We start from the raw sequence: 53,028 nt of genomic DNA, 5'->3' as shown, positions 1-53,028 counted from the left end.
CGCGGTCCTGGCCTGCGCCAGCACCGCTCGGTCAGAGCCGACCCAGCTGGCGTCCCCCACAGCAGGCGTGGGGGGCTGCTCCGGAGGACAGGGAGGACAGAGAGGGCCCTCCAGAAGGCTCACCGGGGTCCGTTTAATGGCACGGAGCACCAACGGGGCACGGCCCGGCTCCCTGCCCGGCACGGCGGGTCCCTCGGTGCTGGTTGGCATCAGGTGGGCACAGCAACCAGTCCGGCGGGGCCCTGGCCCAGCGCGGGGCTCGCCAGGGGCTTGAAGCCCAGGTTATCCAGGGGGATCCCGAAGGCCGTCAGCTTTGCCTCGAAGGTCTGCAGCATGTCGTCGTGCGCCTGCAAGAGGAGCGCCCCGCGGTCAGCCCCACGCCCAGCTCCGGCCCCTCCGCGGCACAGGCTCCCTGCACCCCCCCATGCCTTCCGTCGCAGGGCGAAACCGCAGCTTGGGCTGGGTCCTGCCCGGCATGGGGCATGAAGGGGCTCAGCTGGCCTGCTGCCAGTTCCCTTCCCTCCGCTCCGCACGAGGCCTGGAGCGGAAGGTCCCGTTTCCACCCCCAAAAAGCTGCGGCCATCGCCCAGCAGCCCCCCGCGCCGAGCCAGGGGGGACAGGGCAGCCCCGGCCCCTTGCCCTCACCTTGCAGACTCGGGCCAGCTGGAGCTGCAGGTCTTTGATGGTGCCGTTCTTGGAATCAAGCACGTCCTGCAAAGGGAGACGGCGCGTCAGGCAGCGGCTGCTCAGCCCCGGGGGCATGGCGGCTGTGCCGTGGGAGGGAGCGGCGCAGCGGAGCTGGCACCGGGGCCTGGCTCAAGTGGAGTGGCTCGCGGCACAGCCACCCTGCTCCCTGTGAGCCAGCACTGCCAGGGACAGAGACCCCCAGGCGAGGGACAGGGACCTCCCGGACCACCGGCACAGCCACGCCATCATCGTCAGCCCCGCTGCAAGCAGGGGGGGTGATGGCAGCACCTGCTCCAGCAGCACCGCCCTGCCGCCGTGGCACCGGCAGAATTACAGGGAGAAAGTCTCCCCGAGAAGACGCTGGAGGCAGCTGAGCAAAGGAATTCCAGGACCCCAGCAGCTGTGGGAAAGCTCGACGCCGTGACGCCTTCCCAGGAATGTGTTTTCCTTCCTGCTGCTGTGGCACCTGCTCGTAGGTGATCCATCCCCGTCCCACGCCCCCCCGAGCCTCGGCTGCCGCTGTGCGCGTCCCCGGGCTGCCCTGGCAAGAGGCCATCCACAAACTTCACGGCCACCCCCTGCAGAGGGGACCCGGAAGGGGATGGTGGGGCGAGCGGCAGGGCCACGGGGCAGTGGCGGAGCCGAGCACGGAACCCACATCCCCTGCGTCTCAACCCAGCCCGAAGCAAGTGCTGCTTCTCCAGTTACGGCTGCGGCAGGCTCCAGGAATGGGGGTTTCCACGCCGAGGCTTTCTGCGTACTTATTTTTAGCACGGCAGACCTTGCAGAGCCCCTGGGAACCCGTCTAACGCTGTCTGCGGCCGCACAGAGCACCCCAGGGCCTCTGACGGACCCCGCACGCAGCCGGCTGCTCGGCCTGGGGCCATTCTCCTCAAAACAGGCCCCACTTGAGGGAGAGATCGGTGCCAAACTCCGACACCCACGTGCTCCGCTCTCAAGGGAGAGCTGGAGCGCCCTGCGGCACTGCACGTGGCCCTGGGAGCGCCGGGAGTGAGTGACGTGGCAGCTACGGCCACGTAGGACGGGGACCCACAGGCTGCAGGGTCTGCGTTCGCCCCGGAGCAGCCTCTGCCCCCCAAAACCAGCCCTCGCAGGGCCCCGCGGCAGCACGCGGTACCTCCAGCTTCTGCGAGACCGAGGAGAGGGCGCCCGGGTCGAGGTTGGAGGCTGCAAAGACCTCGCTGAGCTCCACCTCCTTTTTCTCCAGGAGGCTGAGGAGTCCTTTCAGCTTGCGCTCCAGGAGCAGGTTCTTGAAGCCCGTCTTCTGCTGCACCTCGTGAATGGCTTTGGTGAATTTCTGGTAGAGCTCATCTCGCTCCGCCTGCACCTGTTCCCAAAAAACCAGCACGCCTTCAACAACCGCCCTCGGGACCCCCAGGCTGGCAGCAAACAGGTCGGGCAGCTCGGCTCTGCCTGCTCCAGCAAGAGCCCGGCCATTCCCCACGGCACCCGCAGGGAACGCAGGTGCTGGAGCGCAGCTCCCCTCCCTCCCTCCGTGCCTGGCACCTCCTCAGCACCGACATTTCTGCTTCCTCCTACCCCGCCGGCCACGGGGCTCACCGACAGCGGAACGGGCTGAGGGCCTCGCCGCGGCATTATTTCAGAGCTCAGAGAGGGCCCCACGGCGCGCGGGGGTCTCTCCTCTCCTCCTCGCAGCTGGCAGGAGTCCCTGGCTCACCGCTAGTTAATAAGTGTCCTAATTAGGACGCAGTCTCTCCTCCACAGCCTATTTCTGAACGCGCCGAGTATGTTCCTGCCTTAATGACGGATTGTTAACGAGGCCTCAGATCAACGTTCATATTCTTGGGGATTTCTACGAATTACAAATGAGCTCTCTTCTCGCCTCGGTAGATTTATCTGGGTTAGCTGGTGGGGGGGAGAGGCAGAGTCTGGGAGAACTCAGCCAACAGGACTCTCCCCGAGCCACCCCGGCACGGCGAGCGACCCCCGAACGCGGGCAGAAGGAGGGGGCGAGCCGTGGCCGGGGGTGTTGGCCCGTGACAATCTCTCCCCGGGGCTCTGCCCCTGCGCCGCTGCTGCAGCCAGTCCCTCACAGGCCAGGAGGGGACCACCGGAGCGTGCATGATTGCTTAGCAAAGTACAAGGCCAGGCTTGTCTGCTGACCGCGGGAGACGCCAAAGCTGTGAGAAGCTTTGCTGGAAGCAGCAGATATCACACAGCTCTGGATTAGAGCTTCAGAAAGCCCTCGGCTAAGCACAAACTCTGCTAAGCCCCCGTGCCCAGTCCTCTGCGGAGGCAACAGGGTTTGGAGAGGGAAGCAGGATGCCCAGACCCACCCGCAGCTCTCACCTTACTGAACCTCTGTTCCAGCACTTCGTGTTCCCACTGAAGATCCTTCAGCTCCTTCTGGGTGACTTTCAGACGGGCTTTTGTGTTCTGCGAGAGGGAAGGGACAGTTAAAGAGCACGGGTTCCTCTGGGAGGGGTGGGGAGCGGGTTCTGGCAAGGGAGGAGAGCGACCAGCAGAGATACAGGGGAGAAAAACCAGGCAGTGCCCACACCAACTCCCTTCCCACTCCGCAGCAGGGGCTGCTCTGGTTTCTTGCTGCCAGAGTCCCGGGAGTCCCATCCAAGATCTTCCAACCACCCAGCTAAAGCTGAAAGGGCCTCAAAAGGACCTCGCTCAGCGACCTGGCCAGGCAGCTCCCAGCCGAATGGCAGGGGTCACTGCCTCCAGGAGAGAGCCAGGGTGGCCCGGGGAAGGGCAGGGCCGGCCACTCACCGTCAGGGCCTCCTTGTCCTTGTTATAGTGGGCCAACTTCTTCTGCAGCTCAGACACCTCCTCCCGGGCCTGCTGCAGGGGCTCCTTCAGCTGCTTGTTCTGGAGCAGCACATCCGCTTTCTCCTTTTCCAAGTGATTCTCTCTCTTCTTCATCTCCTCCACCTCCTCCTGTGCTTGGGAACACGAGTGCCAACTCCTGAGGGCTGCTCAGCTCCTCGGAGCTTCCCCGCACCATCCGGACACCCTCCCACTGCCGGCTCAGCAAGACACGGTCACCCTGCGCTCAAGAGCTTCGCTCGTGTAATGGTGTGCAACCCCTCCGGAGACCGGCAGCACCCACACCGCCACCCGGGAACTGGCCGGAGCTGGGTGAAATCCTCACCGGAGCAGTCCCGTGGTGGCAGGGTGACACACTGCAGGCAGGGGGGCAGGCAGTACCTTCAGCAAGCTGATGAGCGCCAGGTTTTTGAGGGTGATGTCATTGTAGTAGTTCTTGATGTCACCGAAGGCCTTCTCGTGGCTCCTCATCAGCTCGCTGATCTGCCTGTTCTTCCTCTCCTCCACCTCATGGATCTCCGTCTTCCTCCGCAAGTCAAGCTCGTCCCGCAGCGCTTGCATCTTCTTGCTGTATTTGGCCTCGATCTCTGGGGGAGGGCAGAGGGGGCCGGGTGACGACCTCCTGGGGACCCTGCGTAACGCGCCCCAGCCCCGTTAGCCATCCCGGCGCACGCCACCACGGCGTTACTCGAGGACAAGACGCTCGTTAGCGGCGTCACCGCGGCTGCCAGCGCTTACGCTGGGACCACGGAGAGCAGAGCCCAGAAATAGCGCCCTTGGAAAGAGGGCATGGAAACGCTCCAAGTCAGCCTGTGAGAACCCGAAACGTCCCCCGAGGACGAGACTGGAGCAAGGACTCTGCAAGGGCTCCTCCAGCCAGCCCGTCCCGCAGCCGGGAGAAGCGCGGCCAGGCAGCTGCGGTCTGCGGTATGGCCTGGCAGCAGCGACCGGCGCCCTGCCTGCACCCCTCAGCCCACGCTACGGGCGCCCGGCCTCGCTCCAGTCGCATGATGCTGGGGGTCTGACAGCCCCAGAGCACCGGGGAGCAAGAACTGGGGGGAAAATGGGCCTGAACCAGGGGCAAAATGGCCCCCTTTCTGCTCGAGGCTCGGCCAGGGAGCCCGGCAGCGCAGCTCGGAGGAGCCCACCCCGGCACGCTGGCGAAGGGAGGCCGCGCAGGAGCTACGTGCACATCCTGACCTTTCACTTGTCTCTCGAAGTCGTTGCACAGCCGGGTCACCTCCTCCTCTTGTTTCTGTTAGGGAGAAGCTACGTGTTAGAGGCAGACAACCAAGTCCCGAGTCAGCCACATCCTGAGGGATTCCCTCCTGCTCCCTGGGAAAGGCTCCTGCCGCAGCACCAATCCCAGGTTATCCATGCAAACGGCGGCTCGTTGGCTCTCCAGCTGCTCCCACAGCTCCCTGCTGCGGGAAGGGGGTTCAGGAGCCGCCCCAGGAAGCCCTTCTCCCCATTCCTGCGCTGACTTCCTACCGCCTCGAAGTCCAGCTGTTACCCTTGCCTGTGGAAAACCCCATCCCACCCCACGGAGAGAGGCGGGAAGGCAGGCTCCCGCTTACACGCCGGGGCTGGGAGGACTGGGCCGGCAGCCCCACCACCTCGCCCCGCAGCAGAGGTGCCTCGCACGCGTCTCCGGCCCGGCCAGGGACATACCAGGCGCATGTTTTTCGCCACCACCTCGTTGGCCAGCTCCTGCTCCTTCAGCTCCACTTTCAAGGAGCGCACGTCTTTCCGCAGCTCCATCTCCTGGGCCCAGTGATCCTTCTGGGCCCGCTTCATGGACAGGGTGCCCTCTGCCTTCAGCTCGGTGAGGTTTTCCTGGTGTTCGTACAACAAGTGCTTCACCTTCTGCTTGTAAACCTAAAGACAAGCCAGACCGGGTGAGGGGTTTCAGCAGGAGACACCCGGAGCTGGGATATTGGCCGAGACGCTGCTGGCTTGCATCCCGCCCAGCTCCTCCTCCTCTTCCCCCTTCCCTCATCTCCCCAGAGCTGCCCGGGGCTCACCCAAAGCACCCACAACACCTTTCGCCTTCTCCCCTCCCACCTTGATCTCCACTTGATGCCGCTCCTCCGCCTCCTCCATCTCCCGGTCCTTGTTCCGCAGCTCTGCTCTCTTCTCCTCCAGCTGCCGGCGGGTGATCTCCCAGAAGGTGTGAATCTTGTCACGCTCCAGCTGGAAATAGTTGCGCTCTTCCCGTTCCCGGTCCAGCTCCTCCCGCAGACGCACGACATGCTTCTCCAGCTGCAAAGCCAAGGGGAAGAGCCAGGTAGGGGGAAAAGGAGGCCTCGGAGAGACGCCTCCGCAAGACACCCACGGCGAGCCGTGACGCAAACCCGGCAGGACACAGGGGCTGTTACCAGGACAGAGGAGCACAGCAGAGAAGAGGGAGGAGCCCTGGACCTGGCAGGACCCACCAGCCTCTGGAAAAGGAGTAACAAAACCTTATCCTACTGTAAGCAGCCTGGGCTCAGATAGTCTGTCTCACAGGGTCCGGTAACACGGTTTTCAGGTGCCTAAATACTACTGAATCATTTAATTGTTCAGGTTGGAAAAGAACTTTAAGGTCATTGAGTCCAACTGCTAACCTAGCACTGCCAAGTCCACCACTAAGCCACGTCCCCAAGCACCACGTCTACACAGCTTTCAAATACCTCCAGGGATGAGGACTCCCCCACCTCTCTGGGCAGCCTGGTCCAATGCTTGACCGCCTTTTCCGTGAAGAAATTTTTCCTAATGTCCAATCTAAACCTCCCCTGACACAGCTTGAGGCCATTTCCTCTCATCCTACTGCTGGTTCCTTGGGAGAAGAGCCCAACACCCCCCTCCCTGCCCCCTCCTGCCAGGAGCTGCAGAGTGATCAGGTCTCCCCTCAGCCTCCTCTTCTCCAGGCTGAACACCCCCAGCTCCCTCAGCCGCTCCCCACCAGCCCTGTGCTCCAGACCCTTCCCCAGCTCCGCTGCCCTTCTCTGGCCACGCTCCAGCACCCCAATGTCCTTCTTGTGCTGAGGGGCCCGAAACTGGACCCAGTATTCCAGGTGTGGCCTCACCAGCACCGAGCACAGGGGGATGATCCCTGCCCTGCTCCCACTGGCCGCGCTATCCCTGACACAAGCCAGGATGCTGCTGGCCTTCTGGGCCACCTGGGCACACTGCTTGCACTGAGATGTCCAAGATCTTATCCCAGAAGTGAGCTCCCCAGGCCAGGGCCATCTCCTCCTCCGTTTGTAGGACACCCGGCAAATCAAGCAGGACCTGGAGCAACCGCGGGGCAGCAGCTGCACCTTCCACCTCTGCCTGCCCTCCCCACACCTACGGGAGCCTCCTGCCCCAGCAGCAATGTGACCGAGAGCGCAGCCGGCCGCAATCGCAGAGCTCTAGGCTGAGCCATCGCCCAGCTGAGCAGGCTGCCGGGGTTATGGAATTGGGGAGAAGACAACAAGGGCGCAGGGCTGGAGAGCAGAGTGCCCCAGCCCAGCGGAGGGGAGGGCGGGATGAGGGGGCTGCTCCTTCCAGGAACAGCAAGAACCCCCACCATGGCCCAGACATGCGTCAGGCACTGAAATGGACCCCGGCCACTTGTCTCTGTCACCCTCTGCCACCTGTTGTCCCTGGAGCCAGGCGCCGAGCAGGGGTCCCGAGCGCTGTTCTTGCAAGCGGCAACATCCTCCTAGCCAGGGGTGGGCCCGGAGACGGGGGATCTCTCACCTGCTCCTGGCTCATCTCCTTCGGGGACAAGGCATCCACCACTGCTGGTGCTTTGCTCCCTTTCCCTTTTTTCCCGGCTTTATTTTTGGGTGCCTGAGGAAAGAAAGCAGAATGCACGAGGTGTGCGCGCGGTGCCGGGAGGAAGCCGTGCTGCTCAGTGCCCCCGCACCGGCCCAGGCCACGAAGCGTTACCTGCTCTCATGGCGGGGACAGGACGAGGAGGGTGACGGGGAGCGCTGGCTGAGGGAGCCAGGGTCCCCAGGAGGAGCCTGGAAGCTTCTGAGACCCTCCGGGACACCCGCAGCTCATGCCCAGCCGGCTCAGCCTCGCAGCGAAGCCCCCAGGCCCAAAACGCCCAGCCCCAGGTGGACGCCTCGGGGGTGCCCCCGCCCAGCGCCAAGGGGCTCCCTCCCCTGCCCGGGAGGGGACCGGGCCCCGCCGCCCTCCCCTGCCCGCACCCCCCGGCGCCGGGAGACCCTTCGGCAGCAGCCCCGGAGCCCCCCGGGGCTCCCTCATCCCCCGTCCCCGCCGCCGGGCCCGGCTCTGCCCGCGGCCCGGGCCCCGCTCTCACCATGGCGGCCGCCGGCGGCGCCGCGGTATCCAGGCAACGGGGCGGGCAAATCTCGCGAGAAGTGCGCGGCGGCAGGACACGCCCCCTAGCAACGGGGGCCCCCGCCCTAGCAACGGCGGCGGGGCCTGCTCCGGGCCCGGGGTCCCCGCTGAGCCCCGGGGGTCCCCGCAGTGCCCCGGGGGGTCCCCGCTGTCCCCGGGGGGTCCCCGCTGAGCCCCGGGGGTCCCCGCTGAGCCCAGCCCCCCTCCGCGCCCCGGCCCGCCGTGCCCCGCCATCCCCGGCCGCCGCAGCGGGGGTTCCCGCTGCTCCCCTCCGCGGCCCCGCCGCACGCCCGGGGGCCCCGCCGCGCCCCCGGTTCCCGTCTCGTCCCCGTCCCCCCGCGCCGGCTCTACCTCTGCATCCCGCATCTCCCGCCCCCGGGCCCCGCCGTGCCTCCCGGCTCCCCTCCGCAACCCCCTCTCCGGTCCCCCCGGGGCAGGCGGGGCCGGTCCCGGTCCCCCCCCCCCCCGCCCCCGGCCCCAGCCCCGGCCCCGCTCCGCCCCCGGCCCCGCCCCCGCCGCGGCGGGCAGCAGTGTGCGGGCTGCGGGCTGGCACCGGGCCCGCCCCGCCCAGCACCGGCACCGGCACCGGCACCGGCACCGGCACCGGCCCGGCCCATGGCGGCTCCGGGAGCGGCCGGCACCGCAGGTGAGGGCGGCGGGGGGGGTGCAAGGGGTGCAAGGGTGGGGGTGCAAGGGGTGTGCAGCGGGTGTGCGCGGGGGGGTGCAAGGGGGGTGCAAGCGGGGTGCAGGGGGGTGTGTGTGCAGGGGGGTGCACGGGGGGTGCAAGAGGGGTGCAAGGGGTGTGCAGGGGGTTGCACTGGGGGTGCAAGGGGTGGGGGTGCAAGAGGGGTGCAAGGGGTGTGGAAGGGGGTGTGTGCAGGGGGGGTGCACGGGGGTGCAAGGGGTGGGGGTGCAAGAGGGGTGCAAGGGGTGTGCACGGGTGGGTGCAAGGGAGGTGCAAGGGGTGCATGGGGGGTGCAAGGGTGGGGGTGCACGGGGTGGGGGTGCAAGAGGGGTGCAAGGGGTGTGCGAGGGGTGTGCACAGGGGGTTGCAAAGGAGGTGCAAGGGGGGTGCACGGGGGGTGCAAGGGGTGGGGGTGCACGGGGTGGGGGTGCACGAGGGGTGCAGAGGGAGATGCAGGGCAGGGTGTGCAGGGGTGGGTGTGCAAGGGGTGTGCACGGGGGGTGCAAGGGAGGTGCACAGGGGGTGCATGGGGGGTACAAAGGGGGTGCAAAGGAGGGGGTGCAATGGGGGTGTGTGCACGGGGGGTGCAGGGGGTGGGAGTGCACGGGGAGTGCAGGGGCTATGCATTGGGGTGCAGGGGGTGCGGAGGGAGATGCAGGGCAGGGTGTCCGGGGGGGGTGTGTGCAAGGGGGCATGCAGGGGGCTCTGGATGGGGGGTGTGGGGGATGCGTGTGCGAGGGGGGGTGCGGCTGTGCGGGGGGGGGAGTGCGTGCGTGCGCCCCGTGGGGCCGTGCCGGGGGCCGCAGGGGTGGGGGGCCAGGGAGCGGGGCGGGGGGGGCACAGCACGGGCAGGGGGGACGGGGATGGGCACAGGGGGGCTGTGCCTAGGGAGAAGCCGGCATGGGGGGCTGGGGGTGCAGTGGGGTGTCCAGGGGACGTGGGGGTGCAGTGGGGTGCCTGGGGGACGTGGGGGTGCAGTGGGGTGTCCAGGGGACGTGGGGGTGCATGGTGGGGTGCTCAGGGGACATGGGGGTGTGGTGGGGTGCCCGACCAGGGCACGGGGTGCCTGGGGCAGGCTGAGGTGCAGGGGGTGCCGGCTGGGGAGGTGGGGTGCCGGGGCAGACCCCCCCCATGCTGGTGTGCCAGTGCTGGTGGCGGAGCGCGGAGGGTTTGGGGCGCTGGGGGATGGGGTGGTGGCTGCGCCGGGGGGAACCCCGGCATTGAGCCGGGGGCTGCAGCGGGGTCCCGCATGGCAACGTGGGGGCTCCCGTGGACGCCCGTCCCTCCCGCGTGTGCCCTGCGCACGGCAGCACCGCGGCCCCCAGCGCAGTGGCTGCCCCGGCTGTGCCCTCCCGCGGCACCCGTGGCCACCGGGCCCTTCGGAGCCGTGCATGGGGACAGTGCCACCGGGCCGGGCACCGGCTGGGAGCACGGCCGATGCCGGTGGGGTGGCCAGAGCCGGCCACTGCCTGGCTCTGCGGTTTGACGTGAGTCAGCAGAGCGAGCAGCGTGCGGGAAGGGAGCCCTGATGCCGGCCCCGCTCCCCGCCAGGCAGCCGGTGAGCCCAGGCCGGAGCGGGGCGGCGTAGCCGGCGGCACGGCGTGACCATGCAGGCGGAGGCCAGAGGGGATTTCTGCGGCAGGGACCAGTGCCCCGGTGGGTGGGGGCTCGGGGAGGGGGCAGCGGGGTCGGGAGGCTGCCGGTGTCCGGGGGGGACGGATGCGGTCCAGGTGCCACCGCCACGGTGTCACCCACCAGGACGAGGCACCGTGGCAGCACGTGGGATGGCGGGAGCGGGCAGGAGTGGGCAGCCCCCATGTCCCCCCCAGGGAGCTCTTCCCAGCACTGGAGTGGGGTGGGGACCCCATTTCCTGGCCGGAGGGAAGGTGCTGGCAATGCGGGGTGCCCGCTCCCACCTTGCGGGGTCAGGACGCGGTGGAGCCGGTGTCCTGCGGTTCCGTGTACCAGGAACTTGATCCAAACGCCCCCGTAACGTCCCTTCCCGTCCCAGCTCCGTTGGGCGGGGGGATTTCTGTCCCCTGCCCTGCTGTCCCCATCCCGGGGGACAGCAGGAGATGCCCAGCCCATGGTGAGCCTGTCCTGGTGCCGGCTCACCTGGCAACACGGTGACGGCAGGGCCCAGTGACACACGGTGCCGGGGCACAGTCGGCTCTGTCCCACCCAGCACCGGCCGCGGGGTGGGCCGGGGGTCCGGGTGCTGCGGTGCCTGGTGCCGCCCTGGGGGTCTCCTGCCCGCTCTCAGTGCCTGGGCCTGGCTGTGCCACGACCGCGGCCGCCTCGGCCCCGCCGGCTCTTGCCAGCAGACAAACCGCCCCTTGTCTGGGCTCCGGCACAGGCCGCGCTTTTGTCTCGCCGACACAAAGGGGCTGCGCAGGGTGGGGGGCGCGGGGCTGCCGGCTGCCGGCACCGGGGCTGCCGGGCCCTGTGCAGCTCTGTCCGGAACCCCTGGCCTCGCTGGGGTCGCCGCTGCCCCCCGACCCCTCAGCCGGGGAGCCCCGGAGGGCCAGCGGCGGGGAGCTGCCGTCACCGACGCGGCAAGTGCCGGTATCGCAGAGCTCGGCAAGGAGGTGCTGGCCCCGGAGCGCCCGGCGGGGACCCCCACCCACGGGCCGGCCCAGGAGCCCCCCGGAGCCCCCGCGGAGGAGCAGGGCAGCATCCCCATCCCCAGCGCCGGCCTGCTGCAGGTCGCTGAGCGCAGACGTGAGTGCGGCCCCGCACCGGCAGCCCCTGCCTGCCCCTGGGGTCCCTGCCTGCCCCTGGGGTCCCTGCCTGCCCCTGGCATCTCCTGCCTGTCCCTGGGGTCCCCTGCCTGTCCCTGGGGTCCCCTGCCAGCCCCAGGGTCCTTGCTTGTCCCTAGGGTCCCCTGCCAGCTCCTGGGGTCCCTGCCTGTCCCTGGGGTCCCTGCCTGTCCCTGGGGTCCCCTGCCTGCCCCAGGGTCCTTGCTTGTCCCTAGGGTCCCCTGCCAGCTCCTGGGGTCCCTTCCTGCCCCTGAGGTCCCCTGCCTGTCCCTGGGGTCCCTGCCTGTCCCTGGGGTCCCCTGCCAGCCCCAGGGTCCTTGCTTGTCCCTGGGGTCCCCTGCCTGTCCCTGGGGTCCCTGCCTGTCCCTAGGGTCCCTGCCTGCCCATAGCATGTTCTGCCAGCCCCCTCGAGTCCCCTTCCAGCCCCAGGGTCCCTGCCTGTCTCTGGGGTCCCCTGCCAGCCCCCGGGTTCCCCTGCCTGTCCCTGGGGTCCCTGCCTGCCCCTGGCATGTCCTGCCAGCCCCTGAGGTCCCTGCCAGCCCCCGGGGTCCCCCACCAGCCGCCAGCTGACCACTGCCCCCGCCGAGCCCCTCGTGTCCCCCCGCCCGGCTCCCCAAGCACCAGCCCCTCGCCCAGGGCACCCGCAGAGCCCATCCCCGGGGCATCCCGGCGGGTGCCCCAGCGCGGCTGGCTGCCCGCAGAGCCCCTCAGCAGCGTCTCCTCGCTGGAGGTGCACTTCGACCTGCTGGACCTGACCGAGCTGACCGACATGTCGGACCAGGAGCTGGCCGAAGTCTTCGCCGACTCCGATGAGGAGAACGCGGCCGGAGAATCGCCCAGCGGTGAGCGAGCGGGGCCGCCTTCGGCCTGTCCGTCTGTCCGTCCGTCCGGCCCTGAGCCGTCTGTCCCCGCAGGGCTGCAGCCGGTGCCACGGGCCGGCTACCTGCGCTCGCCCTCCTGGACCCGAGCGCGGGAGCAGGGCCGGGAGAAGAAGCACCTCAGTGACCCGGAGCTGCCACCGGCACCGCCGGACGCCTTCCTGCCCGCCGAGCGGCCACGGGAGCCCTGAGGGCTGCCCAGGCCCCGCGGGACGGACATGGGGACGCGCCGAGGGACGGACGCGGGACCACCGCCGGGGAATGGACGCTGCTTTTCGTCCCCGGTAACGTCGGGGCCCGTCCCTGCCCGGGGCGCAGGACTGATGCCACGGCGAGGGGCTGCTGGCCCGGAGGCACCGTGGCCCGGTCCAGGGCAGAGGCAGCCAGTGGAGAGCGGCGCGGGGCCGGTAACGCCGGTGAACCGGAGCCCCGGGCCCCGGGGAAGGGGCAACCGGTGCCTCCTGGAGCCACCGTGGCCCGGGGCTGCCCGCAGCCCAGCGTGGGGCCGGGGCTGGCATGGCCCCGGCTGCCGGGAGCGGAGCCCGGCGGAGCGCGGCCGGTGCCGGTGCCTGCCCCGTTCCTTATGTAGCAGCGCTGCGTTCCGGTAAAACCGACCGAGCCACCCCCGCCGCGGCTCTGCCCCGTCTCCCGTCGCCGCGGGTGGGAAGGGAGGGAGCGGGGGTGGGACACGGGAGGGGCGCGGGGGCTGCCCCGGGCACGGCCGCACCGGGAGGGGCTGCGGGACCGGGGAGCGGGGCGGGGGCACCGGGAGGGGCGAGCAGCGGGGCCGGGCACCGGGGACGAGCCCGGGCAGAGCTCAGGGCCGGCGGGGGCAGCGGGGACCCAGCTCGGCCGGTACCGGGGTCTCCCCGGTGGGCGTGAAAACGGGCACGGCTTCGTCGCACGGCGATGACGTCAGGGGCGGCGCGCCACAGCCGCACCCCCTAGCGGGGGCGCATGCGCAATGGCGGCACCGGGAATCCGCGGGGAGGTCCGGACGCAGACCCGGGTGCGGGGCAGGGACACGGGGAGCACCCGCGGGTGCGGGTCCGGGATCCCGCAGCAGCCCCAGCCCCACCGGGAGCCCCCGCCCCACCGGTGCCCGCCCCCGCCCCACCGCTCCCCGCCCCGCCGGTGCCCGCCGATCGAAAGCCGGGACACGGGTGCTAGGTTGCGCAACGAGGCCTCGTTAATGCTACAGGAACCCCCCGGGGGGGGAGGGGGGGGTGTCCGCACGGTGCCATGCCCGGCTCCAGCCGCCCCGGGGGGCTCTGCCCCGGTTGCAGCCGCGGCACGGGGGGTACCGGGTGCACCCCCCCCCAAATCAGCAGCGTTGCCCCCGGTAGTGTGTGCGTGTGGCGGGGAGGGGGGGGTCCCCCCGCTCCCGCCTCTGCCCGGCACCCCGCAGCGACAGCCACAACGTCGTCCTTCCGCCGCCTCCCGGTTGCGCTCGCCGCCGTCGCCGCGGCACGCTCGCCCACGCCACGCGGGCGCCAGGCCTCGGCCCTGCCCGCGCCTCGCAGAGCCGCCCCGGCACCCAAAGGCCCGTGGGGTGGCCCCCGGGACCCCGCGGCGGGGGGCGGCCGCGGGGCCGGGACCCCCGTTTAGGGTTCCGCCTCGGTGCCGGAGCTTTGGAAGAGCGACCGCTTGCGCAGGCTGAGCCGGGCGCACTTGGGGCAGGTGGTGGAGTTGTCGTAGTAGCAGTCCCTGCGGGGAGGGGACAGCGCTGGGGCACCCCGCCATGCCGGCACCGGCACCAAACCGACGCCGGCACCGCGACGCCGGCGGCCGTCCCCGGGGCGCGCGTGCCGCCGTACCTGTGGAAGACGGCGGAGCAGTCGGTGCAGACGGAGGTGTGGCTGTCGAAGGGGAAGAGCACGTCGCCCTCCTTGCAGAGCTCGCAGACGAAGCCTTTTGCCTGGCAGCGCTGGGGCGGGCGGAGGGTCCGATGGCGCCCGGTTGGGACCCCCGGTGGTTGGGACCCCCGGCGCCCCCCGCCCCGTCCCGGCGCGGCACCGTGGGCCGCGGCACCGGCTCACCTCGCAGTCCAGCTTGATGTGCTTGGCGAAGAGCGTGTGGATTTCGGTCAGGGAGCAGCTCAGGCGCCCGGCCTCGATGTCGATCAGGTCCTGCAGCGAGTACATCTCGTCGTTCTCCACAAAGTGCTGCCGGTCCTGCAGCTGCGGGCGGACAGCCCGTCACCGCCGCGGCCGGCACCGCTGCGGCCGGCACAGTGCCATGTCTGGCACTGCCGCGGCTGGCACCGCCATGTCCGGCACCGCCATGTCTGGCACTGCCGTGTCCGGCACTGCCGTGGCTGGCACCACTGCGCCCGGTGCCCGGTGGTGCCGGGGTCCCCCCGGCTCAGCTGCCATGGCGGGGCCCGAGGCCTGACCTGCAGCAGCAGCCGCGCCTCCATCGCCTCCTTGCAGGTGATGAAGTAGGGCTTCATCAGCAGGATGTCCTGGCGCAGCTTCTGCGGGGGCACGGGGCAGAGGGGATGGGAACGGGGATGGAGATGAGGATAGAGATGGGGACCGGGAATGAGGATGGAGATGGGGATGAGGATGGGGGATGGGGAATGGGGATGAGGATGAGAATGGGGATGGGGATGAGGATGGGGAACGGGAATGAGAATGGAGATGGAGATGAGGATGAGGATGGGGATGGGGAATGGGGATGGGGATGAGGAATGGGGAATGGGGAATGGGGATGAGGATGGAGATGGGGATGAGGATGGAGATGGGGATGAGGATGGAGATGGGGATAATGGAGATGGGGATGAGGATAATGGAGATGGGGATGAGGATGAGGATGGAGGATAAGGATGGGGATAGGGATGAGGATGGGGAACGGGGATGAGGATGGAGATGGGGATGAGGATGGGGAATAGGGATGATGAGGATGGGGATGAGGATGAGGATGGAAATGGAGATGAGGATAGAGATGGGGATGAGGATGGGGAATGGGGATGAGGATGGAGATGGGGAATGAGGATGAGGATGGAGATGGGGATGAGGATGGGGACGGGGATGAGGATAATGGAGATGGGTATGGGGAATGGGGACGAGGATGAGTATGGAGATAAGGATGAGGATGCAATGGGAATGGGATGAGGATGAGGATGGGGATGGGACCAAGACAGGGAAAAGGGCGGTGGCAGGGGCAGGATGGGGACAGGGATGAGATGGGTACAGTGTGGGAATGGGACAGGACGAGGATGGGGATGGGGACAGGGACAGGAATGGGATGGGGACAGGATGGAGACAGGGATGTGACGGGGACAAGGCCAGGCGGGGTCAAGTTCAGCCCCGTAGCAGTTTGAGCACCCTCTGCCCTCACCCCCACCCCTGTCCTGCTCCCTTTTCACGGGGCCCAGTGGGTGCTGCCGGGGTCCCTCCTGCTCACCCCATGCTGCCGCCCACCCTGCCCGCCCCGCTGCCCGCCCTGCCCGCCCCACTCACCCGGATCTCCACCAGCTCCTCCACGTAGTTGAAGAGCAGGGGGTTGATCTCCCGCAGCTTCAGCACGGGCCGCGACACCATCAGCGCCAGGTACCGCATGCTGCAGCGCGACACCTGCCCGCCCGCGGCCGGAGCCGCCGTCACCGCCACGGCCCCGGGGACCCTCGGCACCAAAGCCCGGGGACCCCATCGCCGGGGACACGGCCTGGGGACACGCCCCCCCTCCAAGTGACCGCTGCCCAGGGGTGCAGCCCCCAGGGACCCCCATGACCAGGGACATGGCCCCCCAAGTGACCTCTAACCAGGGACACAGCCCCCAAGTGACCTCCAGCCAGGGACATGGCCCCCAAGGACCCCCATGACCAGGGACACAGCCCCCCAAGTAACCTCTAACCAGGGACACGGCCCCCAGGGACCCCCATGACCAGGGACACAGCCCCCCAAGTGACCTCCAGCTAGGGACACGGCCCCCAGGGACCCCCATGACCAGGGACATGGCCCCCCAAGTGACCTCTAACCAGGGACACAGCCCCTAAGTGACCTCCAGCCATGGACACAGCCCCCCAAGTGACCTCTAACCAGGGACACAGCCCCCAGGGACCCCCATGACCAAGGACACGGCCCCCCAAGTGACCTCTAACCAGGGACACAGCCCCCAGGGACCCCCATGACCAGGGACACAGGCCCCCAAGTGACCTCTAACCAGGGACACAGCCCCTAAGTGACCTCCAGCCAGGGACACAGCACCCCCAAGTGACCTCTAACCAGGGACACAGCCCCTAAGTGACCTCCAGCCAGGGACACAGCACCCCCAGTGACCTCTAACCATGGGCACAGCCCCCAGGGACCCCCATGACCAGGGACACAGCCCCCCCCCGGGACCCCGGGCACCCCTGAGCCCCTGCCCCACGCCAGGGCACCTTGCGGGGCTCGAAGTCCCAGTTGTGGATGGCGCGGGCGGGCACGACGGCCAGGTCGTTCCAGTGGCAGCTGCTGCAGTAGTAGAGGCCGGTGTAGTCGCACTGCCGGGCCTCGCTGGGCACCCCCCCTGCGGCGGCACACGCGCCGGCACACGCGTTGGCACACGCGTCGGCACACGCGTCGGTGCCGGCACCGTGCCACGCCCGGCTCGCCCCATGCCGTGCTCCCCCATGGGCCGGGTGGCATCAGCCGGGGCCGCAACGTCACCGTCCCACGCGCTGTGGAACCCCCAGCCCCACACAGCCCCGGCCCCCCAGCTCCCCATAGCCCCCAGCCCCACTCAACCCCATGCAGCCCCCAGCCCCACGCAGCCCCCCGCAGCCCCCAGCTCCACCCCAGCCCCACTCAACCCCATGCAGCCCCCAGCCCCACGCAGCCCCCCACTCCCCCCAGCCCCACGCAGCCCCCAGCCCCATGCAGCCCCTGGCTCCACTCAACCCCCACGCAGCCCCCAGCCCCACGCAGCCTCCCACTCCCCCCAGCCCCACTCAACCCCATGCAGCCCCCAGCCCCACGCAGCCCCCCACTCCCCCCAGCCCCATGCAGCCCCCGGCTCCACCCCAGCCCCACACAGCCCCCAGCCCCACGCAGCCCCCCACTCCCCCCAGCCCCACGCAGCCCCCAGCCCCACACAGCCCCCCACTCCCCCCCAGCCCCATGCAGCCCCCAGCTCCACCCCAGCCCCACTCAACCCCACACAGCCCCCAGCCCCACGCAGCCCCCCACTCCCCCCAGCCCCACGCAGCCCCCAGTCCCACGCAGCCCCCCACTCCCCCCAGCCCCATGCAGCCCCCAGCTCCACCCCAGCCCCACTCAACCCCATGCAGCCCCCAGCCCCACGCAGCCCCTGGCTCCCCCCAGCCCCCCGCTCCCCCCAGCCCCCCGGGGCGGCGGCGGCGCAGCCTCACGGAGGGAGACGGGGGCCCGGCACTCGGCGCAGCGGTAGTCCTGGCTGTCCAGGCCGCTCTCGGGGCAGATGCTGAGCTGGTACTCGGCCTGATGGCTGACCTTGGCCCGCACGCAGGGCTTGCTCACCAGCGGCAGGCACTTGCTGTGGCACCGGTAGTAGCAGCCTGGGGAGGGGGGGACGTGGGCAGCCGTCAGCGCGGGGACGGAGGGGGACAGGGACGTGGATCGGGGTGGGGAGGGGGTCCCGGCCCCACCTGTGCAGGTATACCAGGTCTGGATGAGGCCCCAGATGATGGTGCTGCACTTGTCGCACGTCTGCTTGACGCTCTTGCTCTTCTCCTTGTAGAAGCGATGCTCCAGGACCACCCGGATGTTGGGCTCGTCCTCGCCAGGGTCCTGCGGGAGCGGGCGTCGGTGTGGACCCCCCCCAGCCACGGAGACCCCCCCCGCCCGACCCCGTCCCCACCTTCAGCTCCTGCAGCTTGAGGCGGAGGTGGATGAGCCGCACCACCGCGTCCTTCTGCCGCTCCGAGTGCTCGGGCAGCGCCAGGATCGCCCGCTTGCACTCCTCGATGGCCTGGCGCAGCTGCTGCACGTCCGGCGCCAGGATCAGGCCCTGCGGCAGCGCGGCGGGGGGAGGAGGAGGAGGAGGAAGAGGAGAAGGAGGAGGAGGTTGAGCCTGCAGCCCCTGGTCCCATGCAGCCCCCAGCTCCCCCCAGCCCCACTCAACCCCATGCAGCCCCCAGCCCCACGTAGCCCCCTGCTCCCCCCAGCCCCACACAGCCCCCTGCTCCCCCCAGCCCCACTCAACCCCACGCAGCCCCCAGCCCCACGCAGCCCCCAGTTCCCCCCAACCCCATGCAGCCCCCGGCCCCACGCAGCCCCCAGTTCCCCCCAACCCCATGCAGACCCCAGCCCCATGCAGCCCCCGGCTCCCCCCCACCCCATGCAGCCCCCAGCTCCCCCCAGCCCCACTCAACCCCACGCAGCCCCCAGCTCCCCCCAACCCCATGCAGCCCCCAACCCCATGCAGCCCCCAACCCCATGCAGACCCCGGCCCCACGCAGCCCCACTCAACCCCATGCAGCCCCCAGCCCCACACAGCCCCTGGCTCCCCCACACCCCACGCAGCCCCCAGCCCCACGTAGCCCCCTGCTCCCCCCAGCCCCACTCAACCCCATGCAGCCCCCAGCCCCACGCAGCCCCCAGCCCCACGCAGCCCCCAGCTCCCCCCCACCCCACGCAGCCCCCAGCTCCCCCCAGCCCCACTCAACCCCACGCAGCCCCCAGCTCCCCCCAACCCCATGCAGCCCCCAACCCCATGCAGACCCCGGCCCCACGCAGCCCCCGGCTCCCCCCAGCCCCACTCAACCCCATGCAGCCCCCAGCCCCACGCAGCCCCCGGCTCCCCCCAGCCCCACTCAACCCTACGCAGCCCCCAGCCCCACTCACCACGGGGCGGGAGAAGTGGTCCTCAGCCAGGCCCAGGTCCAGGGCACCCTCGGGGTCCCCCGGGGACGGATCCGGCCGGCGGGCTGCAAGGGGGTGAGCGCCATGGGGGGGGGGGCTGGCACCGCACACCCACCCCCGCTGTGGGGCAGGGAGTGGGGGGTCAGCACCCACCTGGGGCAGGGGCCCCCCCGTCGGGGCGCTCCGGCTGCTCGGGGGTCTTGTTGAAGGGGTTGAGGTGGGCTTGGCGGAAGCGGGCCAGCCGCTCGTCGTACGCCATCACCGCCCGCCCTGCGGGATGCCGGACCCCGTCTCAGACACCCACCGGCACCGGGACCAGCACCAGCACCCCGTTACCGGCACCAGCACCCCGTTACCCGGCACCGGGACCAGCACCAGCACCCCGTTACTGGCACCAGCACCCCGTTACCGGCACCGGGACCAGCACTAGCACCCCTGTTACTGGCACTGGAACCATCACCATCACCCTGTTACCGGCACCAGCACCCCGTTACTGGCAGTGGGACCAGCACCCCATTACTGGCACCAGCACCGTTTACTGGCACCGGGACCAGCACCAGCACCCCGTTACCGGCACCAGCACCCCATTACTGGCACCGGGACCAGCACCCCATTACCGGCACCAGCACCCCGTTACCGGCACCGGGACCAGCACCAGCACCCCATTACCGGCACCAGCACCCCGTTACTGGCACCGGGACCAGCACCAGCACCCTGTTACTGGCACTGGAACCATCACCGTCACCCTGTTACCGGCACCAGCACCCCGTTACTGGCAGTGGGACCAGCACCAGCACCCCATTACTGGCACCAGCACCGTTTACCGGCACCGGGACCAGCACCAGCACCCCGTTACCGGCACCAGCACCCCGTTACCGGCACCGGGACCAGCACCAGCACCCCGTTACCGGCACCAGCACCCCGTTACCGGCACCGGGACCAGCACCAGCACCCCATTACCAGCACCAGGACCCCTTCACAGGCACCGGGACCCCGTCACAGGCACCCACCGTCACCCTGGCACCAGCACCCCGTCACCGTCACCCCAGCACCGTCACCGTCACCCGCGGACAAACCCGTCCCTCCGCCTCCCACGCCCGCGGCCCCCGCCCTGCCCCGCCGCCACCGCCCGGCCCTGCCCACGGTGCCCTGCAGCCCCCGCCATTGCAGCCCCCCCCCGGCCATTGCAGTCCCCCCCCCCCCGCCATTGCAGCCCCTCCCCCGGCCATTGCAGCCCCCCCCCCGCCATTGCAGGCCCCCCCCCCCGGCCACTGCAGCCCCCCCCCCCCCCCGCGCCATTGCAGCCCCCCCCGGTCATTGCAGCCCCCCCCCCCCCGGCCATTGCACCCCCCCCCGGCCATTGCAGCCCCCCCCCCGGCCATTGCAGCCCCCCCCCCCCGGCCATTGCAGCCCCCCCGCGCCATTGCAGCCCCCCCCCGGTCATTGCAGCCCCCCCCGTTGCACGGCCCCGTGCACCCCCGGTGCAGCCCCCGCCGCCGTGCCCCCCGAGCCCCCCCCGCACCCCCGTATTGCACAGCCCCCCCGTATTGCACAGCCCCCCCCCGCACCCCCATATTGCATAGCTCCCTCCTTCTTCCCGCCCCCCGATACCGCACAGCCCCGCATCGCCCGCCCCCCCGGTACCGGTCCCCCCGCAGAGCCCCCCCCGGTACCGGTCCCCCCCCGGTACCGGTCCCCCCGCAGAGCCCCCCCCGGCACCGGTCCCCCCCCGTTGCCCCCCGCAGAGCCGCCCTCCCCCCCCGGTACCGCCCGCCCGCCAGGGGGCAGCGCCCCCGCCCCGCTCACCGCAGCGCCGCCCGCCGCGCGCCGCCGCCCCGCCTCCTTCAGCGCCGCGCCCCGCCCCGCCTGGCCCCGCCCTGCCGCCCTGCCGCCCCCTGCCGGCCGGCGGACCGCACCGCGCCCCGGCGGGGCCACGCCCGGGGACAGCGGGGACGGAGCGTCCCGACCCGCGGGCCCGGCCCCACCGCCCCCAGCCCCTTCGCCGTGTTCCACGGCCGCAGCCCCCCAGCCCCACAGCTCCCAGTCCCCAGAGCCCCCAGACCCACAACTCCCAGTCCCCAGAGCCCCCAGCCCCACAGCTCCCGGTCCCCAGAGCCCCCAGACCCACAACTCCCAGTCCCCAGAGCCCCCAGCCCCACAGCTCCCAGTCCCCAGAGCCCCCAGCCCCACAGCTCCCGGTCCCCAGATCCCCCAGACCCACAGCTCCCAGTCCCCAGAGCCCCCAGACCCACAGCTCCCAGTCCCCAGAGCCCCCAGACCCACAGCTCCCGGTCCCCAGAGCCCCCAGACCCACAACTCCCAGTCCCCAGAGCCCCCAGACCCACAGCTCCCAGTCCCCAGAGCCCCCAGACCCATAGTACCCGGTCCCCAGAGCCCCCAGCCCCACAGCTCCCAGTCCCCAGAGCCCCCAGACCCATAGTACCCGGTGCCCAGAGCCCCCAGTCCCACAGCTCCAGGTCCATAGAGCCCCCAGACCCATAGCACTTGGTTCATAGAGCCCCCAGCCCCACAGCTCCCAGTCCCCAGAGCCCCCAGCCCCACAGCTCCCAGTCCCCAGACCCATAGCACTCAGTTCATAGAGCTCCCAGCCTCACAGCTCCAGGTCCCCAGAGCCCCCAGCCCCATAGCACCCGGTCCCCAGAGCCCCCAGCCCCAGCTCTTCACTCCCCCAGCCCTACAGCACCCAGTCCCCGCAGCCCCCAGCCCCATAGCTCCCACTCCCCACTGCCCCTTCCCTTGCCCCACAGCTCAGACCCTCTCCCCACACCGGGCCCCCCAGGCTGGTGCAGCGGCCCCGGGGGGGCTGCAGCCCCATGGCAGCACAGCCTGTGTGTCCCCCCCCTCCCCGGGGTCAGCCCAGCAGCCTGGCCGGGGGTCCCCAGAGTTGGGGCTGTTTGGGCTGGGGGTGCCCTGGACCCCCCCAAAGCTGGGCACATGCCCAGCCCAGGGGATGGGAGAGCACCCTGGGGTCCGTGCCCCCACCTCAGCTGGGGGGGACGAGGGGCCAACGCTGTCCCGGCACAGGGGGGACACAGCCACCACCCCATTAGGGACGGAGGGCGACAGCGGGGACCCCCCAGGCACCACAGCTGGGCAAGGTGGCACCTGCACCCCCTGTTAATGAGAAGGTTGAGCCCCCCGAGAGGGTCCCTGCACACCCCCCCCCCCCCCCCAGGAGCCACAGACGGGTGGTACCTGGACAGCAATAAATTTATTAAGTATTCAAAAAAAATAGACACGAACCAGTAAAAAACAAAAAGGGGGGAGGCAGGAGGGGGGCACGGGGGGGCCGAGCCGGCTCAGGGCAGGGGGACGGGAGACACCGAAGGGGCACGCGGGGGGTCCCGGCCGGGGGGCGGCAGCACGAAGGCGGTGGGGGGGGGGGGCTGCGGGTGGGCGGCGGGGGCATCACTTGGCGCCCTGCGCCTCCGACTCCTCCTCGTCATCCTCGTACATCTCGCCCTCCTCCTCGGCCGTGGCGTCCTGGTACTGCTGGTACTCGGAGACCAGGTCGTTCATGTTGCTCTCGGCCTCGGTGAACTCCATCTCATCCATGCCCTCGCCCGTGTACCAGTGGAGGAAGGCCTTGCGGCGGAACATGGCCGTGAACTGCTCCGAGATGCGCTTGAAGAGCTCCTGGATGGCCGTGCTGTTGCCGATGAAGGTGGAGGACATCTTCAGCCCCCGGGGAGGGATGTCGCAGACGGCCACCTTGACGTTGTTGGGGATCCACTCCACGAAGTAGGAGCTGTTCTTGCTCTGGATGGCCAACATCTGCTCGTCCACCTCCTTCATGGACATGCGGCCCCGGAAGACGGTGGCCACGGTGAGGTAGCGGCCGTGGCGGGGGTCGCAGGCGGCCATCATGTTCTTGGCGTCGAACATCTGCTGGGTGAGCTCGGGGACGGTGAGGGCGCGGTACTGCTGGCTGCCGCGGGCCGTCAGCGGGGCGAAGCCCGGCATGAAGAAGTGGAGACGCGGGAAGGGCACCATGTTGACGGCCAACTTGCGGAGGTCGGCGTTGAGTTGGCCGGGGAAGCGGAGGGAGGTGGTGACGCCGCTCATGGTGGCCGAGACGAGGTGGTTGAGGTCGCCGTAGGTGGGGGTGGCCAGCTTGAGGGTGCGGAAGCAGATGTCGTAGAGAGCTTCGTTGTCGATGCAGTAGGTCTCATCCGTGTTCTCCACCAGCTGGTGGATGGAGAGCGTGGCGTTGTAGGGCTCCACCACCGTGTCCGACACCTTGGGGGACGGCACCACGCTGAAAGTGTTCATGATGCGGTCGGGGTACTCCTCCCGCACCTTGCTGATGAGGAGGGTGCCCATGCCGGAGCCGGTGCCGCCACCCAGCGAGTGGGTCAGCTGGAAGCCCTGCAGGCAGTCGCAGTTCTCGCACTCCTTCCGCACCACGTCCAGCACCGAGTCCACCAGCTCGGCCCCCTCCGTGTAGTGGCCCTTGGCCCAGTTGTTGCCGGCCCCGCTCTGCCCTGCCAGTGTAGGGGGGGGAAAAATTTGGCACCCGATGGCCACCGGCACCCCCTGCGCCCACGCCGGGGAGGGGACGGGCGCCGCCGCCACCGCCGCCGGCAAGATCTGAAGCCGGGGCGGCGTGGGAAGCGGAAACCACAAAGGTTTGGCGGCGCGCCGGCTGCGCCGCAGCCCACGGCGCGGGTGGGGATGCAGCCGCCGAGCTCCCCGGGGGACGGCGACGGCCCGGGAGGGGTCTGGGGAGCCGGGTGACGGCATCCCCCTCCCCGGGGACCTACCGAAAATGAAGTTGTCGGGGCGGAAGAGGTGGCCGAAGGCGCCCGAGCGCACGCTGTCCATTGTCCCCGGCTCCAGGTCCACCAGGATGGCGCGAGGCACGTACTTGTGAGCTGCGAGAGACCCCGTGCCGGGAGGGGACCTGCCGCTGCCCCCCGGCCGCCCCCCACCCTGCGGGGCCCCACGGGGCTGGGCGCACGTGTTGTGCCCCCCACCCCATCACGGGGTCCCATGGAGCCGGGCACACGTGTCATGTCCCCCCCAAATCACAGGGTCCTTGCCCCCCAAATCACGGGGTCCCATGGAGCTGGGTGCACGTGTCGTGTCCCCCCCCCCAAATCACAGGGTCCTTGTGGGGCTGGGTGCACGCTTCTCCCCCCCATGCACAGTGGGGGTCCCACGGGGCGGGTGCAGGTCTGCCCCCCTCTCCCCAAAACCACAGGGTCCCATGGGGCTGGGTGCACATGGTGTGTCCCCCCCCAAAACCACAGGGTCCCTGTGGGGTGGGTGCACATGTCCCCACCCAGACCACAGGGTTGCATGGGCTGGGTGCGTGTTCTCCCCCCAAAAACCACAGGATCCTACAGGCTGGGTGCACATTTCCCCCCCTCCCCCCCCCAACCCAGAGTCCCTGTGGGGTGGGTGCACATGTTCTCCCCCCCAAAAACCACAGGGTCCTACGGGCTGGGTGCACATTTCCTCCTGCTCAAAAACCACAGGGTGCCCTGGGGTGGGTGCACATGTTCCCCCCCCGCCCCAAAAACCACAGGGTCCCACAGGTGGGTGCATGTTCCCCCCCCCAAACCCACAGCGCCCCGTGGGGTGGGTGCTGGACCCAGGACCTGCCTGCACGTGGGGGGAAGAGACGGGGGAGCCCCCCAGGTGCAGGGTGGGGGTGCTGGGCCGCCCTGCCCGGGGGGGGGGGTCCCGGGGGGGTCGCTTACAGGAGGCCTCATTGTAGTAGACGCTGATGCGCTCCAGCTGCAGGTCGGAGTCGCCCACGTAGTTGCCGCTGGGGTCGATGCCGTGCTCGTCGCTGATCACCTCCCAGAACTGGGGGGGGGGGGGCACAGGGCTCAGCGGGGCGGGGGGCACCGGGGGACACCGGCACCCCGGCGGGGCGGGCAGGGGGGTGGGCACTAGGACCTCGGGCGGGGCGGGGGGGGGGGCACTACGATCCGAGGCGGGCGGGGGGCAGCGGAGGGCATTAGGACTCCGGGCAGGGGGGCACCGGGGCGGGGAGGGGGGGCGGCACTAAGATCCAGGGAGGTGCAGTGGGCACCGGGGGGGCACGAGGACCCGGGGCGGTGCGGGGGGAGGTGGGGGGGGACGGGGACACGACGACACACCAGGACCCCGGGCAGGGCGGGGTGGGGCAGCAGGACCCGGGGCGGTGCGGGGGGGGGGGGGGGGGGGAGACACCGGCGGCGGAGGGCACTAAGACCCGGGGCGGTGCGGGGGGGCACCGGGAGTCACCAGGACCCCGGGGGGGGGGGGGGGGCACCGGGGAGGGGCACCAGGACCTCGGGCGGGGCCGGGGGGCGGGGCACTAGGACCCGGGGCAGTTCGGGGGGGGGGGGGAAACCGGGAGGCACCAGGACCCCGGGCAGGGCGGGGGGGGCGGGGCACCAGGACCCGGGGCGGTGCAAGAGGGGGGGCACCAGGACCCGGGGCGGTGCAAGAGGGGGCACTGGGAGGCACCAGGACCCCGGGCGGGGCCGGGGGGGGGGGGGGCACTAGGACCCGGGGCGGGGCACCGGGGGGAACTAAGATCCGGGGCTGTGCGGGGGGGGGCACCGGGAGTCACCAGGACCGCGGGCAGGGCGGGGGGGGGGTACGACACACCGGGGGGGGGGGGGGGGGGCACTAGGACCCGGGACGGTGCAGGAGGGGGGACACCAGGACCCCGGGCGGGGCTGGGAGGCACCAGGACCGCGGGCGGGGCCGGGGGGGGGGACTAGGACCCGGGGCGGTGCAGGAGGCGGTGGCGGGGGGGGGGGGGAGGGGGCACCAGGACCCCGGGGCGGTACAGGAGGCGGGGGGGGGCACCAGGATCCGGGGCGTCGCAGGAGGCGGCGGGGGGCACCAGGACCCCGGGGCGGTGCAGGAGGCGGCGGGGGGGGGGTGGGGGGGGGGCACCAGGACCCCGGGGCGTCGCAGGAAGGGAGGGGGCACCAGGACCCGGGGCGGTGCAGGACGCGGGGGGGTGCAGGACGCGGGGGTGGGGGTGGGGGGGGGCACCAGGACCCCGGGGCGTCGCAGGAGGCGGGGGGGGCACCAGGACCCGGGGCGGTGCAGGACGCGGGGGTGGGGGGGGCACCAGGACCCGGGGGCGTCGCAGGAGGCGGGGGGGGCACCAGGACCCGGGGCGGTGCGGGCGCCCCCTGGCGGCGGGGCGGGCGGGCGCTGTCCGCGGTGCTGAAGGGCGGCGGCGGACAAAGGCGGGGGGGGGGGGGCGGGTCCCTTTGTCCGCCCGGCGCGGCGGGAGAAGGGGAGGGGGAGGGGGGGGGGTCGGCGGGAGGGGAGCGGGGAGGGCGGCGGGCGGCAGCGGCCGGTGCCTTTGTCCGGCGGCGGGCGGGGCGGCGGGGCGCGGCCGCCGGTACCTTGGCGCCGATCTGGTTGCCGCACTGCCCGGCCTGGATGTGGACGATCTCCCTCATGGTGCTGCCGGGCCGGAGCGGAGCGGAGCGGGAGGAGCGGGAGCCGGGAGCGGAGCGCGGCACCGGGAGCGCGGGGGGCGGCCCCGCCGCCGCCGCCTCCTTTATAGCCGCCTCGCGCCGCACCGGGCCGGGCGCTGACGTCACCGCCGCCTCCCAGCCAATCGGCGGCCGCCGCCGCAGCGCCGCAACAGCCCCTGCGGCACCGGTGCCACCGCCCGGCCCCGCCCCGCCCCGCCCCGCCGGCTCGGGGACCCCCGGCACCCACGGGGGGCGCGGGCGGGGGGAGGGGACCCTGGGGGGGGGAGGGGGGGGCACGCCCCGGTACCCGCGGGGGGAGCCCGGTACCGGCGCGGGGGGGGGGGGGGGACACGCGGGAGCATCCCGGGGGGGCGGCGGGGGGGGCACCGCAACCCGCGCCCCGTCGCGGGTGGGGCACGGGGGGGCCCGCACGGGGGTCCCGGGGGCCAGGAGCCCCCCGCGGGGCCGGGAGCGGGGCGGCGGCGGCGGGCGCGGCCCGAGAACAAAGGCGGCGGCGAGCAGGGGGGCTTTGCCCGTCCCCCGTTACCCCGCACCGGGGCCGCTCCAACGCCCCGCCGGTCCCCCAGCTGCCCCCCAGCACCGGGGAGCGGCGGCGGGGAACCGAGAGCAACGGAGCTTCGAATGAACGGCGGGGCCGGGCGGGGTCCCCGGGGGCTGCGCGGCGGTGCCGGCCACGGCGTCGCTGCAAAGAGGCTTTATTGGGTACCGCGAGGCCGCCAGCCCGGAGCGGGGCGCCGGCGGGGGGACACACGGACACGCACGGATACCCCGCGGCGTGTCCCATCCCATCAGTCCGTCCGTCCGTCCGGCAGCGGGGCCGGCCATGCCGTTACCCCGTGTGCCGCCGCCGCCGATTACCAGGAGCACAGCACCACCTCCCGCAGCGTCCGCCGCAGCTCCTGGCTCCGGAAGGCGTAGATGAGGGGGTTGACCACCGAGTTGCAGATGATGAGGATGAGGAAGAGGTTGAAGTAGCTGAAGAAGCAGGTGCAGAAGGGCTTGGTGGGGCAGGTGACGATGAGGATGAGGTGGAAGAAGAAGGGCCCCCAGCAGATGAAGAAGACGCCCAGGAGGATGGTGAGGGTGACGGCTCCCTTCAGGCTGCTGCTGGAGTAGACGGCGGGCTGCTTCTGCTGGCTGGAGATGCTGCGGAGGTGGTGGCGGGCCAGGGCGAACATGTGGATGTAGAGCACCAGCATGAGGACCAGGACGAAGAGGAAGAAGCCAATGAGGCAGAGGAGGATGGCGTTGTTGCGGTAGTAGGTGATGAAGACGGTGCTGGAGACGGTGCTGGCCAGCCAGACGCTGGCCATGGTCGCCATGGCCCGTTGCAGCGTCATGATGCTGTGGTAGCGCAGGGCGTAGAAGATGGTGATGTAGCGGTCCACGGCGATGACCCCCAGGAAGGAGAGGGAGGACAGGACGGAGCTGCAGATGAGCATGTCGATGACGTTGTCCATGTGGCGGACGACGCTGGCGTGGATCACCAGCACGCCGTGCTCCATCAGCAGCATGAAGAGCGTCTCCGCCAGGTTGCTGATGCTCACCAGCATGTCGGAGACGGCCAGGCAGCAGATGAAGTAGTACATGGGCGAGTGCAGGTTCCTGTTCTTCAAGATGGCGGCCACCACCAGCAGGTTCTCCACCAGGCTCACCAGCCCCAGCATGAGGAAGAGCTCGTTGGGGATGTCGAGCCCCTGGCACCAGGCGCTGCCGGCCCCGGCCGTGGCGTTGCTCTGGTTGCCTTCGCTGGCGTTCCAGGGCTCCCGCAGCAGGCGCAGCGGGGCCAGCATCGACATGGCCCCCGCCTCAGCCCCGGGGCCCCTCCGGCTGGGGGCTGAGCCTCCGAGCCCCCGGCCCACCCTGCCAGCGCTCCCGCAGCCGAGGGGACACGGAGGAATTGGGGACCGGGGCGGGGGGCTCCCCCGCCGGCCGGGGGCTCGCCGGGGACACCGCCGCGTGCCCCCGGTGTCACGGCTGCCGTCCTCGCCAGCCCTGCCCGGCGTCCCTGCAGCCGCGTGCCCGCCGGCCCAGGGCGACGGGGAAGAAAGGACCCTTTCTCTGCCCCACTTTAAAGCCGGCTCCCGTGGCTCCTCCTCCCGAGGAGGGTGGGCACCCACATGACGGCGGCGGCACCCCGGCAGCGATGGGAGCCGCCGCGGAGGCCGGGGCTGCCGGACCCCCAGCACGGCCCCGGGGAGCCCGACTGCTTGGGGTCACCGTGCGCCCGGGGGTCCCGGGTGCCCCGGGGGGGTCCACGCACGCCGCGGGGTCCTCTGTGCCCTGGGGGTCCACGCATCTTGGGGTCCCCGAGCATCCTGGGGTCCTGCGTGACCTGGGGGGATCCCTGGGGGTCTTGGGGGGGTCCGGTGTAGCCCGGCAGGCCCGCGTGCCCCGGCAGCTCCCTGCGCCCCGGGGGGTCCATGCACCTTGGGGACCCCAGCGGGACCTTCCCCGCCGCAGGAGCCAAGCTGCCCCCTGCCCCACGGCACCCGAAGGGGAAGGCATTTTGCCACAGGGTGGGCGCTGGGTCCGATAGGGACGGACAAAGGTGCGGTTCAACGCGATGCCGTGCCCGCATCCCGGCAAAGCGCGGCGCCGGGGGGAGCCTGGGGGATGCAGGACACATCTGACCATCATGTGCCTTTGGTTGGTGTTGATGCCTGGAGCCGCTCAGCTGCCAAAGAGCCATTCACATCCACATGAAAAGGCTGATCCCGTGGTCGTTCCCACCACCGGCCCGCTTCCAACGCTTCCCACGGTGTGCCGGGACCCCTTCCCTCCGGCACACGGCAGCCCGCGGCTCCGGCACGGATGAAAGCACTGACCGCGCTGCGATCGGGGTCCCAAGGTGCCGCCATGCGCCTCGTAGCAGGGAGCTACGGCTAACGCGTGCCGTGCCGAAAACGCCGGCACCGGGGCAAGGAGCGGCAAAACGCCGTTCGCCCCCCGGGGAGAGAGGAGGAGGAGGAGGAATCCGGATCAACAGCCACCGGCTTCCGCCGGGCTAAAGAGCGCGCCGGGAATTGTTTTAGCTTTATCAACGGAGGCTTTGGGAGCAGGGCTAGAAAACGCCGAGTCTGCAAATCCAAGCGGGGAAGAGGACAGGGTTCCTGTGCCGCGGGATTTGGATGCGCCGATGGGGAAGGCTGGCCGGAGCCCTGGGGTCTGCGCTGCAGCGCAGACCCCAGGGCTCCGGCCAGCCTTCCCCATCCTCATCCTCATCCCCATCCCCAGGGATCCATGGGGAAGAGACGCAGCCGGCACTGCAAGAGGCGGGTGGTGGGGGAGGATTTATTCTGGGCAGCGCAGCCTGGCTCAGCATTAGAACCACATACACACCGTTACACAGCAGAAATAGGGGAGAAAAAAAAAAAAAAACAAAATAAAAAAAACCCAACCCAACCCAACCTTTGCAGGCAGCAAGGATGAGTTAAGGGTTTGAGCGCAGCCGACCTCATTCCCCGCGCTGCAAGGTGACGGTGGGGAAAGAAGGGATGGAGAGGGGGAAGAAAACAAAGAATTATTGGATTTTTTTCTGCTCCCAGCACCGTCAAAGGGCTGCAGCGCCGAGGATAAAGCCTGCACGCCTCCGGTAGCGCAGGGAGAGCCGCGGCTCCCCTGTTCCTCCGTGCCCCGAGGGATCGCGGCGGAGCGGGGACCCCCGAGCGCTGCATCCAGCGCTGCCAGGGCCTGGAGCGTTCGGTGGAGGGAAGGAGGCCGGGGAAAGCACAAAGGGCAGCACGGCTTAGGAGCCGCAGGAGAAGGCAAAAAAGCCTCCGGCCATTAAAACACAAGCCCGGGAGGAGAGCGGAGAGGGGAAGGGGATGGCAAAGGTGCTGGGAGGAGGCCAGAAGGGCACTAAGCTGACTTGGGGCCGAGGGACAGCTGCCGTAATCAGCTCCGCCGCGTTCAGCCCTCGCCCCCCGCCGAGACGCCAAGGGTGCCGGCGGCGGCAGCCCCCTCCCCGAGCCCGTCCCCGCAGCCAGAGCCGGCGCCTCGGGTTTGTGCGACTTTATTAGAGCAGAGGAGGGGGGTGATTACAGAGGGGCGGGAGGGGGGAGACGCGCGCTCCGGGCTCAGTCCCAGTCCCCGTCGCCTTCGGGATTGTCGTCTCGGGGGGGTTCCTGGAACTGGATGTTGGCCAGCATGTCCCGCATGGCCGCCATCAGCCTGTTCACCCCCTGGTTGAGGTCCTGCCCTGCTCCGGCCTCTTCATCCCCGTCGTGCCTGATGTCCCCCTGCAAGAGAGCGGAGCTGGAGCGGGCAGGGAGCTGCCTTGCCTGCCTGCAGCAGGCAGGGAGACGACGACGCCTGCCAAAAAAGCATCAGGCTGCTCTGCAACCTGACGTTTACACGCCGCCCATGCCAAGAGCCACTCCCTTTGCAGAAACACCGGTGCGGCGGAAACTTCTGTCTGCCGACAGCAAGCGTGCGCTCCGAACTGCCCGCGGCAGCCGACTGCACGTACCTGCAAGTTAAAATTTGGCAACAGCGAGCGGAAGAAGAGAGATAAAGTGCTTTCGTTGGATGGATGATTCGTCCTGAAAGACAGAAGTCACACCACGGTCAAGGGGACAGCTTGGTACTCGACCCCTGCCCGAGCGCAGAGATGCCGGAGAGAACCGCGCTGTCCGGACCAACGCCCCGGCCCCTCCTCAGCCAGCCCCAAAGCACGGCATCGGGGAACGCTCAGGGATTTCTCACCCCGGGCGGCCGGCAGCTCGCCAGCCTCTGGGCAAAGTTAAAAGCACTGCCAGGTTTGCTCCGAGCCGGCTCGCTGCGGAAGACGCGTCCGGGCTTCACCGGAACGCTCCGCGCGCGCCACGGCCGGCTGCGCTTAAACCCGTATTTACCCCAAACCACCTCTGTTAAGAAACGGCCAACATTTTTCACAGCAGCCTTCGCCTTAACAGCTGCAAGCAGCTGCCGTCTCCAAACAGTGACCAGCACGGAGGAAAAGCGGCAGGACCGGTCCTGCCCGTCCGCTCTGCCTGCCGGCGAGCACCACAAGCCAGGCTGCTCTTCCCCCGAGATGGAGGAGGACGTCGGCTCCAAGCGCCCACGTGCACCCAGGCCCGGGGCTGAGGGTGTGCCGGGAAACCGTGCCGGCGCAGAAACGAAGGGTGGAGAAGGTACCTTTCTGGTCTGGTGTAGGAAACGATGGAGTCCAAAGGAGGTAGGGGGTCGAACCCCATCACAGGCTGCGAGGTCACCTCCTGCGAGGGGAGAAGAAAGAAGGGGTGAAGGCTGCGGCGCCAGCAGCGGTGAACGCCGAGGCATGGAGACGGTCACACCAACCGGACAGCCCTCGGTCTCGGGCGGCGGCCGCAGCCCGGCCTGCCCGCACGTGGCCCTGTGGGCCGCCCCGGGGAGCCGTGCGTACGGGGAGGACATTTTGAAGCCAGGCGGATGCTTCTCGCCGGCAGCTGGGGTTTCAGACATGCCCAGCGTCTGCAGGCGCGGCAGGGACGCGAGCACCGTCACGCCGCGGCACCGCCTGCGCCCCGTCAGGGCCCCTCACCAGCGGCAGGGCTGCCGTGGCCTCCTTCATCTCCGAGAGGATGACGTGCCGGTAGATATTCCTGGGCGCGCTCTGGTACCGCATCTTCCTCCTAAAAAGCGGGGAGGGGGACAGGGAATTGCACCGAGCGCGCCTCAGCACAGCCAGCTTTTCCGTTTCTGCCTCTCTAGGTGCATCGTCAGCTTCGTCACTGTCCCCGCGGGGACGCGCCGTGTTGGACGGAGCCAGCTTAAGGCGAAGCCAAAGTCACTTGGTGGCTGTTGACCTCAGATGAAAGAGCGGAACAGCTCGGGGATGCTGCGCAGATCCCTCTGTCCGGCCCCGTTCCTCTGCAGGTCAGCAGAGCAAACTAACTTGGATTTAGGGCAAGACCCAACGCCTCTCTCCCCCACTTTTCAGAGCCGGGAAGGGTTTCTAAGCGCTCGCCTGCCCTGCGCAGCGAATGCCTGCGAGCCGTGCAGCCATCCCTGCCCCTCTGCCCTCCCGGGCCATTGCCAGGGCACAGGGGCGGCCGAGGCTGGGGAAGCCAGCGGAGCACACGCTCCCCAGCGAGAGGTACGGCTCCTAACTCACGCTTGTGCGAAGCAGGGAAAGAAGAGCCTCTGCCTTCCAGGCCCCGCGCCGTAACCCTTGGCATCAGCAGCCACCATCCGATCGGCAGCCGCGGGGCTCTGAGCAGGCCCCGGTGCCGCTGCAGCCCAGGACGGAGCCCCCCCGTCCCCGTTTCAGCACCCCGCGCACGGTACAAGAGCCGCTCACCTCCGCCTGCCGCACTCACTTGTGCTCGGACTCCTCCACCAGCGCGTCCCGGGCATCCACCGTGCGCAAGACCTCGTGGACGTTGGTCTCCAGCCAGGCCATGACGGCCGGGTCCTTCCATAGGGAGTGGGTCCTTCCCACGTAGAGGGACGTCAGCTGGTTCAAGGCGGGAGGCTGGCTACGGGAGACAGTTGTTATTCAGGGCATTCTCCTCTTTCCCGCCTGCAGGTCGGCAAGGGCTCATCTCTGCACCGCGCTTCGGCGTGAGAACACAGAGAGAGGAATCGCAGGCTCCCTGCTTTGCTATTTCCATCTACCTTCACCGGTTTTTCCGCCTCCGTCTATTTTTGGGAGAAGCATAGCCATGAGATGAAAGTTAACGCTGCCCTGACCCGAGGGGGAGACCGTTCGTGTGTTTAGGAGGACCCACGTGTCAGGGAAATCCAGACTGGCAGGAGACAGCCTGCCCTGGGAGCATGCACACATCGCGCTCTCCTACTGCCTGCACCGACAAGCTTCGCTGTGAACTTCTGACCCATCCGCATGAACGCGAGGCGGGTCTCTTCGCGTTATCTGGCGGCCATTATGGAAATCCATTATGGAAATCCATTATCAAAAGCATCTAAGAGCCTACTCAGGAAAACTAGATGTTCTCCTCCGCAGCTTTGTAACTCCATTAAGCTGCCTGAGCAAGCAAGAGCTCCACCGCCAGCAAAATCGATTCCTTCTCTTTACCGAACGTCTCCGGGGCTTACCTGATCTGAGCGTTCGGCCCGAAAAAGGAATGGGACGCGACCCTGGCGTCGGGCTGCACGCTGCAGTGATCCAACAACGGCATAAGAACTGCAGGAGAAAGTCACAGAGCTGGCTTTCGGCAGCCCGGCGAGGAGTGGCCGGTCACCACGGGCCAGGGCTGCGGAGAGACAGCCCCGTCCCGGGGGGCCAGCACCCCACCAGGCGCCGAGCGAGGAGCCACGGCGAGGAGGGTGCGAGGATGCTGCTGGGGGTTACGCTGCGTTTTGATCTCAAAGTGGACGACGGAAAGGGATCCAGAGTAAATGAAAAAGAACAACAAACTTCCCCCCACACACCCCCTGTGAAATAAGGTGTATTTTCTGCATGTAACGCTGCTGGCCTTTGAACTTTAACAAGGGGTTTATTTCAGTCACCATGACAAGCAGCAAAAAAGATGGTTTCAGCCAACACAAACTAAAGCTCTGTGTGAGAGCTGGTTATTCCTGCCCATAAGGACACACCCTGCTCTGGGCCCAGAGGGGCTGTATATCTCCTTTCATGGACAGCAGCACCGGTGGGATGAAAGCAAGTGACGGGCGCCCGCAGAGCACAGACCGAAAGCAGAGCGGTGCCTCGGAGGGAAAGCCAGGAGAGACTCGCTGTCTCTGCTCTGGGCAACCCTGGGGTGAAACGCTTTCCTGCTCCGAGACTGCGGTTCTCACCCTCCCCCTGCTTGCATGCCTACCGCGGCTGTCTCCAGCCGTCCCTAAGGAAGGGGCATCAGCTGCTCCGAGGTGGCTGCGCAGCAGGGAGAACGGGCGCTCATCTCCTCCCAGCGTGCGGGGGATTCACGGCTGCCGGGGCTCCACCCCGGCTCCACCCTTCCCTCGCCGGCCCTGCCATGGTGGGAAGGCTGAATCCTACTGCTGCCACACCAGAGGCAGATGCATGAGCCAGTGGTGTGGCCGGGTGGCCCAGAAGGCCAGCAGCATCCTGGCTTGTGTCAGGGATAGCATGGCCAGCGGGAGCAGGGCAGGGATCGGCCCCCTGTGCTCAGCACTGGGGAGGCTGCACCTCGAATCCTGCGCCCAGTTTTGGGCCCCTCAGTACAGGAAGGACATTGGGGGGCTGGAGCATGGCCAGGGAAGGGCAGCGGAGCTGGGGCAGGGTCTGGAGCACAGGGCTGGTGGGGAGCGGCTGAGGGAGCTGGGGGTGTTCAGCCTGGAGAAGAGGAGGCTGAGGGGAGACCTGATCGCTCTGCAGCTCCTGGCAGGAGGGGGCAGGGAGGGGGGTCGGGCTCTTCTCCCAAGGAACAAGCGATAGGACGAGAGGAAATGGGCTCAAGCTGTGTCAGGGGAGGTTTAGATTGGATATTGGGAGAAATTTCTTCACGGAAAGGGTGGTCAAGCATTGGAACAGGCTGCCCAGAGAGGTGGGGGAGTCCCCATCCCTGGAGGGGTTCAAAAAACGGGCAGAGGTGGCACTTGGGGACATGGTTTAGTGGGCATGGGGGTGTTGGGTTGATGGTTGGACTGATGATCTTAGAGGCCCTTTCCAACCTTAGTGATTCCTAGTTCTACTTTCATTAAAAAATAATCCAGCCCCCAAGCCAGGAAACATGGAATTAATTATTACTCTCCCCTTAATTGGTTTATAGAATCATAGAATCGTTTAGGTTGGAAAAGACCTTTAAGGTCTTTAAGGTCTACCAGTTAAGGGTAGAGTAAGGGTAGAGTAGGGTTTAGCGGTGGACTTGGCAGTGTTAGGTTTATGGTTGGACCGGATGATCTCAAAGGTCTTTTCCAACCTGAACGATCCTGTGATTTCACAGCAGCACCTGCCACTGCCGGCCTGCCCGAGCTGCGTCACCCCCCAAGCCAGGGCTCCCGTCTCCCACGGACACAGGCGAACACCATTTTCCAACCCAGGGGCAAACTGCCGCCTCTGCATTTGACTGCCCGGAACCCAGCCTTCGCTCTCACAGATGAAGACAGGGACAAAGCCTGCGGGAAGGGACTTACCGGTGGGGACAGACTTACCGCTTGGGAACATGATCAACGCCAGCTGGATGAGCCGGGCGGCTTTCTCCCGGGCTTGGCTTAGCTCCAGCTCCGAGCGCTCCTCCTGCTGGCTCAGGAAGAAATAGGCCAGCGGCACCGAGAAGGCGAAATTGGGCAGTTGGGACAAATTCCGGTGACTCTGCAGGATGAGAGAGAGATTTACCGCGAAACGATGCTAGGCAGAACAATCTCGATGCGGCTGGGCTGTACACAGGGTGGGGTTTCTTGCTTGCTGGATTAAGTTACTTTCCAGCCGCTGGCTGGGCGCCCCTACAACTGAGTAAGCGATTTCGAGTTCGTACAATTGTTTGCAGGGTATCAGGATTACCAGAACAAACACCCCAGCCTTTGTGCATCGTTCCGGTGATTGTGGGATTCCAGCCTGGCCATGCGACAGCCCTCAAAGGGCTAAGCCGGTTAGGAAAACCTCATGCTCTGCGGCCCAGCCGCCCCGCTCCAGCCCCAGGAATTGGCTCTCCCCTCTCGCCAGGGCCGCCTGTTGCCCACTCACCTCCCACTCCTGGAACATGCGGGTCAGGAAGGTGTATTCTCTAGCTCGGAGGGACAGAAAATCGATCAGCAGCAGCACACACAGCGGGTCGTTCTCTGGATCAAGGCTTCAGAGGGAGGCGAGCACAAGGAGGGGCAGGAAACAAAATCAGTGTCGGAAAAGCTGAAGTCGCTGTCCTCATTTCGAAGTCAAAGACTTTCCTACTAGCATCCAGAGAGCTTCCGTGACTCAGCAAGCCGAGATAACGGGAACACGATCGTTTGTGCACAGCCAGGATGACGGTACAATGCCCTGCCCGGCCCACGTCCCTGCAGAGGGGCGAGTGCCCCCCGTCACCACCCAGGAGAAGGACCCACGGCCACAAACCCAGCAGGCTGAAGCCACCGGACCAGCCAGGCCCCCGGCTCAGCAGCCGAGAGCAAGGGCCACCCAGGTCTCATCTGCCTGAGCCTCAACAATCGCCTCTCTCCAAAGCAGCACCTCGGATAAAAGCAGGTGCCCAGAACTAACCTGCGACACTGCGTCTATAAGGAGCGGGCACAAGCCCTCCCCGAGCCTGGGAGCAGTAGTACACCTCTGCGGTTTTTGCCCCGCCTGGGTGAGGCTCGGGGCGTCGTTTGAAGTGTGTTCCCCCAAACCTGAGATGGGGTGCAGCCCTCGGCGGGGGGACCTACCTCAGAATCAGCTTGCAGAACTCCAGGGCCGTCCGGGGACAGCCTCTCTTCTCCAGGAACATCAGGTGCTTGAAGAGAGCCAGGAAGAAAGCCCTGTGTGGGGAACAGGAGCAGGTTTTAGAAGCCAGATTTGGGGAGAAGCACCGCGTGCTGCTCAAGAATGTGGACCCACGGTCAGCCCCAGCTCCTCGCCCCCCGAGCATCAGCACCGCAGTGCAGCCAGGGGGGTCAAGGGAACCCAGCCTGGTGCAGTTCGGGGTGCCACAGACCCCTCACAATCCCACCTCTTTATTTTTAATTTCTTTGTGCAAACATAGGGACAGCAAACCCATGGCCTGCTCCATCCCTGCTCCCCAAGGCCGAACAGCTTCGTGCTCTCGCAGACCGGCCGATAACTCAGGACAAGAGAAACAAGTAAATCCCCAGAGCCCGCATCCCACCTCGTCCCAGCCCGCCCAGCCGCGCGGGGACGGTGACACAGAGCGCGCACAACGCGTACGGGGCGGGGGGAGGACGAACACCCAAATCGGGCGAGATACGGATTGCAGCGTTCAGGTCACGGGCGGCACCAAGCCCGTCAGCGAGCGGGTACTGGAGATCTGAGCAACCTCCAGGTACGGCAGTTCGGGAGGGATCGCTTGGGTTAGCTGACTGGAAAATTCCCAGAATAAAGTCACCTTTCCCCGCAGCTGCAGAGCTGTCATTACATAAAGAGCCGGGCCAGGAGCCGCGCGCTGCATGAGCGATGGGGATGAAGGCCAGGCAGGGAGCACACAAATGACCAAGCACAGCCGTAAACGTGCAGCCGTAAACATTTTTCTGACAAAAATAAGTGCCATTTTGGGCTAAGGGGTACTAATGGCATGAGAAGGATGTGGTGGGGAGGAGCAGTTACTGCTCCAGTAAGAAATCCCTTGGGAAAGAGGATGCTTTGCAAAGAAACCTCAGAGACCTGGCAGAGCAAGAGCTGCCGGTACCCCAGCACCCATTTTGGGAGCCCCGCTGCTGCCTTGCCAAGGGGCACCGCCATCGACTGCCGAGCGGCAGAGCTTGTTCCGACAGAAAGGGACGTTCAAGGTCCCCCCCAGCCAGCGCGGATGATGCAGCAGACGTCGCGAATCTGGGTCTCCCTGTCCAAAGTAGGCCAGGGCACGCCGCGACGGCTCTCCGGCAGACGCGGGGCAGGCTGGCGTGCCGCCTACCTGTTCTCCGGCCGGCGGTAGTCCAGCCTGCAGGTCCCGCTGGTGAGGCTGAAGACGGGGTGGAAGGCACACTCCAGGCTGTACAGCGCCCGCTCTGCAGACAGCAAGGACAGCGTCAAGGCTCGCCACCGCCCCGGCACACCACGTGGCCCCCGCTGCTCACAAAATGGCAGTGTCGGCCCAGAAGACACTGATAACAGAGTTCTGGCACCCATGAAATCAGCTTGTTCACGGTCCAGCAAGGTACAAAGCTCCTTCAGAGTATGCGGTCGCAGCAGATATCTAGGCAAGCAAGCCCTGTTCCTGCCTGCGGGTGTTGGATCATGCTCCGGTTGTGAAAATAACTCTTCTGGAGGAGGTCTGGGATTGAGGCTGGTACAGCTGCCTCTGCCACAACCATCCACACGCAGGGAAGCCAAAGATCCTGTCCTCGCTTCACCGCCGGCCCTTCCCATCACGCTGGAGGGCACGTGCCCCGCTTAGCAAACAGCACACCTCAGGGACCCGAGGCGGAGGCGAGGGGTCTGTCTGAGGGGCAGCCGTCCCCAGGCACACCTCCTGCCCCGAGGAGCAGAGCCCGACGTGCTGACCTGCAAGACGCTGGTCAGAGGAAGGCAAGGCAGGTGAGGTAGGCTGGCCCGGAGGGTCGGGCACGCTCCCCGCAGAGCGGGTGGGCTTCCCGCAGCGTCCCTTGCGCTGCCGTATCTCGTAGCTACTACATCAAACCCTCCTCCTGCAAGGGATGCCCTGCAGGTGGGACCTCCCACATCCCGACAATCCTTCCACTCATTTTGAAGCTGAACACCGATGTACTTTGCTCCCGGACAAGCATGTCCGTCTCTATTTAAAAGCCTCCAGCGAAAGCTGCTGGTCTGCAGAACGACACGTGGCAGAGCGCGAGCGCTCACAGAGCCGAACCAACCCTTCTGGTTTGCTGCTTTCCCATTGAAACAAACCCAAAACCAAAAGCCCTCGATTACTAAGTCACAGAAACCATTCAGAGAGACTTTCAGCAGGGACCAGCTCGGCGCTGGGAGGGGTTGCGTGCCTGCAGACCCCGGCACCACCTCTCCGTCCCCGTGCCGCAGGCATCGGCAGCCGGCGACGAGCCTTGCCTCCGCAGCACGCCACCATGCCGCTCCGCAGACCCCGCCGGGGACTCAGCCAGGCTGGAGTTTTCCCCAGCAAGCTCTCACGGCCCCAGGCCAGCCGAGGGGGGCTGATCCCCTTTTGCTGCTGCCCCTTCCCCAGCGGCAGGCTGAGCTGGCAGAAGGCAAAACCGGGACGGTGAATAGCAGCGGCTCCCACCCCACCTCATGCCAGGGCATCTGCTCCTCACCTCAGCTCTTACCTATGAGATCACGTGCCATCTCCTGATCCTCCTGCATCCGGCACACGTCGCTGAGCTGCAGAAGGGAGTCCACGTGGTACGGGTTCATCTGAAGCAGCAGCTACAGAAGAGCAGGAGCTCAGTTACACGATGGCACAAAAATCGCAGGTTCCCTGCGCGCTCCGCAAGCTCCGTAAGCGCGGCGGGGAGGCGAATGCCCTGACACCGCGCCTAAGAGAGAGGGGCTGCTCTTGCCCCCGGGTCTGAAGGCGAAGAAATCCTGTCCCACGCCGTCAGAGCGCCGATGCTCAGGCTGCAGCACAAGGCTGGGGATGCGTTTCACGTGAAAGTCTGAAACTACAGATTAAAAGAACCTGGGAATGGTCATGCCGGGTCAGAGCAGCGGTCCGCCTCGCCCTGCCTCCAAAAGCAGAGGCCCGGGAAAGAGGGCACGAAGCTGGGCGCGCACGATGACTCCCAGCACACCCTAAGCTGCCAACCTTTAGGGGTTCAGGGACCCCCACCATCAAAGATGCCACTGATATTAATGGCGTCCCCTCCCGTGAATTTGTTCGCTTACTGACCCCGGTACCTTTCCGGCACCCCAGCTCTGCCATACGGAGAGCCACCGCTTAAGCACGCAACGCAAAGAACTTCCTTTCATCCTGCCCTGCCAGCTTAATCCCTGCGTTGGAAGGGAGGGCAGGGAGATCTCTCCCCACCCCACGCAGGATCCGAGCCCTCGATCGCAGCTTCCCCCAGGCACCTCCTTCCCAGCTGACCCAGCTTTTCCAGGGCTGAGGCCATGCCAGGCCTTTGATCATCTTTGCTGCCCTCCTCCGAATCTCTCCCAGCTCCCCCATATCCTTTTGAAGGTGAGGGCCCAGAACCGCGCACAATATTCAAGATGCAGGCAGCAGGCAAGATTACATTTTTGGTTTATTCTCTATCCCTTAACAATTCTGAGCATTTGATCAGGCTTTTGCTTCCTCCGGGTACTGAGAGGACATTTTGACACATCCATTACAATTCCAGGATCCAGCTCCTGAATGGTAATAGATTTAATTTTTTTTTTTTTTTTCCAGGCTTCAGAATAGAAGTTTAACAACACCTCAGAAACCTCCGCATTCACTAATTATATTATAAATGCGCTGCTTTTTCCAAGTACCTGAAACTCGGCTTCAATATGAAAATACTGAAGCGACTTCAAATCTCCTTACGGTTTAGTTTGGGGATTTTTTCCCCCTGCCCCAAGCAGAAAAATACGGCTTCAAAAGCTCCAGAAGCCATGCATCTGCAGGGTGCTGGCTGGTGTGACCACCTGCGGTACAAAGCCTTTACGTTCCAGGCTGTCCCAGCCCAGCGCCTTTGCCTTGGTGCCACTTGGCTGACGTTTTACCCCTTCCTTGCTCTCAAGTTCTGTTCTAGCTCACATTTTTGGAAGAGATGGAGCACCCATGGTCAACTGTGACGGGGAAAAAGCGCTCTTCACGCACTTACAACTTCACCAGCAAGTCCCTTTTAACACACTAGCAAGAGCAGAAAAACACTCACTGAGCAGGACCCCCAAAAAAATCATGTTTTGCGTGCTGAAACCACAGCAGCAAGGCAGATCCGGGCTCCAGCTACATGAAACTGCAGCTGTCACAGATAAACTGGTTGGGGGTTTGAAGTACTTCTGGCACAGGCGAACCCCTGTCTGTTAGATTTTACCCTTAAGATAAAACCAAAAGCCTAAAGATGTTAGGAATATCTTCAAACACAGCCAGACCCACTTAACAGGGACAGAGCGTAAAGACTAAAATGTACCATGGAAAACCCGTCCCGCTCTGCATGGCCGCATGAGACCGTGTTTGAGCTGTCGTTAGGACGCTGGCTCTCAGGGCGATCACCGCTGCACAGGAACGACCTCGCATCATTTAATGCGAATCCCTCGGGCCGGTCAGAGGGCAGAACTGATGAGCTGGAGAGAGCAGCGGCCACGAGCAGAGGGTAGGAAAGTAGAAGGAAGTAAACTTTATTTAGTGGACAATGGCCTCTTTAAGAAACTTCTCCAGGTCATGTATCCCAGCTCATGTGGCCAGGGTTTTCAGAGAAAAAAATACCTCAATTATGGTTCAGTAGGGTGCAGAGCAATTTTACTGTTGCTTACCACTACAAACTATAAATGTTACCCGTTTAATGAGCTTGGACACGCATGAAGAGCTCTCAACACAAAGACTGTTTTGCTGAAATGCCAAGAAAAGACACATTTTTCATCCATGCCAGGGTTTATAAATAGAACAGATGTTAGTTTAGATTCCCATTTAAAGATCGGTTTACACAATATTTTTCCTTTCCCAGCTGAAGAGCTGAGACAAGGGAGCTTTATTCCTACCCTTTCAGCCAAACGGCCAGTTCCTGCGGGCCGCTCTTCCAGATGGCTACCTGGCACACTCTCGGGCAGAGCCACCAAGGCCGGCCACCAGCCCCCGGACCTCATTTGCACCGAGGCGGTCGCTTATCTCATGAACAAGGTGAAAGCAGAACTCAGTAAGCAACGCTGCCTTGCCCCACGTAGAGGGAGCACAGGGCTCTACCGCTCAAAATGAGACCGGCAAAAAAAAATAAGCATGGGGATGCCTCAGCCCACCTCCCCTGCCAGGGAAAGGGGCTGCGGGGACGCAGGAGGGAACAGCGCGGGCAACCCGATTTCACAACATACCACAATGTTGTTGGGGTCCATGGACTCTACAGCGTCCAGGAACTTGAACTGCACTTGCTGGTACTCGCGATGGTGCTCGAAGGTGAAGTACTGCACTCCCCTCCTGGTGTCCAGCAGCTGCATGGCAATGCCTAGAGGGTGCGGGGGAGACGTGGGTATCGCCGCTGCCAGCCCGCGGGCACAGCGGCAAGAGGAGCTCTTCCGCTTTCTTAGAATCATAGAATTGTTTAGGTTGGAAAAGACTTTTAAGATCATCCAGTCCAACCATTAACCTAACACTGCCAAGTCCACCACTAAACCAGTTAAGGGGAGAGTAGTAATTCCATGTTTCCTGGCTTGGTGGCTGGATTTTTTTTTAATGAAAGTAAAAACTAAGAATCACTAAGGTTGGAAAGGACCTCTAAGCTCATCAGTCCAGCCATCAACCCAACACCACCGTGCCCATGCCTTATAACACAGAAAGCTCATTCGCACCCCTGGGTCCAAAGCCAGACATGTTTTCGGAAACTCCAGGAGAATTTCACTCCTTTCCCTCCTGCCATGAGTCAAAGTCTGCAACCCACCCGAGAAGCCCAGGCAGCTTGCTCTCCCCATGGATATTTCCCATTATCCAGCAAGACTGCTGGAAGAGGGGAAGTAGTCATCACCTGCTACCTCCAAAAAGGGGGATAAAAAATAAAAAAGCTCAGATGCTAAGGTACGATACAACAGAGTTCTCCCTCTTGAGAAAGGAGGTATTTCCATCAGCTGACGAGCAGTTCCCTTTCCGCATCAGCCAGCCCCAAATCTGCCCAGAGAGGTGGTGGAGTCACCACCCCTGGAAGCATTCAAAAAACGGGCAGAGGTGGCACTTGGGGACATGGTTTAGTCTACTCTACTCTTGATTGGTTTAGTGTGGACTTGGTAGTGTAGGTTAATGGTTGGACTGGATGATCTTAAAGGTCTTTTCCAACCTAAACCATTCTATGATTCTATTCTAAGTCCGGGCCTAGCAGCTGACGAAAGCAGCTCCAGTTTCCGTGCGCGGAGGCTCTAGGACGTGCCCCATTGGCTAGCGGCAGCGCGGTGCTTCGGGAGGTGGCACCGAAAGCCTCACCTGTTTTGCTGTAGCGCGGCCAGGTGTTCTTGGGAGCTGTCAGCCACGTGCTGCGGACGTACTGACGCTGCCTTTGTCTTGGCCTGAGGAAATAAATGCGAGAGGTCACAGTTTCTCTGTGCTAAACAGAGTGAGGAGGGCTGAAACCAGCCAGAAAAAGGATGATTCAGAGGGGAAAAAAAAAAAGAAAAAAAAAAGAGAGAGAGAGAGAGAGAGATCCAGCTTCTTCCCCAGCTGCTGCCCTGCCACACAGAGCTTTTGCACAGAGCTTTAACATGTTTGCCTTCAAGACACAACATACCTTCGCTGAGGCTCTGCCTTACTTCAACCATTCCTCTCCGGGCCAGCCAGTGCCTCCAGCATTTCCACTTCAATAGCTTCTCTCCCATTTCTATTCCTGCCAAGTTCTCAGCTGCCTCTGCTTCAAACAGCTTCCCAGATCCAATTAAGAGAACCCCATACCCTCTGACTCATCTCTCTTCCCCAAAGTGCCCTCAAAAATCAACTGATTTAGTTTTAGCCGTGCTCACAAATGCAACACATTTATTGGTTCAGGGCAGGAGGAATTCAGAAATCAAGGCCAGTCTAAGAAAGTCACGTCTCCTCAGTGAGGGAGTGCTGCTTCTTCCTCAAAAGCACTAAATATTATTCCACGGGCTCTCTCAGAGAAGGCTTCCACTTCCACCACCGCTGCTCGGAGCTTATACCCTTCTCATGTGCACATTTTTCAACCAGCTCACAAAAGCAGGGATTTCTGGATAACACTGACGACAGCGCAAAGGGTAAGTGCATAGAGACCTCACACCCAAGCAGCAGGAGGTTCCCTGGGCCCCTGAAAGCAAGCGCATGAGACCCTCTGGAAAGTATTCAGGGTCCACTCTGTAAGACATCAGAGACTTTGGAATAGCAACAAGTGAGAAATGCTGGAAAAAGGAAAAAAAAAAAAAAAAAGAAAAAAATCTAAGAGTCTATAGGAATTTGAATGGAAGGCCTTTAGAAGGGTGTTTGACAGTATATGAGAGGGGAAATCAGCAGAAGAAAAAGCAAACACTAGAAAAAGCCTGGAGAAGTCTTACTCTCCTCCCTCACTCATATCAAAAAAATATTCCCCTGTCCCAACAAGTAAAAACTACAGAGTAGGACAGCCTGAACCCTGCATTCCCTGCCCAGGTGTAGCACTGCGGGCTCGGTAAGCTGTACAAGTCCACCAACTTGGACTTTGAAAGGGTTTAATACTAAATTCTAGACTAACCTCTGATCACCAAGAACAGCGCGAGCCCCAAAGTATCTCTTCAACTCGTTCTCCGGATTCAAGTTTCTGGGAAGGTTGAAACAAGAAAGAAAAGCTACCGTCAGTTAAACACAGCCGAAAGTCTCACGCTCCAGTCTTCCCCATCAGTGCCAAGCGTTCTGCACCTTGAACTGTCTCTGGCCAAGCCCCCGAACTGTCGCACACGCCACTGATCTGACACAAGAAACCGAAAGGAGCCTAAAAACGGTCAGAACAGGAGGCATCGAAACCCTTGTTCCATCAGATGCGCGCTTCCCTCATGCTCTGCTCCTAAAGGCGCTGAGCAGGGGAACGCTGCTGCTGCCCTCTCCAGGCAGCTGGGGCCTTAGGCCGGGATGCTGCCGGGACAGCCGCCGCGCAGGAGCGCACGCGTGCCCGGAAAACGCGGGATACCTGCTGCCGAGTCCAGCAGCGGCAGCCTGCAATTCAGGGCAGGCCCCACAATCGCTGCACAGAGGCTGGCAAGGACTAAACTATTTTTTTTTAATACAAAAAGCACGACAACACCTACAGTTTTTTTGATCTAGCATTTGGGCCAGAGAAGGGAGGCGTATTCGAGAGGGGTTTCTCTCTGCCACCCAGCAAGCGGGGCTTGAAGAGAGGGAGTGGGAAGGCTGAGATCCAGCACTGCCAACTCTCACCCACTCAGAGATTATGCAGCTCCCAAAGGTTTCTGAATAACGTTTACTTGACCAGAGATGTCACTGAGGTTTAAAGCCACCTCTAGATAAACAAACATTCCTGCCTTTACTGAAGTGTCCCTGAACAGGCTGCGCTAGCGCCGAGCGCCCACCAGCCCAGACTCACTTTTGACATTTCAAAACCTGGACTGGTTAAGTTGTCCCAGCTACAAGTTTAAATGGTTTCTCCAGAAACAGAAAGAGCTGCTAGCGTCTGCACCAGCCCAGGGCTCCGAAACACACTGGACCCACCAGCTGGCCTGTTCCCAACGGGCCCAGATGTTACAGGTCTCAAGTCCAAGGCCGATTCGTTCTCCAGCTCTTGGACACACTTGGCGCTTAGTCCACTTTGTTGATGGTGATGTGCAGGAAAGGTTAGACAAGTCTAACCAGTTTTCCTGGTGAAATTAGCTCCTGGCACTGCTCAGCCCTCCTGGGAGGATAGCACATGCTATACCTGGGCTTGCTGCTCACAGCACCTGGCCGGAATGCAGCCGCTCGCCCGGCCAGGCGAGTTTGATCGCAAAGCTTTACGCACCAGCGCTCTCAGTAGCTCTGCGGAGATTCTCCTACAGAGTCACAGAGTATTTTAGGCTGGAAGACACCTCTGGAGGTTAATCTAGTCCAGACACCCACTCAAACCAGGCACGACGGCAGAGAATGCCAGTCACCGCTCAAAAGCGAACACAGCTCTAAGAACCATGGTTAGAAACGGGGCTGTGCACAACCATTACCACAACCCCTTTCAAGCAAGGTCCTGAATTCACTGCCAGATCAGGCCGACAGGCTCCCAGCTCCCTTCCTCGGGGGAACAGATACCCCTGTCATGCCCAAGGCCAAAATCAGGAAGGAAGCAAGCACTACCTGTGCTCTACGTAGAGCAGCGGCCTGCTGTCGGCGATTATTCCGCTCTGGGTTTGCTGCGATAGCCCATTGGTATCCTCAATCTTCTCCAGCAGGCTGTCGATGTCTTCCAGGTCGTCGTCTTCCTTAAGATAGGCACAGGCAAACACAAGGCAGTTATTACAGAACGCGGCACGCAGGTTACCCAGCGGAGATGGCACCCGGCCGCCTCCGGGTCCTTCGGCTCGTCCCGATCTCCGTGCGATACCAGTGCAGCCCCTACTCCTCGCCCTGCTGCTACCCCATGGCCCACCTCGGGTGCGTGCATTCCGTGTCTTATTGAGGCCTCCTGCTCTGCGCCCAGCGCCCTTTATTCCCTCGGGAATCCCACCCAGAGCCTGCCTTCCCTGTCCAACCACCCGCGAAGGGGCTGGTTGCTGTCCTCTGCTTGCTCAAGGTATCGCGATAGCATGAAGTGGCTCTTCATCACGAGTCCGACCACGCCAGCACAATACATCCAGCGTGGGCAAGAGCTGGCCGCAGGACTCCTTTCCGGCCTTACACAAAGCTCGCAAGTCTGCGTGAGCCTGGTCTGCGCCCCTCCCCACCCACCCTTCGCTCTGCTTTGTCTGGTTTAGTTATGCTACAATCCCTGTAATACCACGAAATGTCGGCGCGCTAATTTTAACGATAAATATTTAAATAATCAGCCTTTACTGTCTGCTTTCCACGGAATCGCTAATTACTGCTGTGACCCTTGTAATAAGACATCAAACACCCAGCTCTAACGTATCGCACTCTCACTTTCCCACCTTCTAACAACCCAAGAAGAACATATCCAGCAGCGCACACTCAACGGTTGTGTAACGCTTTTATCGCAATTTTGCTCTACTCTTCCCCACAAATAGCAAGTGATGCATGTCTTACACGGCCGTTTCGCATCCTCCTCATGATGCACGTGGGTGGAACACGGAATTCCATTCACAACACCCAAATAGCACTGCGAGCTTGCCTTTTCCAGTTAAATATAGCTACTCCACGTGGAGTGGATATGTGAAAAGTTCCTAGTGTGCTTTGCATTTCAGTGCTTGAACAAAGGTAGCGTTGTCTCTAGCTAGCAAACCAAACTGCCTGGTCCTGGGTACGAAGTCTCCCTAGAGACCTACAGCTGGCAGATGCCACCCTATTGTGCGCTATTCTCTGACCGGGAGAGGAAACGTGCTCTTTGAGGGCATTCTCTGCCTCAGTCGCTCGCTCTGAGCTCGCCCAGCTGAATTCCCGGGGAGGAGGCAGCCAGCCGGGCACCCAAACCGGAGTCATGGCTCATCCATTCGGCACACTGTAGCTGCGGATGCTTGGCAAAGGATCTCCCCCAAGCGAACAGTTACGACTCTTAAACCTTAGCAGAAAACTAGCTCCCGCTTGAACTTTACTTCTATTGAATTTAAAAGACCAATGACCGTAATCTGTTTACTTTCCTAGCCTAGCTCAAGCAGACAAAGGATATTCAAGCACATATATTTGTCTCTCATAGTTTTATCTGCAACAAACATAGACATTGGATAAAGTTCTCGCTCCGAGCACACTTCCTTAGGGGCAGACAGCTTAGAGAGAATCGCCGTCCCCTTGCTCCCTTCACCACCGAGGGGACGGAGCAGGTCCCACAGGAAGAGTGCTGGGCAGCGCATGTGCCGACGACGCACCAGCGTTTGGCTATTAGATGTCAAGCCACATAGAAGGTGCGCGGCTGCGCACGGAGGAGAAGGCAATGCGAACGGTTCTCTGCTCTCTGCAGAGCCCCGAGAGCTACCTAAGTAGGGCAAGGAAAATATTACGAAAATGCAAAAACCGTCACGCAGGACCCCCTCCCGTGCGAAGCCTCGAAGCAGAGATGAAAGCGGATGCCGCTGTCAGGATTTCAGCTCTAAGCACCTGCAGCAGAGCTGCGCCAGTTCTGGCCGCTTGAAGGACCGCAGTCAAAAGCTGCTGTTGCTGTTTCGTAATTTTAAATGAGTACAACGCAAAAAGGAGCATGTTTGCCTCAAAAATCTTTTCCGCAGCCACCTGAGTAGCTGCTTCGTCAACCCCAATACAGAAATTAGCACAGCTGCTAACTCTCAGAGCAAACGCAGACATACCAGAGCGTCTCCTGCTGAGGTTTTCTTGGTTTTCCTTTTCTTTTTTTTCTTTCGTGGCTTGTTACTCAACACAGGCTGCAAAGAGAAACGGAACGGCTGTCAGAGCGTGCCCACGGACCGCAGGGATGAAAGCTCCACGGGGGAGAAGAGCATTTCCCGCAGGGGTCAGCGTGCCAGGAGAGCCCTTCAGTGAAGCCCACATCCATCCTCTCAAGTCTGTCAGCAAGCGGAAATTAAGACACAAGGAGAAAATGGAGGAAAGCACCAAAAGGTTTACAAACGTAAGGGTTAAATCTCGCCTTTCATATCAATGTCCAAGACTACAAAACCAGGCAAGAAACAGTTTAGATATGCCAGGTGTGGAAGAAACACTTCAGCCCTCCTTCACCCCCCTGAATAAACTGTATTTTTGTCTTTCTAGCGACCATGGCAGTTTCATCAGTCCCTCCAATTTCCACAGAAACCAACAGCTGCCCGAAAGCACCACGTGACACAGGCTCCTCTCGCTGCCTACTTCAGCTTACGAAGCTGCGTGGCATTGCCTAATGCGAGAGACCACGCCGCCGTCCACGCCAGCTGTTCCCCAGGGCATACAGAGCTAAAGAGCACATTTCCAGGACCTACGCAGGTAAAGCAGCGAGTAACGGCGTTACCAGAACAACCCCACAGCTCCTGAGCTGATTTCGGAACCAGGAGAACGTGCAGCCCCGATTTGGCTCTACCAAACGGCGGGGAGACGCCTGCCAAGGGCCCCAAGAGAAGCAGCGGGTGCAGCCTGCAGTGTCCACACAGCAAATTCACCGGGTCAGGGCCTGCTGGAGGCACCGCTCATGCGGGCACCGACCGAGCAGAGCCCTCACCGCACATCCCGAGCATTCCCAAGCCCCTGGGCTGGCTGAGGCCAGCGGCACAGCTGGGCTGCGCGCAGAGAGCGGTCTCCGCTCCTCTGGCCACGCCGCCTGGCACCCAAAACCCAGGGGAAACACCCCAAACGCTGAGCCCTAGCGGGTGAGGCCAGGGGGCCGATCCCCCTTCACTCCCCCCATCCTCATCTCCACTTATGACTTGCAGTATCAAATTGTTAACTAAAGCGTCCCTTTCCTTACGCACTTCTGTAACGAGATGCTTCTGAGCTGACACAGACAAAATCCTAACGCAAAACAACAACAAAACGCTCAAAAAAAGAACAAGTTCAGTGTTTAGTTTATGTTGCTCAGAGTCTTCGCATCACCCGCTCCGAAACAACCGCTTCACTGAGCATCTACCTGCCAGCCCAGCCCCCCCGTATGGTGCAGAGCTCAGTTAATTGTGCAGCCAAGGGAGCAGAGAAGCAATCTCCGTTTCAGAATCCCAGGGCGCTTCCCTCGCTGCGCGCTTTGCCGGACCTCAGCACTTGCAAGGACGCAGCACGAGGTCTTCCTCAGGAACCTCCTCTCTGCGGCTGTAAAATCTCCCTGGTCCCAGTCACAAACCCAACTCTAGCACCAAACTGCTCATTCTCCTCCAGATCTGGAGCCCCAAGTCCCTGGGCATCAGCTCCCTGCGTGCGTCCCTCCCCTGAGGCTCACGGCCCCAGCTTCTGACAAATCGCACGCGCAAGGGAAAGGAAACGTGCTTGCCTGGCACCACGAAGCTCCTCAGCGCACGCAGAGACAGGGAGGTAAGAAAACTTCTCTCTGCGCCTCGCACAGCGACCGCCAGCGTCACGAGATACCCGAGGTTTAGTTACCGTTCGGTCCGGCTGCTCTGCCTCCTCCCCAGCTCTCTGCCCATCGCCTTTAGCCTCTTCAGGTACGGCCCCTTCCTTGTTCCCTTCTGCCGCATCCCGCTCGCTGAGCCGGGCATCCGCTCGCTCCTCTCTGGACAGTGGCTCATCCTCCGACTCCTCAGCGGTGATCTGCACGAACAGACGGACAAACTGCAAAAACAGCCAGCACGGAGCTGCGCTCTACCCTCTCCTGTGCCCAGGGGACAGAATTCCCCAGGGATCTGATCTGTTCCACTCCCACCTGCAAAGGAAAGAGGGAAAAGTCGCAGCAGCGCAGGGCTCAGCTGCCCAACCGGCTTCTCCAGGACAACCCCTCATTTCATGCGTGTCACCCAGCGGGCGCCTGAACAGCCCTGTGCCCACGACCGGCCGGAGGCGAGCACAGGGCCATGGCGACGCGGCCGCAGTGCGGCCGGCGCAAAAAAAGCACGGCCCTATCTGGGCTCTGCTCTTCCTCGGGAAGAGCCTCCAAAAGGAGCCTTGCCTACGCTCGCTCAGCCAAGCTTTGGGGAAGGAGAGGGAACTGCTGGGGCCGGCCAAGGTGCCCAGAGAGGAAGGACCAGGCTCTGCCGCCCCAAGGACCCGTCTGCGCCATCGGGGCCCACCTGAGCCCCAACCAGGATCTTGCAGGGCTGGAAAGGTGGTAGGAACATCCCTAAAACCGGCTTCACCCACCGTTTGCCCGCCCTGACACTCAGGCTGGGCTCTCACAACACCCACAGCCGGACCACCCAGCCCTCCCCTCTAATTCCCTCCCAGTTCAGCCCCAGTTACCACTCCCACCTCGCGCAGCCCCCTCCCTTCCCTCCCCCCCAACTGAACCCTCCCAGGCCCCCCGCCACCCAAACCCCTCACCCCCCCTGGCCGCTCCCTCCACAAGCTGCCACCTTGGTCACCCCCACCCAGCCACCACCCCCCAGCTCGCTGTCCCCCCTCTCGGGCACTGCCCCCAGCCCCCCATTCCCTCCAGTCACCCCCCGACCCCCCCCCGCCTCAGTCACTGCTCCCTAAATCACCCCTCACACCGCTGCTGTCACCCTTTGGCCACCCACCTGCCAATTATTGCCACCCCAGCTGCCCCCGCACCCACAGCCACCCCAGGTACCCCCCACACCCCCGCCCTCTCCAATTATTGCCACCCCCCGCCCCCTCCTACGCCCACTGCCCCCCCCAAGCCCCTCCCACCACCATGGCCACCCCAGCCCCCCCCCAACTGCCCCCCAGAGCCCCCCACACCTACTGACACCCCAGCCCCACACACACCCCCACTGCCACCCCAGCCCCCCCCCCCATCCCTACAGCCACCCCAGCTGCCCCTTCCCGCACCCACTGCCCCCCCGAGCCCCCTCCTACACCCACGGCCATGGCCACCCCAGCCCCCCCATATACCCACTGCCTGACCGAGCCCCACACACCCACTGACACCCCAGCCCCCCCAAACACCCACGGCCACCCTAGCCGCCCCTTCCAACACCTACTGCCCCTCCGAGCCCCCTTCCTGCACCCACTGCCCCCCTGAACCCCCTCCCACAGCCATGGCCACCCCAGACGCCCCCTCCCACACCTACTGCCCCCCCGAACCCCCTGCATCCACTGCCACCCCAGCCCCACACACACCCCCACTGCCACCCCAGCCCCCTCCCACACCCACTGCCCCTCCGAGCCCCCCACACCCACTGCCACCCCAGCCCCACACACAGCCCCACTGCCACCCCAGCCCCACACACAACCCCCACTGCCACCCCAGGCCCCCCATACACCCACGGCCACCCCAGCCCCCCCCCACACCCACTGCCCCCCCGAGCCCCCCCAGGCCCCGACTCTCCCCCGGCCCTGTCACCCCCCTCACCAGCTCGAAGCGGTTGCTCACGCCGGTGCGGGCCGGCCCGCGGCGTCCCCTCCTGCCAGCGGCCGCCGGCGGCGGCAGCCCCTCCCGGCCTCTCTCGGGGCCGGGGTCCAGGCCCAACTCGCCCAGCCCCCGGCTCCTCCTGACCCCGCTGCTCGCCCCGCAGCCGCCGCAGGGCCCGCCGCGACATGGAGCCCCCGCCGCGCACTGCGCCTGCGCGGTCCGCCCCGCCCACTGCGCCCTTCGCCCCGCCCACCGCGCCTGCGCCCTCCCGCCCCGCCCCACCGCGCCTGCGCTCTCCCCGCCCCCCCCGCGCCTGCGCGCCGCGCCGCCCCGGCCCCCCGCCGTTGCGCAGGCGCACCGCACACAGTTCGGCGGGACCTCCTTCGCGCCTACTGCGCGATCGCCGCGTGAAATATGTCTCGGGGGGGGAGGCGTGGGAACGCGCGCTTTCCCACGGTCCGTGTGCGGGGTCACGGCGGGGCACAGCCCGCGGGCACGGGTGGGAGGCGGGTGACAGGGCCGGGGGACACAGCCTGGGGTGGGCCCGGGGCCGCACAGCAGGGCAGGGGGCGCGGGAATGGGGGGGGGCATTGGGAATGGGGGGGGAGGGATTTTCCCACGGGCCCCGTGCGGGGTCACGGGTGGGGCAGGGAGGGTGGCAGGGGGGTGCCCATGCCCGCACACCATCAAGGAGGCCACGGTGCAGTGAAGGGGACGGCGGGGTGCCCAGCCCCGCGCCGGGGGGCCGCTCACGCCCCCTCCCCCCAGCACCCTCCACCCCGGCTCCCCCCGCATCCCCCCACTCAGGACCAGCCACACGGCCCCGGGGGCGGCCCAGCGGGTTTATTAGCCGGGGGGGGCACGTACAGAGCAGCCGTGCCAACCCGTGGCGCTGGCGACCCCGCTGTGGCCGGCGCCTGCCCGGTGTAGCCAGGGCTTGGCACAGAAGCGGGGCCACGGGGGCGAAGGCTGGCGGCTGCGGGTGCCCCACGGCACGATCCGTCCCCGTCCCCGTCCCACCAGGGGCCGTGCCAGCGTCCCGCCGGCGGCAGGGCCGGGAGGTGCCGTCCTCGCCTGCCCCTGGTCCGTAAGGTATATAAATATAGAGGCTGTATGTATACATCCTATGTATATATGTACATCCGGGTGGCCGCCAGCGGGGTCTGCGCCGGGGCAGCTGGCTCCCCCGCGCCAGGCCCCTCACTTGTGCCAGGAATCGCCGTAGAGGGAGCGGGCCTTGGCGGCGCGGCACGGGGCGGCGTTGAGGACGGCCACGCTGCGGCGGCTGGAGCAGATGACGTCGGTGACGAAGCGGGCGCAGTCGCTGCAGACGTCGCGCAGGACGGAGCCCTGGGCGTAGATGTGGGGGAACTCCTCTTCCACCCGGCGCCA

The 53,028-nt window shown here is 65.5% G+C and overlaps 5 protein-coding genes across 5 annotated transcripts; 1 reads left to right on the top strand and 4 right to left on the bottom strand.

Moving 5' to 3' along the window:
- Positions 1 to 209: 209 nt before the first annotated feature.
- DRC4 (dynein regulatory complex subunit 4) lies at positions 210 to 7,320 on the bottom strand. The gene is made up of 10 exons (XM_075715760.1): positions 7,234 to 7,320; positions 5,572 to 5,769; positions 5,179 to 5,385; positions 4,708 to 4,762; positions 3,889 to 4,094; positions 3,451 to 3,618; positions 3,019 to 3,105; positions 1,826 to 2,035; positions 646 to 711; positions 210 to 347 (listed from the first exon to the last, which is right to left on the bottom strand). Exons 1-10 carry the CDS (start codon positions 7,246 to 7,248, stop codon positions 210 to 212), a joined length of 1,350 nt encoding a protein of 449 aa, XP_075571875.1. The 5' UTR covers positions 7,249 to 7,320.
- A 2,817-nt stretch (positions 7,321 to 10,137) lies between these two features.
- DBNDD1 (dysbindin domain containing 1) lies at positions 10,138 to 12,358 on the top strand. Its single transcript, XM_075715748.1, has 4 exons — positions 10,138 to 10,186; positions 11,105 to 11,251; positions 11,991 to 12,131; positions 12,204 to 12,358. The coding sequence occupies exons 1-4, from the start codon at positions 10,138 to 10,140 to the stop codon at positions 12,356 to 12,358; spliced, it is 492 nt and encodes a 163-aa protein (XP_075571863.1).
- Positions 12,359 to 13,771: 1,413 nt separating this feature from the next.
- On the bottom strand, positions 13,772 to 19,250 carry DEF8 (differentially expressed in FDCP 8 homolog). The gene is made up of 11 exons (XM_075715361.1): positions 19,145 to 19,250; positions 18,974 to 19,056; positions 17,988 to 18,137; positions 17,776 to 17,917; positions 17,521 to 17,685; positions 16,552 to 16,679; positions 15,632 to 15,745; positions 14,563 to 14,643; positions 14,207 to 14,347; positions 13,985 to 14,094; positions 13,772 to 13,874 (listed from the first exon to the last, which is right to left on the bottom strand). The coding sequence occupies exons 1-11, from the start codon at positions 19,248 to 19,250 to the stop codon at positions 13,772 to 13,774; spliced, it is 1,323 nt and encodes a 440-aa protein (XP_075571476.1).
- A 3,170-nt stretch (positions 19,251 to 22,420) lies between these two features.
- TUBB3 (tubulin beta 3 class III) lies at positions 22,421 to 28,271 on the bottom strand. Its single transcript, XM_075714816.1, has 5 exons — positions 27,331 to 28,271; positions 26,377 to 26,437; positions 24,718 to 24,826; positions 23,776 to 23,886; positions 22,421 to 23,496 (listed from the first exon to the last, which is right to left on the bottom strand). Exons 1-5 carry the CDS (start codon positions 28,269 to 28,271, stop codon positions 22,421 to 22,423), a joined length of 2,298 nt encoding a protein of 765 aa, XP_075570931.1.
- A 2,274-nt stretch (positions 28,272 to 30,545) lies between these two features.
- On the bottom strand, positions 30,546 to 51,823 carry LOC142594090 (ribosome quality control complex subunit TCF25-like). Its single transcript, XM_075714826.1, is given in 19 exon segments — positions 30,546 to 30,713; positions 30,944 to 31,016; positions 31,612 to 31,691; positions 31,997 to 32,087; positions 32,775 to 32,933; positions 33,511 to 33,598; positions 35,530 to 35,689; positions 36,062 to 36,167; positions 36,736 to 36,828; positions 37,938 to 38,031; positions 39,289 to 39,388; positions 41,972 to 42,102; positions 43,068 to 43,150; positions 44,320 to 44,385; positions 45,903 to 46,027; positions 48,020 to 48,094; positions 49,749 to 49,916; positions 51,637 to 51,765; positions 51,767 to 51,823. Coding segments are annotated over 19 exon segments (2,040 nt in total). The 3' UTR covers positions 30,546 to 30,551.
- Positions 51,824 to 53,028: the final 1,205 nt, after the last annotated feature.

Source organism: Pelecanus crispus, chromosome 8 (assembly GCF_030463565.1).
Source record: "Pelecanus crispus isolate bPelCri1 chromosome 8, bPelCri1.pri, whole genome shotgun sequence".
Lineage (NCBI taxonomy): Eukaryota > Metazoa > Chordata > Aves > Pelecaniformes > Pelecanidae > Pelecanus > Pelecanus crispus.
This window is presented reverse-complemented; position numbering and strand designations above follow the sequence as displayed.

Excerpts from the sequence above, each read along its gene's own strand:
- TUBB3 (XM_075714816.1), bottom strand. The coding sequence starts at position 28,271 with ATGTCGATGCTGGCCCCGCTGCGCCTGCTGCGGGAGCCCTGGAACGCC. Across the intron at positions 24,827-26,376 it reads GCAACCAGATCGGCGCCAAG|TTCTGGGAGGTGATCAGCGA; the intron begins GTACCGGCGGCC and ends CCCCCCCCCCAG. Across the intron at positions 23,497-23,775 it reads CCCCGACAACTTCATTTTCG|GGCAGAGCGGGGCCGGCAAC; the intron begins GTAGGTCCCCGG and ends CTACACTGGCAG.
- DEF8 (XM_075715361.1), bottom strand. The coding sequence starts at position 19,250 with ATGGCGTACGACGAGCGGCTGGCCCGCTTCCGCCAAGCCCACCTCAAC. Across the intron at positions 18,138-18,973 it reads ACCACTTCTCCCGCCCCGTG|GGCCTGATCCTGGCGCCGGA; the intron begins GTGAGTGGGGCT and ends GCGCTGCCGCAG. Across the intron at positions 14,644-15,631 it reads AGGAGCTGGTGGAGATCCGG|AAGCTGCGCCAGGACATCCT; the intron begins GTGAGTGGGGCG and ends GTGCCCCCGCAG.
- DBNDD1 (XM_075715748.1), top strand. The coding sequence starts at position 10,138 with ATGCAGGCGGAGGCCAGAGGGGATTTCTGCGGCAGGGACCAGTGCCCC. Across the intron at positions 11,252-11,990 it reads GCAGGTCGCTGAGCGCAGAC|AGCCCCTCAGCAGCGTCTCC; the intron begins GTGAGTGCGGCC and ends GGCTGCCCGCAG. Across the intron at positions 12,132-12,203 it reads GGCCGGAGAATCGCCCAGCG|GGCTGCAGCCGGTGCCACGG; the intron begins GTGAGCGAGCGG and ends CTGTCCCCGCAG.
- DRC4 (XM_075715760.1), bottom strand. Across the intron at positions 712-1,825 it reads CGGTCTCGCAGAAGCTGGAG|GACGTGCTTGATTCCAAGAA; the intron begins GTACCGCGTGCT and ends CTCCCTTTGCAG. Across the intron at positions 348-645 it reads AGCTGGCCCGAGTCTGCAAG|GCGCACGACGACATGCTGCA; the intron begins GTGAGGGCAAGG and ends CTCCTCTTGCAG.